We start from the raw sequence: 72,089 nt of genomic DNA, 5'->3' as shown, positions 1-72,089 counted from the left end.
GGAAATAATTGATGCAATTATTAAATCACCCAAGAAAAGCCAAGATGGAAACGGACAATTTGATATTGTTTGTTTTTAAGACTTTGTCTTTTATTTTTCTTATTCATTATTTTCGTACTTGTTTGATAATAATAATAATAATAATAATAATAATAATAATAATAATAATAATAATAATAATAATAATAATAACAACAACAATTATCCGGGGAGCCCACTCGCCTTGGCGGTTTTCAGTAGTGCCCTGCAGAGATATTTTTATTTCATTCTGTGTTATTTTTAGAATGGTGTAGTGATTATTGACAGCCCAGGAGTTGGAGAATCTGATGAGATGGACGAAATGGTGATCCAGTATCTTCCTCAGGCCTTTGCCTTCATTTATGTTATCAACTGTACAAACGCTGGTGGAATTCAGAAAGATAGAGTAAGTATTTATCAACAACTATATATCTGGCAAAAAGCAACCTATCTATGTCCTGAAACAATTATATGAAGCCGGCGCCAAGTTCTTCGTGCGCGAGTCACGATTGGACTTTTTTACGATATTGTCTTTACTGTTGTTCTTGGTTGACAGCCAATTAGAGATTAATCTATTAGCAACTGGTCTTCCCTGTTCCGAAGGCACTATTACTTTTATGACAATGCCACTTGGAACGTCCAAAGAAGTCTCCTTTGTGGTCTAGATCGAGAACTGATGACATCATTTAACGTGTTAATTACGTCATAATTGACAAATGGCAGCCTTCTTGGATCCATCACCTTGGATTTCCCCAATTCTTCAGGAAAGCGCCAGAATTAAATTACCGTTAGGTAATCAAAACCAATAAAGGAACACTAATATGAGCTAAACTGAACATAAAAGTTTGCTCGATTATTTAAAAAGGTGCAGTACTTGTTAAAATTCGCCGCCGGCAGAATCCAACCTCCGCTCCCCCCTCCCCCAAGAGCAGATAAGGCTAAGAAATGTTGTAATTCACAATGGACTGAACTGACTGAACTGGTGGCAATGTGCATAGATACTGTTTTGACCATCTGCCAGTTTCTTGTCTGTTATCACAGAAAGGCGGGATAAAGCAGAATTAATATAGCTGAGCTGATATTTCTTTTTTACAAATAGATACTCCACTTTGTCGTGCGTCTGTACTCTGATAGCGCACAGATGACGTAAAAACGTGGTGAAAACAAAGAAGTATGCTACGAGCCACAGGCGCGTCTCGTGACTGATGTTCTACCACGTTTTGACGTCTTCTGTGAGTTATCAGAGTACAGAGCCACGCAAAATGAAATCTTTTTGTTTTATACAATAACCAAGACATTTCGTGAGCGAGCATCACGTAGACTGAGAAAAGGGCAACAAGTTTAATTTCAAGCAAATTTCTAGACTACTGCAAACATGGAATTTTATCCTCTTAATAAGAGTATAATCGGAAAGAATTTCACTTGTATTTTTCTCAAATCTATTCGATTCACCGCGATTTGTGATCGATTACCCACCATTACCAGATTTCCATCGTCGACATATTTGGGAAGATATTTCCTTCCTTTTCACATCTCTGCAAAGTTTTAGCTTTTTTAACAGCTGGTTGAGGTCACTTGAAACATGTCTACTTCTCTGGGAAATTTTTGCCTATGTTTGTCCGCTACTATATAACTATAAAACTAACTATCAAAGAAGAAAGACTAAACTGTGCAATCATTCCCCCGTTATTTATGATTTTCAGCTTGAAAAGTTGCTACAAGAAGTACAGAAAGTGTCGCCTGGAGTTGGAGAACAGGAACACTTGTTACAAGAGCATTTGCTATCAAAGTGTGCTTTATTTGTTTGCAACAAGTGGGATCAAGTGCCCCCGAAGGAAAGAGAAATCGTAAAAAATCACGTGACCGAGAAACTGCAAAAGATTTGGCCTGGAATTGATCTAGAGTCACAAATTATCTACATATCAACCAAGAACGCAACTAAAGTCCAAACCTGCGGTTACATTACCGAAGACTTTTCCTCCCTAATGGATGGTATGAAGAGCGTGATCTTGAAAAGCATTGAAATGAGACTGGAAATTCACTGGAGGTACGTACTGTGCGTCTGTCTGTAAAACTAAACGAGTTGTATTTAGACCATGCAAGTTGTTTCAGTGATGTAAGCACGGGAAGCTCTTTCAAAATACACGACAGTGACAGAACTTGCTTCAATCGTTTTCCAAACTTAATTCATAAATAACTTTTTAGATACAGTTTTTTGTGTACTTAATCTTACAAATGTACCGAGAACTTTTATTAAAACTAGACTTTAGAAATTCGGCGTCTGAAAAAGTTGAATCCTATTCGTGAAACAAAGATTTTCAACAAGCCTGGCACAACAGAAGGAGAGCATTTAAAGCTGGCCTTCAGTGGACGTATGTTGTAAGCTTGAACCAGCCAGAACAAAATCAGAGTGTGCTTTGGGCTTTCTCCTCATAACCGTTTTCTCATCTTTTAATACACAACTCAGTCAATACAACCGCATGTCTTGCGGCTCATTTTTCCTCACACCATTCTCATTGTATGCGTTGTCAGTTTTTATTTTTCAGTGAATAAACACCAAAATAAAAATTGAGAGAATTCTACCGCGAAGGTAGAGTAGTCGCGTTGAGTTTTATATTTAAGTGCAGCTAATGCTTCCGAGAGGTGAAAATCCAACCAGTTAAAGGGCATTTTTACGTCTGTTTTCTAACTTTAGGGAATATTTTTTTTATAATGTATGTTATTTATTGTTGTAGATGGCTTGATTACCTTCTTTCTCGAATTGTATTTCAAGCAAAAGCGTTTGTGATGAATGCCTGCAGGGACCGTGAAAAAGCCCGCGAGATGATAACACAGATTCTTCATCGATTGGATGCGATTGACAAACAGCAAGACAAAGTGATGGCAGATCTTCGGAAATATTTAAAAGAGCGTATCGATGATACGGTGCAGCGGCTCTCCAAGTACCTGTTATCTGCAGAAGTGATAGCTCGCTTTACAACATGCCACCCTGAAATTCCACACTGGGAACTGGGAATGTTCGGAGAGACACCCCCCAGCGTCCAAAATTCTACTATCAAGACGGTTTCAAGAAATCATACAGGAGTGGGAAGAAGAACACCGGGTATTTACAAATGCTCGTCGAGACCTTTTGCAATATTTTCAGCAGCGCTACAGCTTTGTTAAGGAACAGCTCCAGAAATTACAGATTGCCGCGACAGTTGATGGCCTCGTTAAAATTAATTTACCGATAGACGTCAGGGTCTGGTACCTTCTTATTTTTTTTGGGAGAGAACACATAATCCCAGAAATAAGGGATATGCTGGACATGATGGAAAGCACCAAGGAATCCTACCCGGCCTACAGGTGCAATACATTCAGCCAATTGGCTGCTGACTGTCTCGCTACTGCTACGCACGAAGATAACCTTGTGTTGATGGTACAAAAACAATTTAAACACGCTGAGCTCTTCCTAAAACAAATCGAGTCCCGCATTCCAGAGCTGATACAAGCAGACAAGATGCTCTATAGAGAACTTATCGATGAGTCGCGCACGAAGAAAGAAGTACAGGATCTCTATCGACCGACCATGGACCGTGGGTCTGAATTCAGAGGACGACTGATGGAGTTTGGAATCAAAGAAGTTTGTGCCGTCGACGTGAGTGCTGAGGAGCTGGAATGGAAAGAGGATTATTCGTCCCTTCTTGGCAGTGGCGCGTTCGCTGCAGTTTATCAAGGAACAATGTCAAGAAATAGAAACGCGAAAACGGTAGCATTGAAGGTGTGCGCAGTCACGTGCTTGATGCCCGTAATGCATGCAGTCTCATGAAGGAGATGGAAACTTTGAGGTAAGCAAATTAGGGGCTTTTGAACTTTTTCGGGGGAAATAATTCAAAGGTCATCATATATACTCTTTTTTATATAAGAATTTGTTTTATACGAATATCGAGGCTGCAAATACAATACAATGATATCTTTTTAACTAAACGGCTATAATCTAAGAATATTCACAAGTATATTTTCAGCCTAACATCGGCGGAAAAATAAGAATATTCACCCTGGGCCGAAAAAGTAATATACTTGAAAAAGAAAAGAGTGTATCCATGTAATATAAAGTCACACAAGACCTAGCTGTCACGTGGAGTGTGGCATGAAACAAGAACTATCAATTCAAAATATGCTACGATCAACAAACTGTTATCACGACCAACCATCATATTTTTATAACTCCTGGTCGTAAGTAGAAAGGAAAGGGAGTCCACTTGACTCGCTCGAAATCTAGTCGTGAGAGACTTAGGAAGCGACTAGTAAGTCGCTAGTGAGGATAGAAATGGTTGCATGGATTTCGTGGTCACGGGTAGAAAAGAACGAGGCATATTTTAAAAAAATTGGTTAATTAACAATTATTCCACGAGCGCGCGTTGGATATGAGATGATAGATAGCCAACGAGGCGCGTAGCGCCGAGTTGGCTATAATCATCTCATATCCAACAAGCGCAAGTGGAATAATTGTTTTATTAAAAACAACCGAGAAATATTGCTAGATCTTGCTGATTTCGCTGTGCAAGAACGACCAGAAGGCAATTTAATGGTCGCCATTTCTCGGCCATGGTATAATTGCTCATATACCATGGCCGCTAAGCCAATCAAATCCCTCGAATTGCATTATACAATGATGCAGTTTTTAATAACTTCGATTAGACTTCTGCTAAGTTTATCCAATCATACTTATTAACAGCTGGTGTATATTGGGCAAGTATCAGGCAGCTGTTAAAAAAGTCCAATTAGAAATTCAAATAAGTCTTTGTCAAAAGTTTTTTTAACGAGTTTACGAGATATAACTGCTTTACAAATTTGGTTGCTTTTGTGGAAAAACATTATTCTGACTCTCTGGCCAGGGGATTTAAATTAGAACTTGACTTACGGAACTTTTATGTACTGCCTATCATAAAAAAGTAAAATCACAGTGTGCGATAAATTCTATTGATGCAAACATGTATGTCTTTTGTACATGTGTACTTACATACAATTCAATAACAGAATTCTCATGTGATCAGGTAAATAATTAACACAACGGGTTTATTTTGATTTTGCAGGAAATTAAACCACCCAAACATTGTAGAGTTTTATGGAATGTCATTGCTAAGGAAGAAAGACACCGTACGAGTGATCTTGGTGATGGAAAAGTGCAAAGGTGACTTAAAGAGTCACATCTTTGAGTCCGCTCCAGGAAAATCCGAAGACCCTAATGTCGTCAGAATGACATGCCGTTGGGTACAAGAGATCACTGATGCTTTGGCCTACATACATGAGCAAGGAATTGTCCACAGGGACCTCAAGTTGGAAAACATCTTGGTACGTATCATGGTTGTTTGGACTTTTAACAAACAATCCTTTCAATCCCCTTTCTTTAACTTCAAATATCCCAAACTTTTTACTTAGACAACCACCAACTGGAAGTCATGATGTATTTTCCTCTAAGTGTGACGTTATCATACATCAAAGACGAAATTTTTGGACGTATTATTTTCGCTCTAAGTTTCACAGTCATTAAATAAATGATCTCCCAGTTACGTAGAGAGGAAGGAATCCGTCCCCTTCCCTCTCGTCCCAGTAGGTAACACGTAACCCTCGTTATAGAAACAGGATACCCTCTGATACGAAAACAAGGCTTCGACTAGGTTATAGCCTAGCCTGCGAGCAAGCCCAAGAGAGCTTGCTCGAGGCTAGTTATAACCCTGCCAAACCGCCAAACCCTGCCAAATCTTAATTATGATTGGCATTTCTAGCAGAGCCCAGAAGGTAACGTCCCTCACGAACAGCAAAACATCTATAAAGAAAATGTGACCACTGCCTATATAGTATTTTAAGAACGCACAAATATCTCGTTCGTCGGTCGTTGTTAACCAGCTAGTGTGAACATTACCTTTACGAGGGTCCGTAAAGAAAGTAGTCTTAGGGAGTTTTTACAGATTCCAAAAAGAATGCGTTGAATGTCTGATCGAAATTTTACAAGACGAGAAAAAATTCCGCTTCTAGCCTCTTTAAAGGATCTTTACGCAGTACCATGTAAAATGGTTGTTACGCAAACTGAAAGAAATTCGTAAGATGTGTAAATTAAGGATCCTAGCTTGTTTTCTTTACGGCATCAGTTTCGGATGAGTAAGCTTGGGATTTCATGCATTAAGAAAAGGGACCACGAAACTTGTTTAAAAAAAACGACCAATCACTTCTCTGCCGAGCTAGCCTGAAAACAGAAGTACAATGTTTTTCACTACGCGTGCGTTCGTGGGGGCGGTAATGAAACAAGAAATTCTATACAGATAGGATGAGCAATACTGTTCTTTGTGGTTGACAAAATGTGAAGTACATTTCTGAAAAGAGATGCAAAACCAACAGCCGAGTTCTTCCCTTTGTTCCGGTATATGGGTGAAGTAGGAGGTGAGGTTTAAATGTAAACAAACAAACAAACAAAAAACAACTAAAAAAAATGGATCTCTCTTGCAACCTACTTTCAGCAGTTTACAGAACACAGTGGCCAATATATCCCTGCCCCACCGTGACTTCCCTTATTTCTAGACCAAACCAGCCTAGTAGAGAAGCAAGTCGAGCCTTTGAGAGTGGGCCCCCACTTTTTTTTACAATATAACAATAGAGTTGATGTTCGCGGGCGTAAATATGTTTTTGGCCCGACTCAGGCTCATTTTAGCCCGAGCCGCAGGCGAGGGCTAAAATGAGTTCTGAGAAGGGCCAAAAACATATTTACGCCCAAGAACATCAACTCTATTACTATTATAATAATTTCAGAGGGCATTCATAAAAGGAATCAAAGACAGTACAGTAAGCGATCGCGATATCTTCTGTGAACGCTGCCGGAATCACGTCGGCGTTTATTTTATTGTGCAAAAGCTTTCGTTGTTACATGATAAAGTTAAAACTTTGGTAGAACACCGCAAATTTTGTCATAAGAATCTTTGCTTCTAAGTTTTCAAAAGGAAAATAACAGAATTTTGTAAACTGCGAAGAAATAGTCTCTTGCGACTGTTAAAATTAATTGTGCAAGTTAACTGAGCTGGTTTCGCTCAAAGAAGACAAGTTACATTCACCTCGCCTCCGGTCGTGGAGCTACTACAGGCATTATTTCCACCCATCGCCCACGAGTTTCTGTATTAAAGTCCTCTTCATCTAGCTCAGACGACTGAGAATTTGCTTCTTCGTTAGGTTTTCCATCGATTTTGTAGCTCAAAACAATCTCTTTGCAGATGGCAGCGCTCCCAGTCAAACAAACAAGAAAACGGCGCGAACAGTTGAATGGCTTCCAATTCTGATTGGCTGGCTACCTTTTTTTCTTCTTTCTTATTGGCTCAGAGCAGCGGGCTAAAATATATTTTAACCCGCTGAATTCTTCATTTTAGCCCGCAAAATACGCCGCAATGCCCGATGAAATTATTATAATTTATATTAGTCTAACGTGACTCAGAATATAATGTTTACAAAAATAAAAACTACTTACACCACATACAATTGTTACAATACTTACAATTCTAACAATACTTAATGTAGTTACAGTACTAACAATACTTACCATACTTACAAAACTAACAATACTTGCAATGCTCACAATACTTACTACTCCTACACTACTTACAATACTAACAGTATTTACATTACTTACAATACTCACGATAAAGTAAGCTAACAATTCACTCTATAGTATGGAGTTATCAACAGAAGTACACCCCTATCCCCCATCCAGTTACCTGAAAGTTTGGATCTGCCACTGGAACAAAACACTAATAAACCGTTTTACATCCATTAAAGCTATCAAATGAGAACTCAGTGAAGATTGCTGATGTTGGCCTGGCTAAACAAGCAGAGGACATCCTAGGTACATTCGCTGGAACGCCTCTTTACATGGCCCCTGAAGTGTTTCATTCCCAACTGTACAACAGCCAAGCCGACATCTACAGCTTGGGAATGATCTTGTGGGAGATGTGGTATGGGAAGCGGGCCCTTATTCCGGTGGAGACGCTGCCAGCACTGTTCGCAATGGTGGATGAAGGCTATCGCCCAGCAGATGTGAGAGGGTGCAAGCCGCCTCCTGACTGCTGGAAAGAGCTGATGGAGAAATGTTGGAAGGGAAATCCAGAGGAACGCCCAACAGCCGAGTCATGTAAAAATGAAGCTAAACTGATTGTGTCTTTCTTCGAAGAAGACCACGAAGCTCCAGCTGACTTTTAGGATGCAGTGGCCTATTTCACTGGAGGTTTGACAAATCTAGTGGCATGTTCCAGGGGCACGGAATCCCTCTGCTTAATTTTGAACTGGTATTTAGTTTTCAAATCAGCAAAAGTACCCTTTGCAAGGCAGTTGATCGCTTTATACTTAAGAAAGGACACATTTAAGACCAAGGTTATCAGAAATTAGTAAACAGCAATTCACTCCTTTTGAACGAGAAGTGTTTGAAAGGACCTACGCTTGAGTTGATACATTTACGTTAAGCTGCAATGGCCAATTTCATCGGAGTTTAGGGAAATCGATGAGCACGTTCCAGGGACACTGAATCCCTCTACTTAAATTTGAACTTGTATTTAGTTTTCAAATGATCAAATGTACCCTTGGCAAGGCAGTGGCTAGATTCATACTAAAAAAGGGCACATTTTAGACCAAGGTCATCAGATATTAATTGACAACAACTCACTGCTTTTGAACGAAAAGCGTTTGGTAGGACCTAGTTTGAGTTAGTGCATTTCTGTCAAGTTGTTGACATTGCCCAATTGACAATGAGGAAAAGTTGGGTGAAGTGTTTGTCAGCCAAAGAAAGGTATCTTCGGGATACTTTTAATGTTGCATGCAAAACCAATCCGTTTATGTAGAATAACGTTGTAGATACGTTGCCACCACAAGGTATGCGTTTTCCATTATAGAACCTACATTATGAAGGTAAACATTTAGACCCTGCCTAGCGAAAATTCCTGGATCCGCCTTTGGCGAAAGATGTATTTCTTGCATTGCTCAAGGCTTGTATTGAAGCTTCCAAGAGAATTGATACACAAACTTACGCCTCAGAATTGGAGGGAGAAGCGTACCATTGAATGTCACGTTCTTGTTACATTTTAGCTTTTTTAGCTTTATAACGTATTTTGTGTGATACTTGTTTAAGTTTATAGATGCTTGTTTGCCAGTTCTTAGAATTACGAAGAATATGAAGCAGTGGAAGAAAGGATGATGTTATTAAAAATTGTAGGGAAAATAAGACTTTAAGTTGGCTGAAAATTTTAACTGATCTGCATGCAGCTTATTAATGGATCGATTTAACACAATAGCATGAGTATTTCGGAAGTTTGGAAGTACTTCTAACAAGTTTAATTACTTGCAATCCATCCTATTAAACAAGTTGATGTTTTTTTTCCGAATAACAGCTTCAGGATGTTTTACAAAAGATCCAATGATTTACAAAGTCAGTTTCACATTTGCTAATTTCTTACTCGTACTTTAGTTTGATTTCAGACTGATTAGTTGGTCAAAAACTTTCATATTTACGAATCAGGTTTCCTTTTTTGGTAGAAAGTTGAAATTTTGACATCTGTGGACAACACAGCTTCATTTTGTTTGAGAACCATTTCGACGAAAAAGCTTTATTTGATTAAAAAAAATAAAAACTGGGAAGTTTTCCCGGATTTTGACCTGTTTTGATAAAAATGATGCAACAATGTCCTCAGTTACTTACGAAATAATTCTAAAACACAAACTGAATTCTTGAAAGGAGCAAATCATGATCTTTTCTAGCGTATTTTGGAACGAAAATGCGAGAACTTGAGAAAATGTTAGGCTGCAACGAAGTTGCAATCCATTCCGATCCAATCCTTCTGTCACTCATTGACAATTTTTGGTACATATTAGTGGTATTAGTAGTATAGCGTTACTTTTTAGTAAGGTAAAACATAATAGTGCTTAACACTAATAAACTTGTATCACTACATGAAAACTAAAATTGAAATGGAAAAAAAAAACAGAAAATTGCAATTAGTGCTAATTGCATGATAGCAAAATTGAATAATTTCTTTTAGGTTTTTCCTTAGAAGTGAATGTTCGTTTAAAATTTACGAATTTGTTATTTTAGAGAACTGAAGAAAGGCAATACATCTTAATACAATTCCTTTTTTAAGCCATCTTTCTGACCAATGAAAGCTAGCTAATTAGCTAATAAGGCTGTATGCAATGGCAGCGTAATGTAGTGATGATGTGTTTAAGGACGGTGCCTACTAATACCGAAGTATTTTTGCGCGGTTTATGACTAGGCGGGAAAAGCAGATCTTAGCAAGGGCTATTGGAATCCAAAAAGAAAATTGGCGGTAACCACGCATTTTTCAGAGATTATTAACCATTAATATCTCTAAAAAACTCGAAAATGTAAAGCAATGTATGGGATTTTTTCCTAAATTGAAGCTTAATTATCTCTGAAAAATGCATGGTTACCCCAAAATTTTTTTTCAGATACCAAAAGCATTTGGTAAGTTCTACTTTCTCCGTATAGTTTTAAGCCGTGCAAAAATATCCCTGTATTAGTAGGCACCACCCATAGGAAACCCGAGTATCTCGCGATGCGCAGAACGTATGCGCAGTAACAATAGTAGGCACCGTCCTTAATATGCACAAACTGCTTTCAGACTATTTTGATCAAGGCCTTATGTCATATGGCTGTGTAATTAATCTTTGTAAAGTAATAAATTCATAATTAAACTTCAGTTTCTTGGTAAGTAAACAGCGTTTATTCCTACAACTAAGCCAATTGTATCCGCAAGGGTCGTAGGAAAAAAAGGCTGCATGGTTTTCCATGCACAAAATATAGCTTGCCTCTAGTGATGATCACGTAGATACGTATTGACATTGACATTGACCGGTCATCACCGCCGACCGGTTAGCTCAGTTGGTAGAGTGCCGGACTACCGTGCGGGAGGTCGCGGGTTCAAACCCCGGCCGGACCACCACTCAGGGTCTTTAAATAACTGAGGAGAAAGTGCTGCCTTTGCTCTGACATCTGCAAATGGTTAGACTTTCTAGTCTTCTCGGATAAACCGTAGGCCCCGTCTCACAATCCTTGTTTGTAAATAACTCGGTGGTACGTTAAAGAACCCACTCACTGTTCGCAAAGAGTAGGGGACGTAGTTCCCGGTGTTGTGGTCTGGTCTTTGTGCGTATATTATCATGGTTGGGTGGGAAAATGTTCGGAGATATTAGCTGCATTAAGCTACCCTACAATCCGAGGGTAAATAAAGATTGATGATGATGATGATGACCCGTATTCCGTGACAAGCGTCTCGGAAAGTAGCCTCCAACGCAGTCATTACCTCCTCCCTGAAGCTACTCAGAAAAGGAATTAAACATGTCCCTGCCATCGTCTCTGAGAATGGCAGAATGCGATTTGGATCCTTTTCAGGGATCAAGGGTTTATCCTATTAAAATGACTGCATCTTGCTAATCGGTATATCTGCGGCTCGCAATTCCAAATTCTTGGAAACTGAATCTGTTGAACGCTTTCAACACTAATATAGCCACATCAAGCGATAAAGACAAAATTATCCTCGTAATCAAGCGATGAATCCATCTACCTCTCCACCATGGCCTCCAAAAAACTATATTGGTATTATGCAGTACATAAGAACAAGCAAGAGCGGAACAAGTCTCTCCCACGGCAATGCATAAATACAATCTCATTTTAAAACCACTCAATCAATTGAGACATTATCTATATCAGTAATTACGAATCAAGTGACCTGAAACTTCAAAACAAGACCTTTCAGCTCAACATCTTGCATCGAACTACATATACTATTACGTAACTCTTCAAAATGAATCTTGTTGATCCGGAACTCAGTACTTCATGTAAATCAACAGATGAATCCCTCGAGCAATTATTCTTCTACGGTGCGGCTAGTCAGAATGTCGGGTTTCAGAAATATCTTGGCCAAATGAAGTCAATTTCAAGTTAACCCAATTCTTGGTTTTCACGTGACGTCACCAAATTCTAGAATTCAAAACTGGGAGGCCTACAAAATTTTTACCTTCATTCAAGGAAAGATTACCTAAAAATATGTCTGTTCACAATTTCTTAGCTCGATGTCGTGCTTCCTTTTGAAAATAGAACAGTTTCAATTTTCGAGTTTCCATCGTGCGTGACATCAGGAGGACGGCCGTGACAGAGCTTTTCCGTATCTTAAAAATGACTCTTCGGGTGATTTTCAGCATTCTAAACAATTTAAGTTTGAGGAGAAATATTAATCTAAACATTCGAAAATTCACAAGGGCAAACAAACATCTTTTCCGGCAAAAGTGAACTCCAGATGTTTTTTCCTATTTCCGGCCGCCATGTTTGTGCCCCTCAGAGGGACACAAACATGGCGTCTCCGTACTAAGCTCTATAAATTTATGTGGAACATTTTGTCAAATAACTCGAGTACGGAATGCCGCACAGACCTGACACTTGGACAGATGCCTTATTCATTTATCCTCTATATCATGTCAATTTCTTGAGTTCATTCATGGAATGGTTTCGATTTTTTTTTCAATAGCGTGACAGTGAAAACCGAGAATTACTGAAATCGATAACATGTTCGGCTGACTGGCTTTGAAGTGCAAATAGTGAACACTCTTAAATATTTTGGTTTATGAATAGAAAGTTGTTTGTTTGTTTTTCTGTCCGCAGTTCAATCGTCTTTCCGACAATTCATCATTTCATGCAAACGCTTGTATGGTCAAACCCAGACAAAGTTATTTATTGTGGGGTTACATGGTTGCTAGGTTACGGAACCTCGTCATCTTCAAATGAAAAGTGATAACAATGGTGCTGCAATTCATGTTGGAAGAACCGTGGCCGTGGACAATTTGTTTTAACGCCCATCACAGCCCAACATTTTAACACAGGAACGTTTCTATTGGTCTGTTGCTCAAATAAATTTCACAATCTATTGTGGGTTTTGCAAGGCCATATTGCACATTGTTTTCTTACGATTATGAGGAAGAACGAAAGGCTTATTTTCTCGGAACGTAACATGATAGCTTTCTGACTCAATTCAAACATCAACGATTGCTGAGACGCGTGACAAAAAGATTCACGGAAATAGTTCAAGAAACTGGAAAAACCGGTCAAACCAGTGACAAGTTATGTATTTGTCTTTCCTCCACGCAATATTTATGGTCACGTAACAGCTATAGAGAAATGTTTTACTTGTGTTTTGCAGGATTTAGAAAATTTTTAAGCCCTACAGAAGTTCGCTGTTTCAATCAGACGTCGCTTAAGAGTTAAGTTGGTACATGGTGCCACATATTGCGTGTGCCATTTATTAATTTGCGTGTTCCTTCCTTATTCATCTCCATGACTACCTTGCGTTACATCTTCTCTCTGAATACTTTTGCATACGTAAAAGACAAATCGATATATCTCCACTGCTTCGCCAAATCATTATCTCCATATTCAAAGTGTTCTAGCAGTAACAGATGCGTATGTAGTCGCAGTAGGCTTCCGTCTCTTAGTAAACCCTCTTTCACTAGTACGGCGATCCCTGGAAAAATGGCCTCCGCTGATAACAACATTATAAAGATATTGGAGACAATTGAAACCATGGAGAAACTTGGGTTGGACGAAGCATCCATCGACAAGGTGAAAGCTAACTTAAGCCAGGCAGCAAAGACAACTAGCTGGAAACCAGGACAGGTACAAATATCAATAACATTATGCATCTCAGTGTTCACTCACGTGTAGATAGCGACACTGCCATGGCCGCCACACCGAGCATGCCAACTAGACTGAAGCTTTCTGCCAATAGACCCACGTTTTTTTAAAATCTTTTGATAAGGACCAGTTAGCGAACATCCTTCGACACTACTGAAGAGTACGGTCGCCTTAAAATTAGGAAACTTGCCAAGTATAAAAGTGAGCGAAGATATAGCTCTGCCAAGTCGCGAAATTTTACAGACATTTGTAAAGTGGGGGCACAAACTTGCCCTCACCATGCAAACGTCATTAAAATCTCGCGAATTTGGGGATGCATATCCTCATTAGTTTTCAACTTATCACCCTCAAACTTTGCAACTCCATTGATTTTACGGCGTTGTTTACATTGGTGTCGATGAATTGTTGCTAACGTAGCCATGTCAAAAGTTTCATGGATTAGGGTCTGTTCACTGCCAATTCGGTGACTGCCAATTCGAGCCGGCTGAAGTTGTCTGTTAAATTCAAAAGGAAAAAATCGATGACGAAAAATGAGTGATAAACAACGGATAAGCTATAGCAAATACTAACCCCAAAACACTTTTCAAATTTGTAACTTAAACAAAAAATCCTGACATGAAGTTAAAAACTTCTTCAATGCTGTATAGAGTCAATCTTTAAAAGTGAATCACTCTTAGTAAGGGCGTTACATAACACTGACTAAGACTGGTACTATTTTTATTCTTATCTTCTGTGCAGCCGATTTCACATGATTTAAATCCCATCTTAACCTGTCTTAAACAACGCCACGTCGATTCCCGCATAAAATCTGAATTCGTATGCCTAAAGCGAATAACTTCACATAAAAACAACTCAATGTCGATCAAACTTCTATCAAACAGAAGTTTACGAAACGTTTTGCTGTTCTCAATGTTGTTTGACCAAACCTCCCTGGCACAAATGTAAAGAATAGCAGCAGACTCTGACAGCATTTTGCCGTTTCATTTAAAATCCTGCAGTGCTTAAACTGGTTGTTTAGGTTGCGTTACCGGAAGCGCTGTCGGGAAACTATCTCGTCATAAAACAAATATTGGACGTTTTTGTATGAGGACGCAAAATCCGTCCAGAGGGATAATGCGTCTGTTATGTTTTCCATCTGGTCATGCGCCTCTTGGATATGTAATAAGGACGGGCACAAGACGCATTATGCGTCCGGATGAACTATCTTCCGTTGTGCGTCGTATTTAAGCGACGCATATCGGAAGATAGTTCGTCTAAACGCATGAATGCGTCTTCTCCCCACTGAAGAAGGGTTATATACCCGAAACGTCTGTGTTTTCTTTCAAAACCATTTTTGACACTTTTTGATATTTATTTTTATTTCAATCCATAGTTACTTGAGGGACTGGTTATGAACCTTGCCATGAAAACAATTGTGCTGCAGTTTATGTTGGAAGGGCCACGACCCTGCGCAATCCTTTGTTTTGACACTCACACCACAGTTGAATATCTAAACAAAAACATTTCGATTGCTCAGTTGCTCCAACACATTCCAAAGTCTATTGTTGTTTGTGCAGGGTCAAGGCCAAAAAGGCAAACAAAAACATATAACAAAGAAGTTTGTCAGGTTTCATAACCATTGCCTTCGATAAACTATGATCAATCCTATCCGAAAACAGTTTCAAGTGTCACGCATCTCCAAGGAACTTTCCTCTCACCGTTCATTACATTGCATCTTGTGCCAGCCTTCATACTAGAGACGCATAACCGGATGAACAACACATGTTTGCCCAAGTTTGTCCAGACGGATAATGCGTCCTCTAGTATAAAAACGGTCAATCTCAATGCCATATACAATCCTCTCGTTTTCATTGTTAACGAAGCGTTACAGACTCGCTTTTCGAATTTAATTTATTTTTTCAGAAGCTTCGTTTTCCGAGGTAAATAGCTTGCGGGTTGACCTTTTCAATGGACACCCTGCTGTCATTAAATGATGCTTCTTCCATCTCAATGACCGAAACACACATCTCGATTGTTCTTTCAAACAATAACAGTAATGAATAAAGACAATCCGCACGAACTTAAAATCTGCAGCAATAATTGGCAGTGTGCAGTATTAGAACGAGGAAGAAATATACCGAACAAAAACTTAGTGATATTCATGATTACAACATAATACAATTCGTCCAAGCATCCGATACTAAACTATCATTAATTAAAGCCAGACGCCTGGAGGCGTTCATACGGGATATTATGGTCAATGCAAACATTGGTCCAGAACACAACCCAAAAATTCCTATTGATAATAATAATAATAATAATAATAATAATAATAATAATAATAAATATAATAATAATAAGGTTGTTTGACAAAAATGATACCTTTTTTCTTGAAATCGACCAAAAAAGTCTTTACCTAAAATATCTCACCCAAAAAAAGTCACCACTAACCCATAGAAGCACTAATTTCAAACTTAAGAAAGGCATTATTGCACATTCTCAACACTAATGTATCTGAATCCTCCCCCCCCCCCCCCCCGGAGATGGAGAGGTGAAAAGCTTGGGAGAAGGAAATTAAAGCAAAGAACCCCAGTGTTCAAACAAAATCAAGCTGGAAGGTGAACAAGGCATTCAGTGAGGTTGGCAGTAGTGAAATAACTATAAATCTATAAGTAAATAAACATAAACAAAGAAACAATACAATGATTGCTTCACTCAGTCGCAGGAGTGCTCGATGCAAAAACATGCAGAGCGAAATATAAATTTAAGATAGAAAATGTAACACAGTTACTCGAGTAAATAAACATAAAAATCTTAATAAAAACGATGTAATTTTAACTCAGTTCACACTTGTTGACAATTAAGTTCATTGTAAGCACAGTTAAAACGAGAGGTAATGAGCTCCCGCTTTGCACACCATTGTCCTTATAATTCTAATTGCTGTGTAGATATTTAGTACTTGAAATTATCAAACGATAGGCAATTTCCACTTTAATTGTTCTTTCTAACCAACACATGCCAAAGAGAAATAATGTATAAGGATATAGGATACGTGAAAGCAGTCGCGAATAGCTAACAAGTTAAAACTTTAAAGCAACCGTGAGCTAGAAAGAAGAGGAGAAAGTTAAAAAAAATTTCCAGACATAATAAAGTAGAGAATCTTCAAAATGATTCTTAGCTAAGAAATGGAAAACCTTTGCTAAGAAAACGACGTATTTCAAATTTACGTTCGCCTGAATACCCATGACAAGACCGGCGTAAAATTACGTGCTATTTACTAGAAATAAAGGTTATCACGAGCGATAAAATTAATCTTCATAACCTTGTCAACATTTCGTGGTCGTGGCTGTTTAACAATGCTAGATAATAACTGATATTAATATCTTGATAATTAAAAGTCCAGAGCCTCGGCGCCAGAAACAAGAGTCCAATCCCGATTTTAGACTATGCCGTGCAATCTATCAATGTTGTCTGCTTTTTTTAGGCCTTTTCCATTTTGTCAGAAGTGAAAAATGAAGATGAAAGGAAAAGACAAGTCCTAGTGGACTTTTACGCCCAGGCTAAGGGCTTCCTGGAAACAATAGATGAACAGCTTTTAAATCTGTTACAGAAGCACGTAGGCAATGTTGAAGAAAATATGACAAATCACACAGCACAACTGGAACAGAAGGAATACTTTCTTCTCGTGGCAGGTAGGAATGTTCGTGTAACTTATTGCCCTTTGTTAAAGAACAAACATCCTGTCATGCCGAATAAGACAAAAACATGAACTAAACTCGGTAGAGTTTGTCATAAGGCGGTCAGTAGACGTGATATTTGTTGCATGACTCATGGTCAGAGAAATCAATTCTTTCATTCTTCGACGAAGAACGATTTAACGGGATCATTGATGTTAACAATTATTTAAGTTACCAAATGAATAGTGTTAATGCAACGTGGCGGACTAAAGTAGGGTGATCATTTTTGGAAAAAAAAAATGTTCTGTAATTTGGTTTATAGGTGAGACATGCTCTGGAAAAAGCAGCTTGGTGAATCTCATCCTGGGAGAGGAGCTTCTTCCTTATTCTGTCCTCTGCACAACTTCCACCATATGCGAATTGAAGTATGGAGAAGAACGCAAACTTGTGGCCCATTTCAAAGACAAGGATCCTGAAACAGGGGAGCTGACAAAGACGATCATATTAGAAAAGCCGACTGGATCACCTGAACAAAGCTATCTTCAGCAAATTGCTCCTTATGTCCACATGAAGAGTGATCACGAAGGAGGCTCAATTTTCAAGAAGATTGAACTATTTTGGCCGCATAGTCTTTTGCAGGTATTTTTTGAAGAGGTCAATTTACCCAATTGGTAAGGTGGAGGCAATGCCTTTTACTAATAGGAACCTTCAGATTTGAAAATGAAAACGAGATTGTGTACGATTATGATTACGGTCGCCACGGACTCCCCAGAGTTCAAGCACTTTCCTGATAGTTGCCATTGGATAAGGAAAGTCTAGAAACAAATTTTTATCGAAGACAACGAGATTTGAATATTCGCACTCGTGTTCGATACTGAGCTTGTACTCATCAGTGACACAAATGAACTCGTACTCAATTGATCCTATGGAAAACAAAACCACCACCTGCCTGCTAAAGCTGTATCTAGATTGATGTGAAGACAGTAATCATATTAAACAACCTAGTTAGGGTGTTGGAAGTATAGTAGCTATTAGCTATCAGCTGCTGTGAATGCTTTTGAATTAGACACTGAAAAAAAGATGCCTACTTTACTTCTTATTTGGACACGACATTGTTAACAAGATAATAGTTAGGTACACATAAACTTAGGAGGGCTTCAGTTGTATCCGGTTGCCAGGATAAGGTAAACATGAACAATATGATTGCGTAATTTACTAAAAAAAAATCATGTCGCTGTCATCTTTTGCCTAGATCAGACTAATCTTGTCGTCTTGTCTGATTTGATTTGGGTAGCTTGCTCTCTTTCTGGTGCCGTCTTGCTTCTCTATTTTCTTTCTCTAATTTTGCTGAAATTTACTGCTAAAGCTATTTGCTACTACTGTGCTAATGAAAGCATCATGATAATTTTCGGGGTGCAAATTTTCTTTGCTAACTATCGCTGGAAACAACCAATACAAAAAATGCCAAGAGAGGGCGGTTTGATATTGTTTCTTTGAAAAGCTTTCTTCTTTTAATTGTCTTATTTTTTCTCAGAGATGCATAGCAACATTCCAGTTTTCGTATTTGTATAATAAGGTAACTGTATTTAATTCTGTATTATTTTCAGAATGGTGTAGTGATTATTGACAGTCCTGGAGTTGGAGAATCTGATGAGATGGACGAAATGGTGATCCAGTATCTTCCTCAGGCCTTTGCCTTCATTTATGTTATTGACTGTACAAACGCTGGTGGAATTCAGAAAGATAGAGTAAGTATTTATCGACCATTTTAGATTAGAAATATTAAAACTAAATTTACATACTATGTATGTGGCCATTGACATGAAGCAAAAAGCAACCTATCCATGCCTGAAACGATGTAAACTGGTGCCGAGGTTGGAATCTTTAACGACTGGATTTTTGTTCTATTATTATCTTTTTATTGTTCATCAGTCAGCGAATTAGGACCCTACAAACATGACTTATGGTAGACTGTCAACTAAAAGCTGACCTATTCGCAACTAGCTGGTCTCTCGTCTTTCGGGGCCAATCCCATCCATGGCTCCATAACTCCGAGACTATTAAAACTATGAAAATGACACTTTCTATTGGAGGATAAGTAGAAAGTCCAAAGATTTTTCCTTTCAAATCTTTGACGACAACTGATGACGTCATGATTGTCAAATGGTGGTTGTCATCTTGGATCCGCCATCTTGGATATCTGTATTTCCCCAAATCTTCAGGGAAGCGCCAAACTTTAACGTAAGGCGTAAGGTAAACTTAACGCAAACGTAAACGTAAGGTAATCGAAACCAATAAAAGAACACTAATATGAGCTAAAAGTTTGCTCAAAATATTCAAAAGGTTATTCAGGTTCAAGTTCAAAGCCCTCCCAGTGTACATAGGGTTAAGAAATTGTAATTCACAGTGGGACTGTAAGGCTGAATTGGTGGCAGTCAACATAGAAAGTGTTTTGACCATCTGCCAGTTGTTTTTCTGTTACCAAGAAAAGCCCTTCTTTAAGAAATAGATATTCAACTCCAACGTGCGCCTGTACTCTGATAACGCACAATTGACGTCAAAACTTGATAAAACAACGAAGTTCGCTACGAGAGGAAGGGGATTCTCGTGATTGATGTTCTTACCACGTTTTGAAGTCCTCTGTGCGTTATCAGAATACAGAGCTACGGCAAAATGAAATCTGTTAATATGATTTATACAACAACCAAGACCTTTTGTGAGCAAGCATCGCGTTGGATGAGCCAAGTCAAAAACTTTCAAATAAACCTCTAGAATGCTGCACATATGGAATTGTGATCCTCTAAATTGAGAGTATAATCCGAAAGAATTTCACTTGCAATAATTTCGAATTTACCTTTATTCTATAAAGTATTACCGACCTCAGAATATTACAGGATGTCAGTCGCTTCACTGCGATTTTTCATCGATTACCCACCATTACCGAATTTCTTTAGATGTCATATTTGGGCAAATGTTTCATTCTTTTCACATCTCAACAAAGAGCTAGACTTGTAACAGTCGTTGTCTACTTTTCTGGGAGAAGTTTGCCTATTTTTGTCCGCTACTCGCCAAAACAGTTTGCAAAACTTTGTTGACCAGTCACTCTGGGTGGACTCTGGACACTGATCATGTTCACCGGTCACACTACTCTAATTTCAAACTCCACTGTAACAATCAAAACGCGAGTTCTTCAATTTCATTGTATAATATAATATTACTAACTATAAAAGAAGAAAGACTGAACTGTGCAAACATGCCCCCATTATTCATGATTTTCAGCTTGAAAAATTGCTACAAGAAGTACAGAAACTGTCGCCTGGAGTTGGAGAACAGGAACACATGTTACAAGAGCATTTGCTGTCAAAGTGTGCTTTATTTGTTTGCAACAAGTGGGATCAAGTGCCCCCGGAGGAAAGAGGAAACGTAAAAAATCACGTGACCGAGAAACTGCAAAAGGTTTGGACTGGAATTGATCTAGAGTCACAGATTATCTACATATCAACCAAGAACGCAACTTAAGTCCAAACCTGCGGTTACATTACCTACGACTTTTCCTCCCTAATGGATGGTATGAAGAGTGTTGTCTTGAAAAGCATTGATATCAGAATGGAAATTCACTGGAGGTACACAATGTGCTTCTCTCTGTAAAACTAAACGAGTCGATTAAGACCATGCAAGTTGTGTCACGCGGCAGTGACACAACTTGCTTCAAACGTCTTACGATCTTAATTCATTTTAATGAATTAAAATACCTTTATAAAAACAGTTTTTTGTGTACCTATTTTTACAAATACTGAGAAGTCTGAAAACGTTTAAACTAGTTCGTAAAACAAAGATTTTCAACAAGCCTGGCACAGGAGAAGCACAGCATTTAAAGGAGGCCTTAAGTGCACGTGAGTGTTTAAAGCTTGAGTTAGCCAGAACAAAATTAGAGAGTGCTTGGGCTGTCTCCTCATAACCTTTTTCTTATCATGTAATACACAACTCACTTAATACACAGACGCCTACAGGTGTTTTGAGGTTCATTTTTCCTAACACCATTGTGTGCATTGTGTGCGTTGTCACTTCTTATTTTTGGTTAATTTATTCAGAGAATCCTACTACGGAGGTAGAGTATAACATTCATGGATAGTTTTTACCACTTTCGTTGCAATGTCTGTTTTTTATTGTTGTAGATGGCTTGAATATCTTCTTTCGCGAACTGTATTTCAAGCAAAAGCGTTTGTGACACATGCTTCCAGGGACCGTGAAAAAGTTCACCAGAGAATTACACAGATTCTTCATCGATTGGATGAAATTGAAAAACAGCAAGACAAAGTGATGGGAGATCTTCGGAAATATTTGAAAGAGCGTATCGATGATACGGTTCAGCAGCTCTCAGAGTACCTTTCATTTGAAGAAGTGAAAGCTCGCTTTACCACATTGAACTTCCCTGAAATTCCATTCGGCCGATTGACTCTCCTCGGAAAGGCAACCTACAGGGTCAGAACGCTACTATCAAGCCGGTTTCAAGAATTTATACAGCAATGGGAAGAAGAACATAGAGTATTTACAAATGCTCGTCAAGACCTTTTGCAATATTTTCAGCAGCGCTACAGCTTCGTTGAAGAACAGCTCCAGAAATTCCAGATTGCCACGACAGCTGATGGGCTCTTTAAAACTGATCTCCCAAAAAACACCTGGGTCTGGTACGTTCTTGAGTTCTTTGTGTTTCAGGCAAACCCAATTACAAGGAATGCTTTGGAAATTTCCGTTCCATGGCATCCGTTACAAAAGTGCGGTGAAATGAAAGTATTGGCCTTGGATTATCTCGCTACTGCTACGGACGAACAAAACCTTGGGTTGATGGTGCAGCAACAATTTAAACAGGCTGAGCTTTTCCTAAAACAAATCGAGTCCCGTATTCCAGAGCTGATACAGGCAGACAAGATGCTCTATAGAGAACTTATCGATGAGTCGCGCACGAAGAAAGAAGTACAGGACCTCTATCGACCGACAATGGACCGTGGGTCTGAATTCAGAGGACGACTGATGGAGTTTGGAATAAAAGAAGTTTGTGCTGTTGACGTAAGTCCTGAGGAGCTGGACTGGAAAGAAGATTATTCTTCCCTTCTTGGCAGTGGTGGGGTCGGTGCGGTTTATCAAGGAACGATGTCAAAAAGTAGAAACATCAAACCGGTAGCATTGAAGGTGTGCAGTGCCGTGCTTGATGCTCGTAATGCATGCAGTCTCATGGAGGAGGTGGAAACTTTGAGGTAAGCAAATTAAGTACTTCGAAATTCTTGGGGGGGGGGGGGGGGGGGGCAATAATTCAGAGTTCATAATATATTCATATATATTTGGTCACACAAGGTCCAGCTGTCACTTGGAGTGTGGCATGCAACAAGAGCTAACAATTTAAATTATTATATAATAAACAAAGCGCTATCAAGACCCTCAATCATCATATTTTTATAACTCGTGGTAACGAGTAGAGTGGAAGAGAGTCAGTTGGAGGGTCGTGAGAGATTAAGAAAAGAAGCAAAATAAGTCCTTAGGCTGGGTGATTGGAGTCGCAAAAGTTTATTTTAACGAGTTCAAGAAATGTTACTGCTATACAAATTTTGGCTGCTTTTGTGGTTTATTACACGCACTTTGAAATCACTAGTGATCCTTGCAATCTGATTGGCTCTCAACGGTGCAATTTATTCCCAAATTGCACCATTTTTTGCTCTAAATCGCATCCTCTCTTTAGCCCATCACAATGGAAATGAAGTAACAAGAATATAATATTAATATTGACAATAAAAGTCTGTGATTTCAAAATAGGTTTAGAATATAATATTAATATTGACAATAAAAGTCTGTGATTTCAAAATAGGTTTAATAAAGTGGTAATTGAACTTTGTGTCGTGCAATTTTGGTCTGAAATCATACTTGTGATTTCAAATCAAACTCGCGCTGCGCGCTCGTTCGATTTTGAAATCACGCGTATGATTTCAGACCAAATTGCACTCCTCTCAGTTCAATTACCATTGTAAAACATTCTCTGGCCAGGGGATTTAGATTAAAGTTGTCTAATTAAATTTTTATGTACTGTCTATAATAAAAATCTAAACCTTAGTGTGCAATAAGATCTTTACATGCATACATGGCTGTCTTTTGTACATACGATTCTATGACAGACCTCACATTCGATCAGCTTAATAATCTTCACAACGGGTTCATGTTTGTTTTCTGTTAAACAGGAAATTAAAACACCCTAACATTGTAGAGTTTTATGGAACATCACTGCTAAGGAAAGAAGACACCGTACGGATGATCTTGGTGATGGAAAAGTGCAGAGGTGACTTGAAGAGTCACATCTTTGAGTCCGCCCCAGGAAAATCCGAAGACCCTAATGTCGTCAGAATGACATGTCGCTGGGTACAAGAGATCACTGATGCTTTGGCCTACATACATGAGCAGGGAATTGTCCACAGGGACCTCAAATTGGAAAACATCTTGGTACGTAACATTTGTTTGAGCATTTTGATTAAAAGTTAGCCTGTAGATCCCATTTCCCAGTTTTCAAATATCAGACGGCCACCAACTGGAAATCACCACGTAATTTCCTCTTAGTGTCACATCATTATACATCAAAGGAGAAATTTTTGGACGTAGAGTTTTTGGCTCTGCCTGTCACTGTCATAACTTTAATTTTCTCCCAGTGACAGAGAGGGGTAGGAATCCGTCCCCACCCCCTCTCGTCCCGTTTTTTTTAGACCAAACTCAGGCCCAGAGAGAAGCAAGTTGAATGTTTGAGATTTGAGAGTGCCCCCCCCCCCTCCTCGCCCTTTTTTTTACAATTTGTATCAGCCTTGCGTGACACAGAATACAATATTTACAAAAAATAAAAACTACTTACACAATTTGTATTAGCCTTACGTGACACAATTGTTACAAAACTGACTAACAATACTTACCATACTTACTGAAAACTAACAATACTTGCAATGCTCACAATACTTACTACACCTACACTACTTACAATACTAACGGTATTTACAATACTTTCAATCCACTCACAATAAAGTAAGCTTACAGTTCATTCTATAGTATGGAGGTATCAAATGAAGTGCACCCTTTCCCCCCCACCACCCATTTACCTGAAAGTCTGGATCCGCCAATGGAACAGAACACTAATAAACTGTATTATGTCCATTAAAGCTATCAAATGAGAATTCAGTGAAGATTGCTGATGCTGGTGAGGCTAAACAAGCAGAGAACATCCTAGGTACATTCGCTGGAACACCTCTTTACATGGCACCTGAAGTGTTTCATTCCAAACTGTACAACAGCCAAGCCGACATCTACAGCTTGGGGATAATCTTGTGGGAGATGTGGTATGGAAAGCGGGCCCCCGTTCCGGTAGTGACGCTGCAAGCACTGTTCGCAATGGTGGATGAAGGCTATCGCCCAGCAGATGTGAAAGGCTGCAAGCCGCCTCCTGACTGCTGGAAAGAGCGGATGGAGAAATGTTGGAAGGGAAATCCAGATGAACGCCCAACAGCCGAGTCATGTAAAAAGGAAGCTAAACTGATTGTGTCTTTCTTTGAAAAATAGTGCGAAACCCAATTTTACTCCAGCTGGCTTTCAGGATACAATGGCCAATTTCATTGGAGGTTTGACAAATCTTGGGGGAGATTCTAGAGCCGAGGGATTCCTTTTCCTAATTTGAACTTGTATTTAGTTTTCAAATAACCAAATTTACCCTTTGCAAGAAAGTGGCTAGATTCCTACTAAAGAAAGGACATATTTAGACCAAGATTAACATAAATTAGTTGACGATTATTCATTGTTCGTGAACGAATAGCATTTGACAGGACCTACAGTAAGTTGAAACAGTTACGTCCAGATCTTCACTGATTGACAATGAGGAAAAATTGGGTGTGGTATCTATCACCCAAATAACGGTATCTTTGAGATAATTTTAATCTTGCATGCAAAACCAGTCTGATGGTGAAGAGAAGTGTCGTAGATATTAATAATCTTGTAAGATGGTGCTACCACGATACATTTTCTATTATAGGTGAGAACCTACATTATGAAGGTAAACATTTAGACCCCGTCTACGGACAACACTTCAATCCACCTCTGACAAGAAGCTTATTCCTTGCACTACTCAAAGGCTTGTATTAAAGCGTGTATCTGGATCGATTCACATACTTACGCCTTAGAATTGGAGGAGGAAATAATACGAATTGAATGTCACGTTTTTGTTATATTTTAGCATGGTAGGTTGCCGAGGATTGTAAGTAATCCGAAATGCCTGTGCTTATAGCGTATGTTTTGTGGTGCGGCTTTAAGTTTTTTTTTCGGCAGTTCTTTACAGAAAAATAAGACTAAGAAGCAGTGGAAGAAGGGGTGATGTTCTTACAGCGATTACTAATAACACGCGACCTATCGCCTTCAAAAGTCTCCGATAAAGTTTGCGTTTTGGTGGACGTCAATCATAGAAAAGCCGTTGAAATTATTTTGAGTTCTGACAACAATTCAAGGCAACAGAACCAAGAAATTGACAGTTTTATCCGCTGACAGATGGTAAACTTTATGAAAGTTGATTTCCAAGCCAGTTCATCTAAAATAATGGACATTGTTTAGACGAAGCCGTATTTTTTATGAAACATTTGAAATCGCTACACGTATAAATAATTTTGCAAAATCAGCGATGCGTGCAAGTGAGCAAATCATCACGTGCAGTGAACATTAAAATTTTTAATTCAAAAATACCTTTTATTTTCGCTTGATCTAGCTGGGAAAGCAAGTTATTAAACTTTACCATCTCTTAGCGAAGCAAAAATTCTCAGGTTCTTGCCGGGTTACCTTGGAATCTTGTCATAATTGAAAATAATTTCAACGGCTTTTCTTTGATTGACGTCCACCAAAACGCAACTTTGTCGAAGGCTTTTGAAGGCGATAGGTCGCGTGTTATTGGTAACCGCTGTAAAAATTGTAGGGAAAAATAAGACTTTAAGTTGATTGAAAATTAAAATCTGCAATTAATTAAGGGTTGGATTTAGGACAATTGCATGAGTATTTCGAAACTTGAAATGCTAGTAACTATATAATTAACCACGTACAATCCATTCTACTTAAGTCGAGTATCTGTCCCGAGTGATATCACTGGGATGATTAATAAAACATCCAGTGATTTAAAAATTCCGTTTCACAGGATGTTCCATATACTAAGTTTTTTTGCTCGTAATTTCGTTTGATTTCGGACAGATAATTTCATTTAATACTGTAACATTTATTATCTATTTGAGGAAGTTTTCATTATGGTAGAAAAAAAAATGAAATTTTTGTGACAATTACTATCTATGGACAAAATAGTTAAGTTTTGTTTTGGTTTTCATTTGGACGAGAAAGCTTTATGTTTAAAGAGGAAGTATCACGGGGATTTTGACCTGTTTTAATGAAAATGGCTACACAATTCTCACTTAGTTACAAAGTAATTCTAGACCATAAACTGAATTCTTGAAAGGAACAAATCATGATGTAATATATCAAACACGAGGCACAGTGTTTCATCACATATCAAACACCGAGAAGAGAGTTGAAAATACGACGCGTAGCGGAGTATTTTTGACGAACTTCGAGGTTTTTGATATTGTGATGAAACACTGTGACGAGTGTTTGATATAACTTCTCAAACAAACTGATTTTGAAGGAGAAATTGAGGATGCAAAAACGAGGAGTTTTCATCAGATTTCCAAACACGTCACGGTGCATGATTTCCTTTGTCTTTTGCTTTTGAATTATTAATGAGTTTGAGAAGTGTTCTAGCGTATTTTGGAAACGAACATGCGAGAATTTGGAAAAATTTAGCCTAACTTTTTTCAAGCTGCAATCTATTCCGGCCCAATTCCTCCGACACTGGACAGTAACAGTTTAGTACACTGCGGAAGTAATTTACAACAAAACTGGACAAATTAATTTTAGGTTTCCGTTAAAAGAAAAACGTTTGCTGAAATGACACCCACTCCCCAGGACACTTCCCCTTTAAAAATGAAATTGAATGTCATCTTGTAAAAGCTAAGGAAGAAGTTGCAAACAAGTAATAAAAGACCTAAACATATTTAACCAGACAAGACGTACTTTTGTTTTCTAATTTTATTCATAAAGCAACCACCAATTTGTAACAAACGAAGCTGTACGCTTCAATTCAAATGTACATCAAGTGATTTCTATGTTTTACTATACGGGCACAATTTTATTAACTGGAAAGTGAGATGTTCTTTGTCATGCGCTCTAACTACCATGGAAAAGAACCAAAATATCACTCTAACTTCAAAACTTTTTACATCTTTAAACTGTTGGTGACAACATGGTCTATTTGACAGTTTGTTTCAATTAAAGGGAATCAAAGTAACTTGCAGTCAGAACCACTGGGAAAATTCTTGAAAAGGCATTCGGATTTTTGTTACATTTCATTTGCCTTTTTTTTCAGCGGGAAAGTAGGTTCTGATGGCAATTTAAAATCTAGGCTGAAAAGCAACACATTTCATCCATTTTAAAATTATGCCATTTCCCGTTTGATCACTTTTTTTTCACGATTTTGTTTAGGAATTTTAGTTTTGGCAAGGGAGATTTCATTCCTTGAGTTCGACCATATTGGATATGATGACGTCATTGAATCCCTAAAGTATGACGTCAACACACCCAAGATGGCGGAATAAATGTTGTCAAGAAAATAGGTCGATCCTCATATAAACGTTCGTAATTTACAAAATATTTGTATCTTTATTATGTGGTTTACCAGGGGAAAATTAACAACAGTTTGCTTTTCAACCTGATTTCCCCTTTAAGTCGAAACTAACTGATCGCGTTTCGTTTCCTCGGCGTTATTTACAATTAGTGATCAAAACATCAACTTTCCTTTTAAATTTACAACTAAAGACAACCTGTTAACGATGTACACCAATGTAAATATATGCAACCTATAATAACCTATTTCCAATGTATTTTTTATTTATATATTTACATTCTAACTTTTTAATTGGCGAAAATCACTGTGGAACACTTAATTTAACATGTCACTTATAACACAAGGCCTGATTAAAAAAGATTCGATATATCGTGAAATTGAACGATTAGAATATATTGGGCGATTCAAAATTAAATTTTCCTGTCTTTCTTTGAAGAATCAAGTGTACAAAGAACCACAAACCGCCGAACAAACAAACAAAATGAAATGAACAACAAACCATCCGTCTAAAATTTTCAGACTAACTACAAGACAAATATACATTCATGTAACAACAGAGCATCAATTTATAGACACTTAAAGGAAACCTCCACTCTGACAACAATTTGACGGTAAATTGTCGAAAATAGTGTCTAAATTCTACATTTTAGTTTAAAAAGTAGAAGTGACATTCAAGTGTGCTAAAAATTAGATATGATTATTGCCTATTTTCGATTTTAAATTTCCCGGGCGCCGCCATTTTGGATTTCATGACGTCATACAGTTGCCGCTATTGTAAGTAAGCAGAAGTTCTTTTGTATGAAACAATTGAGCAACCGTATTACGTCATGACATCCAAGATGGCGGCGCCCGGGAAATTCAAAATGAAAAAATAGGCGATAATCAAATTCTATTTTGTCCGACACAGAAATATTATTTCCATGTTTTCCAACGAAATTTGAAACTGGATTGTATTTTCAACAATTTAACGTTAATTTATTTCAAGAGTGGAGGTTTCCTTTGACAATGATGCCGCATTTTATTCTATCATAGCAACAACTCCCAGGAAATACAAAATATCGGTGTGAAAATTTACGAAAATACTGTAAAACTGAACAATGTGCCTAATAATCATAACTGACGATCCACTAAAATAAACAGAGTGCAAAAGATCGTGCAGGTACAACTGAACTTCAGCCGGCAATCTCACTGAAGAAAATTCTTATAACAATCGCGATTGTTTGAACGAAGATGGTATTTACTTTTAAAGTTGTGGATAATTCAAGTATCCTTGACATGTTACATGGCCGTGCACAACGACATCTTCTAATTAATATATTTATCCTGAGGAAGTTAAGGCATGAAAATTTTTCTGGAGATTTGAAAGGACGGCAAGAAAATATTGGCTCATGGGCAGAAATTAACGGGCAAATCTCAAACTCTCTTCTCTTCAAAAGGATAGAATGATTTCATGATGAGCCCAGAGAAAGTAACTTTGAGAATTTTTAAATGAGGGACATCGCTTTTTCTTTTAATTGTTAAACCGTTAGTTTTTTCACTATAAACTTACACTAACCAAAATTATTATTTTAATGTTTTAGATTTTAAAATAAAAAAGCTACTACTTTTAGGTTCACAGCGTACAAATGAAAGCATGACGTTAAATGCGCAGCATATGACAACTAAATGCTGTTAAATTAATTGCATTACAACTGATAAATATATAATAAATAATGCTTTTATATTGTTAGCCCTTGCAAGCTAAATAACTTTACATTGCAACCAAAAATATTCCAAGGGTTACTTTATGCAGTCCGCGACTATATTAAGGTCTATATGAACGCTCCTTTTTCGTATAAAAATTAAACCATTCTGTTCTATACAAATAATGCATACGTGTATGAAGATTAATATATTTGCTTGCAGCCAAAAGCAAATTAATCTTTGTTCGAACATACAGCCAGCTGATGCCCAAACTAGTTTGACAGGACTTGAAGAACGTGAACCATTATCCTCAAACCAGTTTATCGGGATTTTTGAATGATTGAAACAGTAGAACATTTCAGAGTTGCTTTAAACCTCATTAAAAGAGACTAGGTGGAAAGCTTTTGGGATGAAAGTGAGTTTTGTTTACATATGAATGAAAACTAATTTTCATGATAACCAATATGCACGGCGAGTAGCTTTCATAATGAGGTTCAAAGTAACTCGGAATCCGAAAGGGCCTATTAAAACCAGATTACCCTCTAAATGTTACATCGTTAAATATTTCAATATTTTTGTCTTATTTAAAGACAAAGACAGGTTAGATAGCGGGAATTCTTGGAGGCGCACTTCACACCTCTTAATAACGAGAATAAATTAAATTAAACAATTTAATTTATTTCACTTTTCAAACTGACGCAAATAAATTAGATTTCTTAATATGTTAAACTTCGTAGTTTTTGTCACTGAAATTTCAATGACCTTATTGTCATGGTACATTTGTGCCATAGAGGGGATTTACCAAACTATATTCTTAAAAAAAGGGTTTAACTTAAAACCCATCGCAATGAGTCATGACAGTATGTTTTTGTTATCAATTTGAATATTTTTTTTTCTACTCGAAATCCTAAACCTCATCTTCTAATCGAAAAGAGGACACCTAACATGGCAGCCTTTTGCCGACCTACGGCCACCATTACTTAATCCCATCTAGCTCTGCACCCCCCTTCAACGAAGAGGAATACAATCCGCAGACGGGGGGGGGGGGGGGGTAGCTACATTACCGCACATATCGTATGATTGCATCGGATTCTAATCACGTAGCAAGTAATTTCCTACATTGAAGGTAAGGTGAAATATGACCTTTACAGACCACAGTATAGGGTAACATCATACGATATCGCCATTGACCACGATTTGACGTCTATCATCGTCGTCTAGTTCATCATATTCTTCGTGATTCTGAACCTCGTAGTTGATGTTATGGAAGTCTTTGTTGAGATTTCCTTTAAATATTGCTGGTCTTTTATCATACGCGCCCTTCACCATCACGGCTTTGTCGTCCGTTGTTTCAGGGTCGACAGTATAAAGAATTCTGCAACCAAGAAAAAAAGTGGTTTAGTTACACGTGTCACCATTTGATTGAAAGCTACTGAGCAGTACTTTCCTGTGGTGCTGTTTATTGTGCCATACAAGGTGGTTCTTACTTTTGAGGCTGAGAATGAAATCCTAAAGTGTGACTATTCAAATGAAAGTTACTGAGCAGTACTTTCCCGTGGTGCTGTTTACTATGCCATACATGGTGGTTCTAACATTTGAGTCCGTGAATGAAATCCTGAAGTGTGACCATTCAAATGAAAGCTACTGAGCAGTACTTTCCTGTGGTGCTGTTTATTATGCTGTACAAGGCGGTTCTTACTTTGAGGCTGTGGATGAAATTCTAAAGTGTGACCATTCAAATGAAAGCTACTGAGCAGTACTTTCCCGTGGTATTGTTCATTATGCTGTACAAGGTGATTCTAACTTTTGAGTGTCTGGATGAATTACTTAAGTGTGACCATTCAAATGAAAGCGAGTAAATAGTCCTCTCCCGTGTTGAGGTTTATTACGCTGTACAACGAAACTTCAAATAAAATCTTATGAGCAGCACTTAAAGTTTTATTATGCCAGACAAGGTGGTTCTACCTTTCGAGTTTGGGGGATAAAGTTCCAAAGTGTGACCATTTATAACTAAACGATCTTCAACGGAGCTCTGGTTTGGTGCTGTTCGACTTTCTCTTTTACTGTTAAGTTCTAGTATGGTTATTCTAGAGGTAAAACTTACTCAAGTCTAGGTGACCGTTTCCTCCGCGCGATGATAAAGAAAGCAATAAACACGGCAATTATCACCACAAGAACACAAAACACAACTCCTAAAATGAGTCCCAAGTTAGTTTTCTTCCCCGCCTGTGCTGTCTGTTTATCATTAATGCTCACTGACGGGTTGGAAGTGTAATTGACCACAATGGGAGGTGTACTTGTCTCTGGTGGAGGCTTGGCAGTTGCTGGTACAGCTATAAGGGAAGAAAGGAGACAGTAATCATTAGAGGTTTCACTAAGAGACGTGCACCGGGCAAATTGACCGTCCATGAACAAGCTTAATTTTCACCCGGCTGCTTTTAACATCTCTTTCAACGTTTCCACAAAATAACATATCTTGCCGATTGATTTGAGGAAGTCACCTAAAATTCTGTGCAATTTTTATTCAGCCAACACTGTGTCGTAGGTGCCCCCACTCCGCCCTTTGAAAAACACTCTTTTTAATGATATAGACCCTATGTAAAAATGGCTGACAATTTAATATTCTTTTGTTTGCATTCAAATTAGCCTTACTAGCCTCGCTCTTGAGTTGAAAAATCAAAAGAATATTTTCCCTTGAACGAGGTTAGTAAGGCTAATTTGAATGCAGACAAAAGAATATTAAAACGTCAGGCATTTTTGCATAAGATGTATTGAACTTGGCCGAATGTTCCACGGTCCGCAGTGGAATTATAATTTTTGCCTGCAATCATAAATGGTTTCCTTCTTATGAACAGAAATAAGTTAAATAGTAAATTATTTTGTAACTCACTTGTGTTGCACGTTTTCCCGTCAAGTTGAAGATGGAGTCCGTTGGGACAGCTGCAACTAAACTTCTTCCCCGAGGAAAGTAGGCATAGATGAGAGCAGTTCCCATTGTCTTTGGAACAAGGTGTACCAGCTAACAAAAAAATAAATAAATAAATAGAGTAAAATAAGTACAATTTCCATTACTGACGATATTAAAACTTTTTTCAATTTACTGCAATTGAATCGCTTTAAACTTAGTTAATGGAGGGACTGGTTATGAAAACCTGCCAACCTCAAAGTAGATAACCAAGGTGCTGCAATTTAGGGCCGCGACCGTGTACACTCCTTCGTTTTAAGTTTAACGTTCACATTACTGTTGAATTTTAAAAAGGAACGTTGACATTGGTCACTTGCTTCCACATATCTCAAAATCTGTCTTTTGTGCAGAGTCAGGCCAAAACGAAGAAGTTTGTTCGCGCCTTGGTCGCGTCTTATAAAGCAGTTAATTACCTTGAGGTTGTCTCTGCGGGTGATAGATATGTAGGTCTTTTGGCGAGAAAGCCTCGTTCACCAGCACCGTGACATTCTTGCCCGTGAACTTGTTCGCTTTGTAGATTTTCTTTTCATCGATCCAATACATATGATCCTCAAACAGGGTTACAGCAGAAGGATCCTTAATTCCTTGATTCACCACTTCACGGACTTTAGACCCGTCTAAATCGCAGTGTTTGATGACCTTGAGTTTGGCGTCCACCCAGTAAAGCTTCTTTGTGGTGTAATCAATGGCAAGATCCACAGGCCATTCCATGTGCAAACCGCTTATTAAAACTTGGCGTTCGCTTCCGTCCATGCTTGCTCGTTCAATTTTAGCCGGGTCGCCCCAGTCGGTCCAATATAAAAGCCTAATGAAAGAAAACATGCAAATTAGACACACCTCAGAATCAAAACAAAAAAACCACTTATCAATTCCGTGGTTTTAAAAATCAGGTCTCTCGATAACATCCTCCAGGTATTGAGAAGAGTATCCACAGGAAAATAACCCTGACAATCCTTATTTATCACGGATTTTTAATTTTGACGAAGGCCAGTCAAAGAAAAACCATTGATATTGACATTGCTGGAAAGAGCATCTTCAAATTAGTAAAGAGGACAAATTTGAGAGTCTTGTCTTGTGAAAAACCGAATATATAGTTTCGCTTAGTCTGAAAATTTATAGACGTTTGTATGGAAAGGAACAAGTTTTGCATCATTCAAAAATTTGCAACAATTCCTGAATCTAAAGCCGCCGTTACACGTTGAAACTTTTAGCCGAAACTTGTGTGCAACGGCGCTGCGAACAAGTTTCACCAGGCGTTGCACCGTGTAACATCGTCGGTTTCGTGAAACTTTTTCGAACTTCCGTTGCGAGACCAGTTTCACGAAAAGTAGAACCGCTTCTTACTTCTGCAACGGCTCGCAACGGTCACAGTGGTGAAAAAACAAGAGTTTCACTGTGAAACACCACTTCGTGGAACTGGTCTCGTTCGCCGTTGCACACAAGTTTCAGCTAAAAGTTTCAACGTGTAACAGCGGCTTAAGGAACTTCATGTACAAGTCACATATAAGACACACCCTCTACTACTTATTCAGATTAAAAGTACGACTGGAAAGTAGCCGTTTATTATGTAGTACATCTTAGTTCCGAATTTTTGAGCCTCAGCGCCGGACAACTTTTTTACTTTAGTCTTTATACTGTTCTTACCCTTCCGATGGATCCACGACTATTGAGCTGGGCTTCTCAATGCCGCCTGTGATTAAAGTGCGACGGAAAGAACCATTCAACTCAGACACTTCGATGGAACCTACATAGAGTACCAAATGGACAAAACCGTCAAATCATGAATCAGATGAACGCAGTGCGACTTTGCAAATTGAGAAGAATCTCAATCTTTCTTGAAGAGCTTATTCCAAAATGTCTACCATTTTTGTTCCTGTTCAAATTAGCCCTTCTCACCCCAAAAATCAAAAGATTATCTTACATTGAACGAGGCCAGAAGGGCTCATTTAAATGTAAACAAAATATTTTAAAATGTAAGACATTTTGGCATAAGGTTAAAGCGTTACTTTATAACCAGCAAAAACTTATAAAATCAGTGTAAATTAATCTTCAAATTGGTCAATCAAATTCACCCGTCATAAAAGCGTACCTTGGCTGGCCCAGTAAATCTTTCTCCCGATCCAGTCCACCGCGATTCTCGAGGCGTACTCCACTCCTTGGTCCATGACATTATCAATCTTAGTAGCAGCATTCTGACCAATACGAGCTCGCTGTATTTTCTTCTCGGACTGCTCTGCCCAATAAACCATGCTCTCGATAAAATCAAAGTCCAGCGAGACAGCGTTCTTTAGCCTTGGCACAGCTTCTTTGTATTCAGAGCCGTCTGTTCTTATCTGGCGAATGTTACGGCGGTTGCTGAAGATTAGCGAGGGACGCGGTCCTGATAAATGAAGTAGCATCTCTTTTAGCCAAATAATCACAATCAATAATGAACTTCCATTACCTTTTTGTTTTAGGAAATCAAACCAGTTCGTTGAGCCGTTTAAAGTTGAAGCGCAATAAAATCCAGCTTAAAAATTTGGAATTGAAAGGTCTAATTACCAGCTAATTTTTATTCCTGTCATGACGACTCCGAGAAGTTGTTCGGTTTTATCGTTTATTTTCACTTGCCTATGTATAACTAAACCTTTACTTATAAGAAAGCAGAAGCACAAGCAATGTAGTTGAAAGGCATTTGGTAATCGTTCGCGTTCGAATCTAGTTACTCTAGTGAAGGTCAAATGAAACCATGCTCGATTGTGATTACCTTAAGTAAACGTTTCGAAGTTCATCAAACAACTCGTTACAAAACAGTAAGGAACCTTGTCTTTGGTGGAAGCTAACAAACGCAAAACGCCGGCTAACGTCATTGAGCTTGTTGTTGGCCCTCATCCTTGCTCCGAGGGTTTTTCTCCAGACACTACGCCGGATCAGTTTCCTCCCTCCACAAAAAACCCAACACTTCCAAATTCTAACTCGACCCGGAACGCAAGGACACCTTTGAAACAAGTTTAACATTAAAGAACTCTGAATTGATCCGAAAGTAAAGAAATTACGTTCGATGCCCTTTTAAATTGTGTAGTGCCCACTTGCAACCGACGATACAAAACACTTGTTTTTGACACATACCATTAGCGCGGCACTTCCTGCCGTCAGGATCCAACGTATACCCTGCGAGACAAGAACATTTGTACCCTCCTTTTGTATTGTAACAGATCTGACTACAAAAGCCCGGAATATCGCATTCATTTATATCTAGGAGGAAAACAAATCAAGAGTGTTAGAAACAAGAAGAATAAAAACATAGGAGTTTTTTTTTTTTAATTATAGGTGAGAATTGCACCCCATGAAATTAAGAGCGACTCTCTCTAAGATCCTCATATTCAATTTTTATCTAAAAATTAGATTTCGCTGATAACTCTTCCATCAACTTCTTTGACAAGTACTTTCCAAGAGAAGTTGATGGAAGAGTTACCAGCGAAATCTATTTTTTAGATGAGAATTGAATATGGTGATCGTAGAGAGAGTCGCACTTAACTGATACTTGTAAAATGGTTGAACAATTTAACTGGTACACTATTTGCCAGAGAACTTATCCGAACACATTTTCATGTTCAGTGAAGTTTGCCTTTCGTTATAACGCCTTTTCTAAGCATTGCATTTTTCTATTTCCAAAGCAATTACCTTGACAGCTCTTTTTATCATCCATCAATTCGTAGCCGGCCTTACAAGAGCAATAAAACCCAGCCTTGGTATCATGGCAATCGTGCAGACAGTGCCCATTGTGACTTTTACACTCATCGATGTCTGAAAACAAACAAAATCACTCGTTCACGATCTAGATTGAATGCAAAAAACTAAAATACAACGAAACCACTTTATGTCGGTATTAGTGTCAGGGAGGCAGGGATGGCGCAGCGGTGAGAGCACTCGATGCGTTGAGTTTGTTATTGGTTCTCGTCCCTGCTCCGAGAGTTTTTCTCCGGGTACTCCGGTTTACCAATCTCCACAAAAATACCAAATTGACTCTTGAAGGCTTTCCGTGTTCCTATTGGCTGTGTTAGGTTCGCAAGGAGGTATTGAGGTAAAATGTACAGCCGCCATCTTCTTCGCGACGATGGATTGTAAATGATGTTATACAAGCGAACAAACTCAGAACGCTTGAATATACAATGCATTGCTCTGGAGGGTTCAAAGACTGGTTTCACTCAAACCACGTTTACGCTGAGTAATACTTACCACACTTTGTCTCGTCATCCCCATGGGGGCAGTCGGGGTGCCGGTCACAAACTTTGCTGTCGTCAATACAGACCACACTGCTACCGCAGCGAAACTGCCCTGGTTTACAAACGGAGGACGGCTCGGTCGCTGCGTGACAAGAAAACTTGTTTCACTTTATCTGTATTAAATCGTTTAATGCTTTAGCTCATTGCTTTAATAAGGGGCAGGCTCAACTTCTCAAGATTGAAAAATGTAAAGGAGAAGGGTAGAGAGGTGCACCATCGCACTTCACTGCAGAAAATAGAACAAGGTGATCATTTCACATACAGTCGTAAAGTTCAGTTGTTTGAAAGGCGATGAACGCTGATATTCCGGGATTGAACGTAAATTATGGATTTGGTTTTTCTCGTTCAAAAGCGTTTTTTATTTCTTTATAATATTTCTGATAAAAAGCTAGTCAAGTTTAACACAGAGCGGAGAGGAGAATTATAGCAATCTATAGTGGGAAGTTCAATCCCCAGTTTAAAGTTATTGTTTATTCTGGGGTAAGCGTGACTACGTCTTGTGTAACTAAATAGTAAAAGTGCATTTAACGGTGCCTACTTTATAATTTAGCCTCCTGCATCCACAAACGGCCATTAACACTGGCTAATTTAGCAGTTTACCACGCAATATTTGCCATACCACACAATTGGTTTACTTATCGATGGTCCACTTTAGCTTAATATGTAGTTTAGTTGAAGGCTGCGTTATTTTTGTACTTGGTAAAGACCACGTTTATACAGGCGAGTCTGGATGCAATTTTAACAGCGATATATTGCGGTGACTTTAAAAGCGATTTTCAATAAGCCTTCCTAAATTACTGACGATTGTTTTATGCAACTGTACAGCGATTAAATTTCATTTTTGTTGCATTGAGAGCTTAGAGCGCATGCATGCGATGGCATCATGAACGGCGCCTTGAAGGACCCCCCAAGATCAACTGATGCAAGTGTTTTTGCTTTTAAAAAGTATGCGCTCTGCTCTAATCGACGTAATTACCGAAGCTTTTCTTCATTAAAATTTTTAATCGCATGCTCTGTACTTACAATTAGCTGCCACTGTTGTAGGTTCCGATCGCGGCGACATACGAGTTGTTGGAATCACAGTAGAAACAGACGGGGTTGGAGCGGCTGGGGTTTGAAGACAGTAGCCCAGATAAATTAGTAAACGTCCAGAATAAATTAGAACAAGACCAGAACAAACAAGTATTTACTGAGAATAAATTGAGGAAAGAGCTGAATAAATTAGCATAAATCAAGGTACCTAAGAAGATATCCAGAATAATTAAGACAAGACCAGAACATATTAGTTTTAACTGAGAGTAAATCGAGGAAAGAACAGAATAAATTACCATCAATCCAGATTAATGAGTACATGTCCAGAATAATTAAAACAAGATCAGAATTAATAAAATGAGAAAAGAGCAGAATAAATTATCTTACATACAGAATATATAAGTACAAGTCCAGAATAAATTAGAATGCAAGACCAGAGAAAAGATGAATTTAAGCTCAGAGTAAAATAGTTCAGTTTTTTGTAAAGTGTGGGGGTCTTGTTCCTCTTCCAAACGTATTTTGGGTTTAAAATAATAAACCGAACAATCTGAGAAATTGAAACTGGGAAGTTGGAATGGAGGTTAAATCAAATATTGATTATCTCTGTACATGTTCGATTCAATCTATAACTGTTGAAAATTGTCGTTATCTGATACGTGTTACCGGAGGCTATGTTTGATGTTTCGTTTAATTTCTCTGTGCGTCCAAACAGAACCTCATAAAATATTATCAGTACAACCCAAAAAACATTGTTCCCATGTTACATGAGACGTAGGAGATTACAGAGGATATGAAGATAAAGTGGTAAGTACACTAACTACTCCAGCACTAAGCAAAGTGGGAAAGGAGAATAGCCTTTTGATAAGCAAAAAAGTGAAGGCAAATTTGAAATTAAGTGCAAAGCGCTAAAGTAGAAGTTAGAGCAAAACAGCGTGCAAACTCCAAAACATAATAACAAAATAAAATAAAAACAGTAATATAAAGCAACAAGCCAGCAGTAGCATTAACTGCAGCAGGAATCCGAAAGAGTTCGAGCTCCAACTAGACAGCGTTAGAATCTATCTTAGCCATTAGTTAGTTATTTCGGGCTACTGTCTTACTTTAGGTATAGGAATTATTTATTGTACTATTTAAACTTGACTTTTATATATCACCGTTTCACTTTACGATTTAAGGTTAAGGGTTGAGGATTATTTAAAAGCCGAAAAAAAAAAATGTGCTCGCCTCGGTCGTTTTTTACAATGTAAATCTCTCTCTCTCTTTTTTTTTTTAATAATTACGGATATTTATTCTTCATTAACGCTTTAATTTACGTGTGTTCCTCTGATTCTAAATAGAGATTAATGTTATTTTGAGTCAGATTTTCTTAATTGGACACAAAGATCACCGGGTGGATACAATAATTATATAGAGCTTTCCTCGTCGCAGGAATGAAGGCTAGGGTATTTGTTTATTTATTTTCTTTATTATGTTGCCATCTAGTGCAAAGTGGTAGCGGACGAAGTGAAATGTTTGATTGGGTATTCTGTGGAGTTTGCATGTCCTGTGCAGAGCTATATCGCTTTGTTGCCCCGTGCGATGCAAGCGCTTGAATCAGAAAAAAAGTACTTACGACAATTCCTTTCGTCACTGTTATCGCCGCAGTCGTCGTTGCCATCACAACGCTGGATGGCGGGAACACACTTTTGATTGTCGCAAGTAAACTCGTCGGACATGCAACCGATGTTGCCTGAAAATTGGGATTACAATAAAATCAGCAAGCCACACAACGAATACACCAAAACTGGCTAAAACAACAAAGGCTTGCTCACCACAACTAGACTCGTCACTTCCGTCGTTGCAGTCGGGAGCTCCGTCGCAAATCCACTTCCGGTGAATGCACTTACTCCTGTCCGTGCACAGCCATTCGTTTCTTCGACATTTTGGTGGGGGTGGGGTGGGTCTGGTTGTACCTAAAAATAGGAAAAAGATTGAAACCCATGCAATTGTAGAAAGTTGGTCTCTTTAGAAAGTATTAATTGCTTAATCGTTCCTCAACGGAAAGCTTTCAAGAGCACACGAAAAACTGGCCAGTACAATATTAAGTTACAACATAGCGCGCTTGCTTCCCTATCTAATTCCTGTTGTAGTTACACTGGTATTTCTCAACATACTCACGGACGTGCGTTCATAAGCTAACGTGTGCAAATCGGACAAACTCAATAACTTGATATACGCACGGTAAGCACGAGCCAATTCGTGGCCACTAAACTCTGGCGAATAGATAAAAGTCCACGCCCCGAGTCTCCCTTTTCACAGAACAGCCTCAAGCATCTTAATAATAATAATAATAATAATAATAATAATAATAATAATAATAATAATAATAATAATAATAATAATAAACGGTTCATCTTTCGTTTTCTTGGAAATTGAAACTATATTAACGACATTTGAATTTGATTTCCGTTTCTTTAATAAACAAAGATGGATGACTAAAGTTTGAGTTACTACGAAAAGTCAAGAGCGATAATTAAATTTTATTGTTTGACTTAGAAATTGAAATCTTTTCGCGCAAGTCAAGGATCCATGCAGAATTGAAAGCAGATTGTACTTACTAGAGGTATTGCACTGTCTCTCATCCGAACCATCCAAGCAATCGAGCCTTCCATCACATTTGTAAAGACCGCGGATACATCTTCCACTTTCCGCACAACGGAATTCAGTTGGGTCACACGTCGTTCGGTCTGTGATCACAGAAGCGAAGACAGCGAACGATTAAAACGACTTCCAGTAAAGAAAGCTTCTGTACAGTTTCGTTTACCCTTTCCATATATTTCATTAGCCTAATCGCCATGTACAAGAACAGAAGCTTTAAAGTAAAACGTATAAGCGAGAAAAGAGCGATAACGGCAGAGGTTGTGGACCCAAGATGCAGCCTCTCACGAAGGTCTTTTGGTTCGCACGCAATCTTTCCTCCCCAACCAGTCTCGTTGGAGGGGGGGGGGGGGGGGGGGGAGGGGGGGAAGAGGTCCATCTATTACGTCCATCTATTACCGGTAATGGGACGAGTGAGATCACGCGAGAACAGAATTGCATTTAACTGATTCTGAACAAACAGAGGTTATCTCACTTGTAGCAGGTTCTCAGTGCTTGACCACGGCATGCATGAGATTGCGTTCATTGCCGATTGCGTTGGACATTCTGCAGGTTTCTAATGTGCGTTGACATCAAGCAGAACTTTTCGATACAGTATAAAGGGGTGGGGTGGGGGGTGGGGTGGAGTGGGGTGGGGATATGAGTGGTAAGGACAGGGAGGGGAGGAGCAACCGAAATCACATTTCACTTAATATCACAATTACTTATAGGAAATAGTATTTCACGAGGAAGAAGACACAAGAAAATTTTAGCCAGGAGAATTGTCAACCGGATACTTTACGATTTTAAGGAGGAAAAAGAAACTAAGATGATAGAGACGACTTACGGCAGTTCCTTTCATCGCTTCGATCTCCGCAATCATCTTCTAAATCGCAGATGAAATCTCGTGAAACACACCTGCCGTTTGCACAACGAAACTCTGTGGTCGAACACGTAGCTAGAAAAGAAAACACACTGTTAACCAACGCCAAAGAAGCTAACTGAGACAATGACCATAGCATGACGTTCCGTGAAATTTCGTCCTTAAAAATCTTCCAGTGTAACATCACCTTCAAAGGCCTATGTCATAGAGATTTTACATGTTTGGGTCAAAACTGTCCTAAATTTAACTGTAAGCTTCTTTTCTCGTACACAAAATGCTCATAGAACACCAAGACGATTTTCTCTGAGGGACAGCAACCCGTAGTTAGTTTTGGCGTTTTTCCAAGACACAATGGAAAACCTGAAAAATTTGGTCCACTTTTTTTCAAGTTGTATCTGTTTCCATCCTACCTATCCATGAAAAACGTAGAGAAGTGGTCAAAACTATTATACTCGAACAGGACCCACCAAACCACTAAATAGATGGTGGTCTCTGCCTGCACCCTCCCCCCTTTCTCAAACTCAAAAGATAGTCTCTTTATTGCATAGCCACCCCTCTATTCAGCAGACAAAATGACAATGAGATTCAAACCTCACTCTCCTTGTTTATCTACAATCTTGGACAGAATAAAATGGAAAATTAAACCCCCCCTCCCCCCAAATTCAATGATGAATCCGCGCGCAAAGCAAAACGCGCCATTTTTCCATCATTGAAATGGGGGGGAGGGGTGGTCTTAATTTTTCATTTGATCTGTCCAAGATTGTCAGCCGGCTTTAAGCGTGACAAAACAAAGGGAGTGACTAATTAGTAGATTATTTGTCAACACATTTATCGGGCTATATCAACTGTGTCTGACGCAGTCACGCGCGTCACAAGCTGAAGGCGGTATCTGTGTTAAGGTATTACAAGTGCGATATTTTGGTAACAGAGAGTAAATAAAATACGCAATTGTTTGCACAACTTTCCAAAAAGCACTGAAAAATCCTCAGACAACATGCCCTCGAGAAAAAGAATATCGGAAGAAACAATGGCTTCAATCAGAGTCCTAAAGATGACTACAAATCTCACATTAAATGAGGTCGCCGAACGCTTTCAGGTCTCGACAGCAAGTGTTCACCGCGTAACGAGCTCAAAATACAAGGAAGTACATGAGAGCAGGAGACATTTGAGCGGCAGAAAGAAAAAGCTTACTCCTGAACACGAAGCGTTGATTCTTAGAACCATTGAAGAGTTAAGAGAGCAAGAGGGTTCATTTTCTTCGCGGCGCCTGATGGAGCGGACAGGAATTCGTCATGTCACTGATCGAACGGTTCGGCGTTTGTTAAATAGAAACGGGTATTTCTTCCTGCAGGCTCGTAAAAAGGGACTAATGAGTCAAAGCGACAAAGAGAGAAGAGTAGAATTTGCTAGACGGATGCAATCAAATTACCCTCAGAGTGTCTGGACGGACACTATCGCGTTTTACTTAGATGGGGTCTCGTTTATTTACAAGACCAACCCCATGGACCAAGCCCGAGCACCCAAAGGGAGAGTATGGCGAAAAAAATCCGAAGGTTTAAACCAAGGGTGTTTGGCTAAGGGAAGTAAAGTCGGAACAGGAGGTAAAGTTGCCAGGATGATGGTAGCAATAACTCACGGTGGAGGAGCAATAATTTGTGAGAGATACGAAAAAATGGATGCAAAATATTTTGCATCGTTTATTGACCAACACTTTAACACCATGTTTGAACGATCTGCCAAGGGATTGACTCACCTCTGGCTGCAAGACGGTGATCCTAGCCAAAACAGTAAAACAGCCCGTGAAGCTATGGCTCGTTGTCATTGCGAACTATTAAAAATACCGCCGCGAAGTCCCGATTTAAATCCTATTGAGAACATTTTTCACATTGCTTCCAAAAAGTTGGAAAAAGATGCCCTGAACGAAGGCATCATACATGAGTCGTATGAAGAATTCTGTGATAGAGTGCAGAGAACAATCAGTGGTATTTCTCAGGAGTTGATCGATAAAACTATCCAGTCTATGAGTGGTCGCATCACCGGCATAATACAAAACAACGGAGAACGACTAAAATATTAACTCCTTGGGTCACAGTACTCACTGACCGGCCATCGCCTACTGGAACTATGTTTCCGGAATGATACTTCAAACGTTTTATTGACGGTTTACGATGTATTTTGCACGGTTTATGGCTGGTTTTGAACGGTTTCAAACGGTTTTGGACGATTCCGGCTATCAGTAAAATATATTTGATTCAAGTCTTTCATTTGTCTCTCACTGCAACGAAACCGTGGTAAATCGTGGAAAATCGTTGCTAACAGTTTGTAAACCGTGCCAATAGAGACTTTCAAATAATAAAATCGTTGTAAGTTCTTAAGAATCGAAAAATATCAATAAAATGAAGTGTTTACAGTCTTGCTTCAAGGTCTTCAGTGTAAACAAAGACAGTTTTAGAACTTTAAATTCACAAGAACTTGAATGTGTAGACGCAATAGCACATGGGTTCAGAGCGTGTATTGCGTACAGTGTGCTGAACGTAGATGATACCGCTGGTTCGAGCCCCTCATCTCCTCATCATAATCTTTTTTTTTAATCTTTCTAGACTTTTCTTCTTTTCTTTTTTCTAGTTTTCCACCAGTCTAGTCAACAGCTGCCAGCCAGTTGATTTACACGGGCTTTCGCCCGTAAGCACAAAAAAAAAAAAAGAAAGAAAGAAAAAGAAAATGTTTTTCCATCTCATGTACGAGAGCCTCTCTTTTCTTTTATTCATTAACACGAATTCACTCCCCAGTACCTTTATAATACCACTGGAATGTAATGTTACAATGTAGCTTGAATTGAGTACATACCTGTTCTGACAGGCGCCTTTTCAGTTTTCCACTTCTTTATTTGTCTTGCAAAAATTTTTTAACACTAAGGCTGCAATAACTCAGCCTAATGCGACAATAGTCATGACATGCAACTATGCCTATTCCATCTCCATATTAATAGAATACACACGACACACACTTTATCAAGATTTCCTTTTAAATACAGTACTTATGTGATGTTTTCATTTCCACACAGGACCACTGTTTTCGTGTGGTTGAGTTTCTTTGCGCTAGGTTTAGTTTTAAAAGCGTGATTGCAGGTTTCATCCTATAGTATTTGACCTATGAAGCTACTGGTAACGTCAGTGTGAACGTCGGACAATCTTGGACAGAATAAAATGGAAAATTAAACCCCCCCTCCCCCCAAATTCAATGATGAATCCGCGCGCAAAGCAAAACGCGCCATTTTTCCATCATTGAAATGGGGGGGAGGGGTGGTCTTAATTTTTCATTTGATCTGTCCAAGATTGTAGCAAAGCCGACTCTTGCTAGCCGAATATTTCTGCGTCAAGTCAAATTTTAACGCCAGTAAAACTTTGTCGGTAATGTTCATGACACAGATGCTGTCTTCGATAACTCCCCTTCCCCAGACAAGATGGGTCCTCTTCGAACAATCTTGTAATGACCTGGGTTCTTTTACACTTTTCGTTTTCACACTGTTTGGGAAACATCATACAACTCTAAACAAACGCAAAATCGTCTCTCCTGTTTCTTAAATGTCTTCATTTTAGTTAAAGAAATGCTATCAATAGGTATCACTACCCCTTCATGAACCTGTTTAACTGCAACAGAAATACTTACGAGCACTGCAGCTTTGTTCATCGCTGTTATCTCCACAGTCATTTTCATTATCGCATCTTAATCTCAAGTCGATGCAATTTCCATTGGAACACGTGAAATCTGAAGAGCTACATGTCCGTGAGACAGGCGCTGAAAAAAAGCAAAAACAAAAAAAAATTAAACAACAATCAGGACAGGAAGGTTTTGTTGCACGCCAATATTGACAATCCGCAGAACCCTAGCTCCTTTACGCGCTACGCAAATCCAGCGGATTGGACTTCAAATCGTTTCAAACTCAAAACACTTACTACATCGAGGTCCGCTGTCAGTGGCTTCATCGCTTTTATCTCCGCAATCATTTGCGCCATCACACACCCAGTTCTTTGGAATACATTGGCCGTTGCTACACGTAAATTCATTTGTTGGGTGACACAAACGAGACCCTGGAATGACATAAAAACTCAACTCAGTGACGAATGATCTAAAATTCAATCGAGAAATACCAGACAATAACAACTACGCCGATTTTAAAATTCGATCATTAGCTCAAAATCATGGCTATAGTATCACGCTACATGTAGTTGATGACCATTAGCCAATCAGACAATAGTATTTGTGATCGAACGCTAGTAGAGTTACAACAATAAATGGACTATTGGTGATTTATTTAGTCAATCAGGTTGCCGCGTTTTCAATGACAGGCCATAGTCAATGTCTAACGGTCGGGTTACTCACAAAATTTGGAAAAAGTTAGCTTCGTGCCCAGGTCTTATCATGTTATATTCGAGCGCGCGTCAAAGAAGACTGGGACAACACTAGCTAAAGTAATCTTGCGCCCTCATCGGCCCCCGTTTTCCTTCATGCATCTGTTCGTAGAGAACTCTTTAAAAGCCCTGACACACGGTACTGCACGCTAATTTTACAGTGTTTTCTTAGTGACCTGGGTCGGGTTGTTCGAAAGCCGATTAACGCTAATATACGACTAAAAGTTAATCGAGGTTCTCATCTCGCTCTTTAAAAGTGGTTTTAAAGGCTAATTTCAAGCTGAAGGAAAAGAAAAGTCTAAGTCAAAACTGAGGGGCAAAAATCATTTTGAAGAATCCTTATTGACTAGGAATTAAACTTGAATCAAAGTTCACGTTAATCCAGGATTAGCTTAATCGGGCTTTGAACAACTGGGCCCTGGCCTTTGAGTAGAAACAAGGTTGGAGCGTTTTTATGTAAATGCTTTACTAGAGAATAACACGATTTTCATATGAAAAGCAGTCAGGTTTGTATCAAAGCAAAATTAACAACAGTCTCGCCGGTCACTTATCGCACAACGGTAAAATGCGAATCTTAAAGGCAGGAAAGGGTGGCCAACCATGATCTGACTATTTCTGAAGATGGACCGAACGTTGATCCGATAGCCATCGCAGCATTTCAACTTAATTTCATGGGAACGTTCACTTCTGTTTTACTTTCGATCGATTTGCCTAACGAAAGTGAAAGTCCTTCGAAACCAATAAACCATAAACCAATGGACATGATTTTGATCGTACATGGCTGCTTTCACAAGTGGCAATTGGGCGCCACTGATTCAAGCAAGTGGCCGGAAACACGTCACGTCACGTCACGTCCCACTCGCGTGGCGAGAGCGCGTGGAAAATCCTGATGTGACATGAAAATGAAAATACTGGTACGTTTACAAAAAGAAGTGCGCGATAAGAGGTCAAACTCGTCGCTGAATGATAGGAATTGATGGTATTTTTTATAAATGCATGATTTTTTCTGTCGAGAACGACAGATCAATTAATTAGGAGTCTGACTAAAATACTGATTTATCTTGATCATTTGCACCACTGGGGCTCAAATAGCCGGCATTTCTGCGGTTCAAACAAAAAGAAGATATAATTGAGAGGTCGATAAGGCCACAAAATTGCCCTCTTAAAATATGCATAAAGCATTCTTAAAATTCCGCACTTAACATGAACGCCGAAAGGGGTGAAAAAGAGTGTAAATATTCAAAAGAAAAATACTAAAGCTTGCTGGTTTTTTTCCCCAAATGCTCACTGCGCTGTTCAAAGATCACTTCGCAGTCTGGGACGAATTCTTATCCAGTAGGACTTTTAAATAACTATCGGCACATTTTTTTGGCTAAAGATACAATTTCAATATCAAAGTTGTTAACAAAGATGTTTCGCAATACAAGTCGTTATATAATTAACGCTCTTGGTCAAATATAAGAATGACGTCTGGGGCAGTGACGAGGTTGGGAATAATTAGGTACACGGTTTACATCAATCAAAGCAATCAGCGATAATGTCGATCCTGAAGCCTTGTGATCATCTTGAGGACAATCCACTCCTTAACTTTTCACGACGATGCACATCTCTCAGTCGACAACTTCTTAAACCAAGATAAACAATAAAATATTGATCTAAAATGTTGACTGTCGGATATCTGGAAGTACGACAAAATGGAGGCCATTAAAGTGCTGCACTGAGAATTGAACGAATATGCGATTTTGGCAGCAACTTGCAAACGGGTATTGTACGTCAATGCGCAAAGCCCCAGCATGTTAGTACATGTACACTGCAAACCTTGTCTATTTAACAGTAAAATGTGCACCAACTTTGAAATAAAAGTACTGCAATATCTTTACTTTTGAACTGTGATGCGTAAATAGACTTAGGGCCGTTTACAAGACTAGCAAAACAAATGGTTGCGCCCGTAACATTTTTACCTGGCCTGTAAACGGCCCTTAAAAATATTCCGAAATTTGCTAATATTATATATATTAGTCATATATAAGCCAAGAAAAATATCAAGGTGAAATTCTTCTCCTACAATTTCGTTTACGCTAACTATGAGTGAGAGCTAGAGAGCATACATTAATAAAAACAGTTTTCTTCACAATTTCAGCATAATGTGTGGACTTTTCAAAGTGTTTTATAGTCACACTCAAGCTGACCAATAAAACAAACGAGTTGAAATCACTCACTCTGTTAGGAATACGGCAACTTCAACAACTTTATTAGGTAAACTGTTATAAATTTGGCAACATTTATAAGGTTGGACAAATAATCTGAGACATTCTCTTTTGAAATTGAAACCTGTCGAACAACCAGATTCCGTTTTTCTCAGCCGGTTTAAAAATGAGCGAGCTGTGCTTTGCGCTTTTGAGTTCTATTCACACCAAATGAAAATCAGCATCGCAAACGCAAACTTTTGAAAACTTCTCCGGAGTGGATTCCGGGCGTGGTCAACATGAAAACGTAAACATTTTTAAAACGCACCTGTACACAAAACCTTCGAAAACGACCTGTGATTGTAACTCTAGTTTACTAGCTTTTGCTATAAAGTAAAGCTTTGTATCGCTTGTTTAGTATTTGTGTGGAGAGGAAAAACTGTCTGAAGACGGTCGTGTGTACGCAGAACTTTTATTCCACGAATTTAAAGAAATTGGTTGTGCCGCCCTCGAGCAAAGCCGATCGATGGTGACGATAATGTTGACATAATATGCTGAAAGCAACGACAACGAAAAAGATTTCCGAGACCAATAACAGAAAAGTGTGTTATCATGCGACAAATATCTCTTCCGAGAATTAAACTTCGACGAAAGATGCAGAAAATCCCGTATGAAAAACGATGAGTTTTTTTAAATGCAAGACAATGCTTATTCAAATCGACAGTAAAATTGACATTTGTTGAGACGCAAAAATAATTAAAATCCGCTTGTTTTGTGCAATTCAGTACGACTTATCTAATCCAAGTGCTTGTTCACGAGGCGGCATATTTCAAGCAATTTTTCATTATATTTGGCCAACGAACCCACAATATTTTGAATAAAACATCTGACAAATGGCGTGAAGCTTTATCAATAATATTTATATAAAAAACAACAGGTACCAAGTGAAATAATGTCATTTGCGATCCTGCTGGCATTTCTAATAAAATTCGCGATAAAAAGGCACCGTTTTTCGTTTCTTTAGATACTGTAACTAAACATCTTATATTTGAATATAGCCAGCTTATGATCAGCTCACAAAAACATTGCAATCATATGACACCTTATATGTAAGTTTTTATCATGACTCAAAATATTAAAACGCCCATCAGTTGTAAACTTTTAAGGTTATACATAATTAATATGCTCTAGCTTTTTCTCTTGGTTCTAAATAAAACTCCATTGTTTTTGGTTAAACATAACAAACTTTTTTTGACCTTGACTGAGGGAGACAAAACAATATGTAGAACAGACTGCATCACGGTATCATAACAACATAATTTCACAGAAACAAAAAAAATATTTTTTTCCAGCAGCGCACATAATACATCGAGTTAAGAAGCCCTATGGGCACAGCTGGGGCTCCATCTTTCTGTCTGGTGGGTTGAATTTGTTTTAAAATTCTAAAACATTTTTAAATTGGGTTATGACCTGGCCGTTTTTTCTTTAGCTCTCACCTGGCACAAAATTTTAGATCCAATACAGGTACTTTGCCTTACATGGTGCTGTTTCTTAAAACAAGAAGTTCTGCTATAAAAGGGCAAGCCCATCCTTCATTTCACGCCTTTGAGATCACAATATGCAAATTTAGGCGACGTTCAGTGGTGGCGACTTTTTTTTTTTTTTTCAGTCGTCGCAACTAATTGTTGTCTCAACTATCTCTTGAAAAAATATATGCCTTAAAATTTCATAATATCACTGCAGCAAATATAAGATATCAAGGTCTAAATATTTGTTTAACAGGGTTTATTCTGGAAAAAAAAAAAAAAAAAAAAAAAAAAAGGAAGAAGCCAATTTTATCTGTAAGGGCTATAGAAAAAAGACATGTTGTTTGTCAGTCATTTACCGTCGACGGTTGATTGACACCTAAAGGTGAGAAATTGGTCAGGCCAGGCCCCTTTTATACTGGAACTTCCTGTTTAAATAGGAACAATTTCTAAATCATCTACTGCAAATTATAATTTACCAACTACAACTACAGTAAAAATGGTGGTCTTAACTCTGAGTTTTAACATGATTATTAAAAGGCAGGAGCACATTGATGAAATGGGCTAAAGGCTAATTTATGCATACAGACTTCAGGGTGTGTGGGATTTTATCACTGTAACCCCAGGTTTAACTGATAATAAATTTTGTAAGCTCATATGGATGGATCACTCTTTGATGTAATCAGCTCATTTAGTAGGTTAAATCGCATGGGGCAATTAAGCACGTTACAATTTTGTCCGCCGATTTAGCTTTCCTAAGTGTTATTGATTTCATCTTTCCTGTTTTTGTAAACCACTTTTGTGGGCACACCCCACTTAGAGATTGTTAAATATATGTTATATTGTTGTTATTAATATTATTATGATTATTACTATTTCTGATAATGAAGGATTTGGAAAAACATTTCAGAATAAAAAGTAGCGAGATTAAAACATGACGTTTGGGCGACATGTCACCATTATCACACCTTCCTTTCTTTATAAAACGTTACTGAACTTATAATAATTTACATTTGATAATGGTGGCATGTCGTTGCCGAAACGTCGTGTTTTAATCTTGCTACTTTCTATTCTGAAATTAATATTATTTAATTATTATTTAATTATTATTATTATTATTATTATTATTATTACTATTACTATTATTGGCTTTACATTTTAGCAAACTTATGTTTGACACTGCATGTATGCAGTATAAAACATAAAAATTTGCTAAAAAGTAAAACCACTTTGTGTAAAGGCATGACCAGTGTGTTTGAGGTAATCTAAAAGTCAGTATTAAAGTAATTAAAGGTTAAATAAGTAAAATTATTATTCCACTGTTATGTCGCTTCACCAAATAAGGTCAAGAGAACGCGCAAAATATAAGGCCGGTAATTCACTGTAGTGTCCTGGTTTGACCAGTTTACAACAGAACGAATACGGACAAAGACATTTCACTGGCTTTCTGTGTTGTTTACGTCATTCGCACGCACCAAAACTGATGGACAGATACGTAATGTTGGGTGCATATTTTCAACAGTCTTTCTTGAAAAGAAAAGCCAAAATAACAAAATCTTTTTTGTAGTGGAATAATAAATCTCTTATTTGACAGTTTTACATACGTGTATAATACCAGCGGACATTTTGCTCTGATGCAACTCGCAAAATATCCGCGCGTATTAAACATGTATGTAAAACCATTGAATAAGATATATTATTAAAAACTGGATCATTGTATAATGCAATTCCAGGGTTTTGATTGGCTTAGCGGCCATGGTATATGAGCCATTATACCATGCCCAACAAGTAGCGACCATAAATTGTTTTCTGGTTGCTTTTGAAAAGGAAATCAGCAAGGCCTACCAATATTACTTGACTGTTTTTAATAAAACAATTATTCCACTCGCACTTGTTGGATATGAGATGATTATAGCCAACTCAGCGCTTCGCGCCTCGTTGGCTATCTATCATCTCAAATCCAACGCGAGCTCCTGGAATAATTGTTAAATATAGTATGGCAAATCTGATAAAATTTTATTATTATCAATATTATTATTATTGTTATTATTATTATTATAACTTATCCATTGTCATTATACTTGTAGTGTTACTTTGGCCCACACACACACACAGATGCATGAATTTTGCTTGCACATGCATTTTCACTTTCCATTGTCGTGTGTTAAGCGCACAAGCATATCAAAATCAAGCCAACCTTTTACAAGTGGTGTCAAAATGTGTCAAAATGAAAAAGCAAAATACATGGAAGATGAACACGCAATCTTTTGAACGTAACTCAGGTCTTCCATGATCCAATTGGTATCTCATAGTTGGTTATGAAGACAGGTACAAAGATCTGAGATTGATTGTGTGTTGACACAGAACTTAATTGCTTTATTTTCAACAAAAGTGCATGCTTTTAAAGACTCATTCAAGCAATCCAGGTCTGAATATTTTGACTATTTAAGCTTCCAAAGTACAGGAGGTCTTAGGAAATACCATAATTAACTATACTTTTATTAGTCTTTAATCCAGTTTTAAACTTGGCATTTGCTTTTTGCAAAAGTGTCTAAACACTTGGCTGCAGGCCTTAGTAATTAAACTAATTAAATTGGCACTTTACCAAAACAGGATTACAAATAGAAACTTAATGAGTTTACTCAAATATATTTTAAGAAAAATCCAACAGTGAAGAAAGAAGAAACAATATTTCTAAGCCTGCCATGAAAAAATCTTAAGAAGAACACTCTTGTAGTAGGAGACAACAATATCTTGTTGGAGCAGAAACATGCACACCTGAATTGCTGCAGAAAGTGATATATTTTGACAAAAACGTGACAACTGATTTGTTTACACAATGAAAAAGCGTGACTTTTCATTTGCCTGCAAATACAAGACGTTCACAATCTGCAAAGTAAACATTGCGCCTCTGACACTTATCATTTACTTAGTTATTTGTTATGTGTTAAAATGATTCCTTCAAAATCACACACTTATTCCTAGGTTACATAAGACACGCACTGTGCTCTGCATGACGTTCAAGTTCTTAACATTTTGAATTGAAGTACAGCTAATTATATTCTCGCTATGTAATTCAAATGCATCACTCTGGAGCTTATCCTGAGAGAAAGAATTTGGCACACTTCAAATCTTACAAAAACGCAATTGTAGAACACAAACATTCTTCGTAAACTTTCATAAACACAAGGAGATTAGCGCATCGTGCTTAATACCAACTTCTTTTGTACATTACTGGAATTCCTTTTGTTTTTACGAAATGCATTTTAACACCTTCTCCGACTATCTTGTTGTCAAAGAAACGACGCAAAACATTCCTATCAACACGATCCCAAAAACGTAAACGTAAACAAACAGTGCAGGCCACTATCAGAAGCAAGCACTTGAGACAAAGTGGAAGGTTATCGTCGCTTTAATCCATTCTTCAGACGAAGGAAATACTTTAACACGAAAGTAGTTTCCTTCGTTTTTCTGAGTTTTCAGCGTAGGCCTCTTAGAACCTCAAATATCTCCGCGGCTTTTCATTTGTTATCGCTGTGCTAATCACTAAAAATACTCCACAAAAACCCAAAACGAAGAAGTAAACAAACTTCTACGTAGAACTTTCAGTTATATGCAAATTAGCGGGAAGGAAATTAAAGCTTTGGCCAATCAGCAAACGCCGTATTGACACACCTTCAATCTGCCTCCAGACAAAGCCGAGAACCAAACGAGTATAAAAAACGAACGCCAAGATCATGTAATTTTCCCATATTCTGGCGATTAAAAGAACCGATTTCAATAATGATGGCCTAAGAGATGTCAGCAAATTTACTCCATGTAAAGACGATAAGTCGGTTCGCGTTTGTAAGTAAAAATATAAACGTGGCGTCGAAATTTCCCGAGAGAATTTATTAAGCCAGGCGAATTAACTCGCTAAAATTCAAATCATGAAAACGTGTTTACATTCTTACTCGGCCGTATAAAAGTCGATTTTGATAGCTTTCTACAGAATTTTCTCTTCTCCAGTATACGAGCAATACTTGAATACTCGCACAATAAACTTTATGATGCGTTTGAATAATAATTTGAGTTCAGTTTGCTTATTGCTTCTGAATTTCAAATTGTCCGATCGAAGCAACCGCACGAAGAGAAGGAAGCGACAGTGTTTTTCCTCGCAATTTGTCAGTTACTAAACTTTCAAGACATCATAAAATGTCAAGGATAAAGTTTATTTGGCTGTTAGCCAGAAAGCGTTGGTTTGCGTGTTTATTAAGTCTGCTAAAATCTTTATATTTCCGCCAAATAAATTGGGCGCGCTGAGACCTACGCAACGACGACTAGGGCAGGACTACTCGCGAAAATTTCGATGAAGTGTCTAAAATATAAGTTACTTACGGCATCCTCTTTCGTCTGAGTTATCCCCACAGTCGTCCGATCCATCACAATGCCATCTTGACGGCAAACATCGTTGGTTATCGCATCTAAACTGCTCTGAACTGCAGTTAAAACCTAGCAACGTAAGGACAGGCAGAAGAAAGAAAATTATCGACAAAGATTGTTGTAAAATTTCGCCTTCTTTTTCGCTCTTAAATATCTTAAGATTCTTCAACATCCCTTGAAATCTAAGAATTGTACGTGCATCAAATTACAGCGAACTTTCGATATTTGAGGGAGTGTATCCAAAATGGAGGGTGTGTGCGGGGGAGCGGACAACTCATCTCTACACTTTGAAATATTCATAGTAGCTGTACTATGAACGCCGACCCAAGATTTCAGGCTTAAAATGTCCTGTTAATCGCTAACTGCTGTAACATTATGTCAAGAACTAACGATAGTTCCCCATTTTTCTCAAGCAAACGATTAAACTTGGTGATTTTCGACAAAACAAATGAAAGTTTTCCTTAGAAGGAGAGCCATACCGCGCCGGCGCCTTCGATAAACGGTAAAGTTTCACCTTTTACGTTAAATTTTGAACCAGACTCGTACAAAAACTGCTCACAAACAACAGATGATAAATTAGATGAATTAGCCCTACCTGAAACTGCGCTCCGATGTAGTAAAACTATCCAAAAGACTCCGTAGAAGCGGAGCAAACCAGCTCCCAATACCATGTTTGATTGTCTCTGGGCTTGGTGTGGGAGCGTGGATGGTGAATGAAGATGAATTTACATTGGAATTTGCATATTACCGTCGGGGTCGACTGACTATATCACGCCACTTGACGTCATCGCACCGCTCGATCGCGGGCAGGTGAACTTCGCGGGCTGCGGCCATTGAAAAGCATGGATCGATCTCAACGCTAATATGAATTTATTGATATGCGGCAGAAAATATATGCAATCTCCTACAACATTTCCTGTTTTCATGATGCGATTTTAAAACTTGCTAGAGATCAGTTTTATATCCTATATTTTTTTACATGTCACCACTTCCCTTTGCGTGTCAAGCATTGCGTGTAAACACGCAAGCCACGTGCTCCGCGCGAACCACTAAGATCGAAAGATGTAACATATTTTTGACTCTGGCTTCCAATTATAACGAACATTACCCTATTCTGTTTTGATCGATCGTGCCTTAACACCAAGAGTTAACAGAACTGTAAAGTAAAACGCGTGGATTTCAAGCGGCGAGAAAATTTGTATCACTCAGCGAGACCGGAAGCAGGAACCACTAAGCTTATCTGCTGATCAGAATTTAACCCGAAAGAATTTTGTTAAGTGAGCTGTTTTTAAGATAGTAATCCTCTTTCTATCCTGTTTACTGCTCACATTACTTCACCAATGTCGCATTATAAATCGGTGTATTTTAGACATTCTAAACTGCATGAATGCCGCGAAGCCGTACCACGTAAAAAATATATTTTATAAAAAAATAAGAAACAAACACCAAATGATCGAACAGGTCGGGAAATCACCAGTTTTGCCGGCGTGATCAGACGTTCGACGTGCCCGAGCTGGAAATGCCTCTTGTAGAATCAACGTTCAAAACAAGGTTAAGGTTGTATTATAATATAGACATCACGAAATTTTTTTGTCTACTATTTGGATTAATTTGGATATTATTAATTAAATGAACTTTAGGAGTTTTGATTGGTTTAGCGAACATGGGGATATCATAGATGTCAACCATTGTGCCATGCAAGAGGCCATAGCGGCCATTAAATTGCCTTATGGACCCGGTTGTTGAAAGCCCGATTAAGCTAATCATGGATTAACGTGAACCGTGATTCGAGTTTAATTAGTAGTCAATAATAGTTCTTCCAAAAGATTTTTGTCCCTTAGTTTTGACTTGAAGTTTTTTCTACCATTTTCAACGAGTGAGATGAAAACCTCGGTTAACTTTTAATCATGGGTTAGCGTTAATCGGCTTTCGAACAACCGGGCCCAGCCGGTCTTTCTTACCAAATAAAATCAGCCAGATATAACAAGATTTCTGGTTGTTTTAAATAAAACAATTATTTCACTGGTGGCTGCTAGCCTTTTGGCTATCTATCATCTCATATCCAACGCGCGCTCGTGGAATAATTTTAATGTTCTCCGCCATCTCGGGAGCACTCTACTTTAGAAGGTAATTGGGCAGTTCTCAGCTTTATAGGTTAATCAGTGACAAGTATCAAAACATAGTATAATTGAGTTGAATGGTTTGACTGGAAAAGAGGTAAGTCTTTCATGAGCCTAGATTCCTTCAACGAGTGTAGACGCATTTTCGAACAAGACGTCTGTAGACATGCAGTCGCAGGATATGCAGTCCGGGACCGGACAGGCATCAACGAGAAAAGACACTTTGAGTCATGCATTTCCGTTCCCGACAGGTGAATACAACATAGTTTTATATCTTCGCATTCTTTAGCTGACTGACATTTTAAAAGTACTTTAAGAAATGAGTCACTCGTCCCAAATTTCTACGTTAGCCTCGGGCTTTTCAAAAATCTCAGCTGCCCTGATTCGCACTGTAATTAAACTTTGAACGTTTGCCAAAAAAAACGTTTGCCACTTCATTGGTGAAATCAATCAGGCTGACTGACTTCAAAAAACCATTGGGGAAATAACCAAAACAACACGTGCATTACACTTTTTTTGCAAATTTCTTTGCCGTCACTGCACGTCTAGGACGTGAAATTTCCTGCATGATGGGACGTTTTATGAAGGACGTAAACAAACGACGACAAATTTTTCTTTCTCTTTCTAACCTTGGTTGCGGTCTCCAAGAATTCAACTCCAGGAAATTTCACCCCTATTTGACTGATTAACAGCAACTTGGCGCTTGAAAAACGCGAATTTATCATTTTATAGTGTCGTTTCTAAAGCTCCCGTTTAGAGAGTTTAAGAAGCTACTACAGCGACGGCAACGAGAACATCACAAAACAATAGGATGAGAAAAACAAAAGCCCTGCACACGCTTCTGTAAAATACACAGGAAGAACTTGAAAGATCGGGAATTGGCCAATTTTTTCAAGTTGCAACCATTTGCATCCTAGCCATCCGTAGCCAAACATAATTAATACTAGTTTCTATGTACTAGTAGGGTTATTCGGTTAACAAAACCAAACCATTATCTTAACAATTCCTTCGTGTTTTTGGCTATTCAAAGTTACGCTAAAAATAGGTGACACTGCCCTTTTAAATAAAGCAAGACACTTAATTTAGTATTTCCGCTTCTCACAGGTGAAGACGACATAGTTTTATATCTTCGCATTCTTTAGTTGACTGACATTTTAAAAGTATTTTAAGAAATAAGTTACTCGTCCCAAATTTCTACACTAGCCTCGGGCTTTTCAAAAATCTCTGCTGCCCTGATTCGCACTGTAAACTTTGAACTTTTGCTAAAAAAAAAATAAATAAAAATAAAAAAAACCTGCATGCCATTTCATCGGTGAAATCAATCAAGCTGACTGAGTTCAGATGAGTTAAAAGAGCAATAGGGTTAATAACCAAAACAACAACTCTGCACGTGCATTATACTTTTTTTGTACATTTCTTTGCCGTGACTGCACGTCTAGGACATGAAATTTCCTGCATGATGGGACGTTTTATGGAGGACGTAAACAAACGATGACGAATTTTTCTTTCTCTTTCTAAGTGCGGTCTCCAGGAATTCAGCTCCAGGAAATTTCACCTCTATTTGACTGTCGCGACGGCGTTTCAAAAACGCGAATTTATCATTTTAATAGTGACGTTTTTGCTTACTTCGCCGTGGTCATTGCTAAAGCTCCCTATAAGGGGGTTTAAGAAGCTACTACGGCGACGCAACGAGAACGTCACAAAACAATAGGATGAGAAAAACAAATGCCCTGCACATGCGTTATAAATTTTCGTACAATTCTTCACCGTGCTCGGCCAAACAACAACGTGAAATGGCCAAATTTAAGGTTTTGTGGAGAACGTGAACATGCGACGTAAAATTTTTGATTCTCTGTTTTAACTTGAACGCCTTTCCCACCTGTTCCGTTAAGGCTGGTTTCCATATGATCGCGGATCGCAGATCGCAGATCGCAATAAGGTCTGCGATCGTCTGCCATCATATGGAAACTACTTCTGCGATCGTCTGCGATCCTGCGATCGCGATCGCGGACGATCGCAGAAGATAGAACCATCTTCTATCTAAAGGCTGGTTTCCATATGATCGCAGAAGATCGCAGACCCTATTGCGATCTGCGATCCGCGATCATATGGAAACAAGCCTTTACTGGATAGTTCGGCCACATTGTACAAGCTGAACGAATTGGAATCATCGCAAAGTAGTACAAGTAACGTGAACTTATATTTTCAAGCGACGTTGTCGTTGGTGTGGCCGTCGTGGTTTCTAGTGAATTCCCTATTAACTGTTTGGTGGATGCGAATCAAACACCCAGCCCCATCATGTTCCTAGGTTTTAAGAACGGTTTCGATACGCCCAGTTTTGTTTGTACGCATTCCGGCGAGCCAATTTATGCAAGACTGTATTGGGAGGAATATAATCAGGAAAAGGCGTTGTTTAGTTTCCTTTGCAGTTTCTCTCTCTTCATCGCGCCGTCATTCTGACGCTTTCATTCCGGCGCACACAAGCTAACATGACACCTCCTTCAACTTTTGAAAGATGCAAAGTATGTCGCGCTCGGAACTGACTAAGCACCACTCCTCAACAATCAGACGAATTAGTATGAGAGTTTCCGGGTTTCAGGGAAACATTTACTGACGCAGCTGACTGTGGGCACATGGCAGACAAAATTATAACCTAAGCGAACTAAAATTATTCTGTTTGTAAGGATCACCACAACAAAACTAAAAATAAAAGCTGAACAGGATACTGTGGTTACTAAATCTAATCACGAATGAACTGACCAATAAATGCGCTTAAAAATACAATACACTTCCTCGGCGTTGTTTTAAAATTATTATCTGATGTTGGTTACCGTGGCACAGGTGTATAATTCGATTGTCAAGTCCACGCTTTAAATTATAATCCATAACGAATTTGAAAGTACGATTTTTTCCACCCTAATGGCGCGAAATTTTTTCTGGAATAATCAGTTTTAACAGAATAACAGGAGCAGCTGTGTTTCAATTTGGAAAAGAATTTCGGGGAACAAAACAGGACAATTTGAAAAAGAGAGGAATAATAACGCAAAAATGGCAAATCAATAATACGTTCTGTTACAGTGATAATATCTGATCGGCAGTTTTAAAATATGTAATTTTTTGTCAGATACTGGGTTGATTTATTTATTTGTATTATCGCGAAAGAAGAGGGAAAGGTCGTCCAGCCATCTCGAGTTAGTAAAAGCAATTAACATCGAAGTTATGTCATTGATTTTTCAGCAAAATCTAGCTTCGATTCCTTTAACTCAACTGGGGCAAGCAAAGTTGGTTTTCACGCTGCTATTTAGGAATAAATCGAAACTAAACTCAACGTTTCCCCGATTCTTTATTTGGGTTTGGGTTTTCCTATCTATTCCTTGTTAGTTTTATTTATCTTTATTTCCATCGAATTATACACGGAAATGTCTAAGACCATACAACCACTGTAGCAGGGGAGTTTCCGGGTACGGGTGGTCGCCAACTATCGCCGTATCGCAAATAAGTTGAAAAACTTAGCGATATCGCCTAAGCGATCACATCAGATGGCTAGCAGTATAGAAAAGTCTACATTCGATCGCTCGATTAATGAATCGATCGTCACATGTCAATTTTCCTTATGATCGTCAGTTTCTTCGCTGAAAATCGAGTTCACGGTGGCACGTAAAGGTCCATAAACACAGCGTGCTCCTTACCTAGCTAAAGTGTGATTTTATGTTAAGAAAACTTATTCGTTACACCATCTAAATTTCTTATAAATCTTTCTTTTGATTGACTTAGTCTTGAGAGTGAAATCCCACTCTACAGCTGGAAAAACAGGTGTCAGAATCAAAGAACATAAATTGCCCCACGCGTTACGCGACTCTCCACGCCTTTTCCCACGCGAGTACTCACACTGACGCGAATTTCACACTTTGTGAGTCAAAATGCCGGGCGCGCGTTTTTGGCAAGTTGTATCTACAAACAACTATTCTTCCTTTACATATTATTATTTTTTTTTTCGGCGAATGATAATTATGTGGTAAGTGTTGCCTTCGGTCAAAAGGTCTGCCAAGTACTACCAGTATATTCAACAAGATGAAAACAAAAATGTATAAATTCGGCTGTTACGCAATTAAGTTCACCGCCAAGTCACAAGACCGGACAAAAATATAATTTACCAATATAAAGAAATCGCTGTTGTTTATGCCTGTCAAAAGCACAACATTACCTCCACCGTAGGTTTAATGTACCGATAAATGTAAGTGTTGAAGATTCAGCAGACATCCTCTAATTAAACAAAACGTGACTTTGAATACGTAAAAGACAGCAACCGTAAAATTTTGGAAAAAAATTTAATATTCGCGCAAGTAAATCATCACATGATTGCGCAGGGATGAAGTAAGCTTAAGGGAAAATATAATATTCACCGCAAAATTTATGTCCTTTTTATATTCCAAGAGCTGTCGCCTTATATTTTTAACGATGCTCTCTGTGAATTGATATCAAATATTCATATCGCAGTTGAGTGGGTGATGTTGGACCACAACAAATGACGTAAGAGCTTCTTTCAGGAATATTAGACAATCGACTTTGGCCACGCACGTCTTGAATATAAATTGTAAAAGCTTTGTACTCACTTGTTTGACTGATGGGCCCACAGACAAACAACGTAACCATAGAAACTGATGAGTAATAATTACGTTTCCCTTAAAAATATCGCACAATCCACGAATTATGGTTACTCAACCTCGTCTACTTTTTGCTGGCAAAGTCGATCTTCTGGGCATTTTTATCAAAGTAATTTTAATTCTGTCACGGCAACTCTAGCTCAAACAGTTTTGTGTTTTGTGTTTTTTGTGACGATTCGAGCAAATGCGGTCACCCATTTCGGCGGGCCGCAGACAACCAGATGAAAATCTTAAACAGTACGTGTCAAGTTCTGATCGAATGCTGTCCATCTTTTATTAAAATAAAAAAACGCCCCGCCGGAAAAACCTTTAAATAAATCAAGAGCCAGAATAATGGATTCCCAAGATAGCTCCGTCACCCCGGTCAAGTAGATAAACTATCAGCGATACGAAGCTCACAGAGGATGTGGTCAGAGGATGTGGTCACAGAGGATGTCGTCAGGGTTTTGGCAAAGTTATAGTTTTATATTGCTCATGTTGTCTCGACTGCGATTTTCGATTAAATAACTCCAGACTTGGTAATTCTACAAAAAGATTTTACCAGAAATCTCAATTGCCTCTGGACAGCAATATATTTTTAATTTTTTTGAATTATTTTAATATATAGGTTTTCTTTAGTACGATAAGGTTGCAGTGCATATATACGCAAACTTGCGCGCACTTGCCAATCCCTTATAGTATATTATATTCCGCGTAATAAGCAGAGATAGCCTTCTAAACAGAATATATAGAATTTGTTTATTTGAAATTTGGAATGTAGCAACTCCAGCAACTATAATAATGATAATAAAAAAATTAGAATTCCATACATTTCATTGTAACTGACTACAGCGAGACAGAAAAACAAATAAGCCAGCCTCGTTTCCAGGAAAGAGGATGACAAATACCGCATCAGATACGAAACAACCTTTTGAGAATGTTTTTTCTTTTTGTTTCTTAATATAACGTACTTAACTAAAACTAAAGCTAACTATATTGAGTTTAATTTGGAGCACACTAGTCGTATCTCGCAAGTATAATATTCAATTCTGGAAAAAAATATTTGACATTTGTTTGTGTAGATGAGTAAACATTTAAACTGAGGCCAAGGCCAACCATGCTAAGTTTATTGATTATTACTCCTACATATTCCATTTCTCTTCGTTTCTTTTCCGATTTCTTTCCTTTCCTTCCCTTTTTTTCCCGAGTGCACGGTCGGCACCATGCGTTGGCTACAATTTTAGCGGCGACCTGACAATCCCTTAGATCCCACTCTTCACTCTTAATCGGCATTGTTTCCTTCGATAGTGGCCGGCGATTGCCGACGAGCGAGACAATTGCCACGTTTAGCCGTCGGATGAGGAAGAGGCGGGCAAAAGACAGGGCCGCTTTAAAACTTACAACAGTACAGTTAAATGAGACAGGATGCCTCAAGCATCAATGCACCTATTTCCCTCTCTATAGTCGCCCCAAAGTCAGAACAATTCAAGTGGTTTGAGCTCTCAAATCTCACATTTTTATTAGAAAACTGTAAATGCTTTTTTTCAGCAGAAAACCGGAATAGTTCAATTCAAGCAGGGGTGATACCACAGGTTTCGCGCGGGCGCTTCCACGTAGCGCTCTTCGGCCAGACGCCGAAGAAAAGACCCCAGCACCAAGAAAGACGTGGCCTCCCTCACAGTCATTTTTAGGGGACTCGTATTACCTCCTCCACGAGTCAACCAAAAACGACTGCGTATGGAGGCTAAGCCGAAGTCGTAGTTGACGAAAAGTGTAAAAAGTCGCACAAGGCCGTGGAAAAAAAAAATAGTATATTGGACAAACGGACTATATTGTTAATGAAGCTTATTGAAGCACTTTTAACTCTTGCTGAAATGGCATTTGAGTCAATATGGTGAAACTATTACTAAATGGCAGGGGTCAAGAAGGAGAGCTGGGCAAAATACGATAAAAAACACAAAAATGTTACTGTGTGTATGTGCGGTGGTGTTGTGGGGTGGGCGGGAGAGGGGGTGCGCTCGGATGGATGTTAGGGCATCCCCTTTGTCCGCCACTAGGATGTAGTCCGAGAAAACCCGTATATCAAAATAGATTCACTTCACAATATAACGGCTCAGGTTAACCTTAGCTCGATATAGCTCAAGCTTTCGGTTTTTGAGGTGTCGTTTAATTCTGTTTGTCTGTTCACTCCCTTACATTAATTCTCCCTCTCCGAAATTAGCGAGTCACGTTTTTAAATGTCGCTGGCTCATCACATGTGCTCCACCGACGTCGCCAGGTTTTGGGATACGTCGCCTGTCGGAATCTTCTCTCGCAAGTATCAACGTGTGCCGAAAATCTTTTTGGCGTCGCATCGAGTATTAACTCATCTCTCATAAAAAAAAAACACTTATCCGAACTTTGGCCGAATATACAAGTCTTGACCCTTCAAGAATGTTGATCAATCTAACAACAATACGGCGTTGACTTTGTACTGTAGGACAAATTAAAGGGCGCACTGTGGATATCCATAGTGATGAAGACAAATGGTTTCCTGACCTCTGCTGTGCCGCGAGTGGTCTCGCGGAACGCGGAACGTGTCCGCCACGTCTAACTGTACATTAAAAGCGCTATGTTACCTTACTCTCTCTCAATACAAAGTACAAAGCTCACTTCAAATCAAACAATAGCTTGCTATGGTAGGAGGTCATGAATCACCAATGTTCAGATCAAAAAACTGCTCCTCCTCAAAGAGAAATCCATATAAAGGGTGTGGAAATCAATTCAATCCAACACAAGACACCGTCACTTTATGGTCGAAATTTTCAGTTATTCTCTCTTCAATCGCTCATTTCCTCTTTCCTTCTTCATCAACCTCTTCTTTACCTCTGTCTATTATTTCTTGCTGCTTCCTCTGGCCTTCGCAATATCAATATCTGATTGGGTGATTGTATGAAAAACGTCATCAACGTCATTATAAATGTCCCTGGGGAGATTTTTGTTGGCTTCCCTGCGATCGTCGAGGGCTTGCCTCGATTCCACTCGATCACGATACCGCATGGCGGCTTGCTTGCGGATCATCCGGCGATACTACAAGAGAACAACAAGCGGCCGTTAGCACAGCGGCGGAAAAACAACTGAATGAAAAAAAAGGCTCACATTGTCTGACCAAAGAAACTGTGTTTACTTTCTTCATTTCTTGCCGTGTTTAAATTGCTGTGAATCATAAACGCAACTGATTTCTTTTAGCCCACTCTTGGCTGTTTCCCCACGCTAAGTAATTGCGTTCGACGAAGGAGAACGCAAGCCTAATTTCGTTTTTGCGTCCTGTGTCTTTTGAGTTGGTGTGCCTGTGTACGGCTATGCAGAACTTTTCGAGATTGCTGTAAGGACACCCAAATAGCCCCCCCGCTTGAGTTTTGCAGGGGCATGTGTCGGCCGGGAAACTGGTGCGAGCTTATGACGACTCTGACCTCGTTTTCGCGCTAGAGCCATCTTTTAATGTTGCTAGCGGGTCGAGTTTCACGTTTTGCGTGCTTGTTGGTGTGCTTGCTTGGGAGGTTGACCTTTTCTTGGCGTTTGGTGTGCTTGCTTGTCGAATTCTGGACTGTGCTTCCTTGTTGTGTGGAGTGTTATCAGATAAGTTGTGTTGTTTACGCTTGAAGTTAGAGTTACTGGCATTTGCAATCTTGCGAAATTATTGCGAAAGCTTATCGATGTTCAGTTCCTTCGTTTCAACTGCAATGTTCATCAATATTCACTGGACGTGACTGGATGGAAATATCTGTGCAGAATCTTTTCCCTTTCTTCCAGAAATCTTTTTTGTGAAAGATTGCATTGAAGAACTAACACGTTTTGTGGCCGCGGTAAAATAATTTTCCGTGGGAAATAAATTCATCGAACAGCGCATCGGACAGCGCTGCACGCCCGTTGTACATTTCGTCGTGTCAGAAATAGATTTCAACCGCAAACTAGCCTGTGGAACTACGAAAAGACCCGGGCGAAAACACTATTGTCATCAAAATCGTTGCTATGTTCAGAAACCTTTTACAATACGAGTAAAGACGGACTTTTCACCAGCAGATAATTCGCTATCCAGCGGAGAACATTTTATCCACTGGATAGAGTTATCCGCTCTCTGGATAACCTTGACCCTGAGATGTCTTTCAAAACTGTATGCAAATTAGCTCGCTTCAGTTTGACATTTTTACGGCTTTATAGTCGCGTAAGTTTCGCGGCATTTTGGTAAAATACCTTTTGAGTAGAAGACCAAAATAGTACGCTGGCCTGTAAGTTTCGTTTTTCTCAAAGATTGAAAGCGCCTTACCGAAAATGATGTGCATCATGATTATTTTAAAGTTCGACCGGCGGTGTCACGCAACAGACGGACCGAAAATACTTTCTATAATTATTTTTAAGTTCAACAACGTAGCCGCTGAAATTTAAAATTCAGCTTCGTTTATTGCAAATATTTCACCTTGGTAGTTACACAATACGTACAGATATAAAAGGACGAAAGGGCTACCTAAAAAAAAGTCACGCAGCAGGCCGTACAATCGGACAACTTAAGGCTGTCGAACGCACTCTATAATCGTTGATTACTACTAGTAGTTACATGTTTTCCCGCGCTTGGCACCGGTTACATGTTTTCCCACGCTTGGCACCGGTTACATGTTTTCCCGCGCTTGGCATCGGTCACATGTTTTCCCGCGCTTGGCATCGGTCACATGTTTTCCCGTGCTTGGCATCGGTCACACGTTTTCCCGCGTTTGGTACCAGTTATAAAACATGTTTTCTCGTATGTTTGGTTTTATCCACAATTTAGATAAGGTAATTTGGCCACCGTAAAGAAATTCGAGTGCTGACGTTTCGAGAGTTAGCCTTTTGTCAAAGGGAAGCCTATTCGCTGTTCTCGAATTGTACCCTAGACTGTTCACAGTCCCCCTATTTTTCCGTGGGATTCTCGAGACTGGTACGCTTCGATGGATCTGCCGTCATCTTGGTTTGTAAAGGCGAGCGCGATCTGGGGAGAGTGTCTAAACTACCGAGGGGAGCGGGAGTGGGTGTTAGTTTAGTGAGGGAGGGGAAGTGAAAAAATAGGGGGTCTCCCTATTTTTCCCGCCGCCTCCCAACTCCGCTCCCCTCCCCTAGGTAGTTTAGACACTCTCCCCAGATCGCGCTCGCTTTTACAAACCAAGATGGCAGCAGCTCCATCGAACCGTACCAGTCAGTCTAGAGAATCCCACGGAAAAATAGAACAGTCTAATTGTACCCGCTCTGACGAAGGCCTAACGAATCTGTCAGTCACGGTGGCTAAATTACCTTATCAACTCAGTTCATAAAAGCAAATATCAAATAGAAGAAAGATCCTCGCAGTTAGTACGCAACTTAAGCAGTTGCGAAGAGAAAGCCTAAAAAAAAATTCAGGCTTGAGCGGGATTCGCACCCATGACCCCTGCGATGCCGATGCAGTGCTCTCAAGCCAACTGGGAGCTGGTCATATTGTGAGTTCGTGACATATCCGTGTAGGATGAATAAATAAATGTAAATATATGAAATATATATTTTGAACTGCGGATGAAAGATCAAATAGAAGAAAGATCCTCGCAGTTACTACGCAACTTGAGCAGTTGCGAAAAGAAAGCCTGAAAAAAATTCAGGCTTGAACGGGATTCGAACCCATGACCTCTGCGATGCCGGTGCAGAGCTCTACCAACTGAGGCTTGATAGCTCAGTCGGTAGAGCACTGCTAAATGAGTTTCCCGCGCTTGGCACGGGCTGCCCATCTTCGAGGTTTGATTGGCCCATTGCATTTGCTGTAATTGGTAAGATGGCAGGCGTGATTACTGTTTAACGGTTTTAAAACTGGATCCCACTTGTGCGGTAAGCAAAGCATAAACACAGGAACAAGGAAAAGGAGCATAAGGCGCAATACGAACGCACAACAATTGGCGGGCTTAAAGGAAACCTCTACTCTGACAACAAATTGAAGTTAAATTGTTTGAAATAATGCCTAAATTATAGACCCAATGCAAAAATGGCTGTCATTTTGATATTCTTTTGTCAAAAGAATATTTTACCTTGAACGAGGCTAGTGAGGCTAATTTGAATGAAGACAAAAGAATATTAAAATGTCAGCCATTTTTGCAGTGGGTGTATAAGTTTCACTTTGTAGAGTGGAAAATAACATTCAAATTAGCTAAAAATTGGATACGATTATCGTTTTTAACTTCCCCGCGAGTCGCCATGTTGATCTTATGACGTCATACGGTTCCCGCTATTGTCAGTAAGCAGACTTTTGCGTGAAACAATTGGGTAACCGTTTAACGTGATGAAATGCAAAATGGCGGCGTCCGGGAAATTCAAAAGCGAAAAAAGACAATAATCAAATCCTGTATTGTCCGACACGGAAATTATTTCTATATTTTCCGGCAACGAAATTTGAAACAAGACTGTATTTTCAACAATTTAACATTAAGTTATTTCAAGAGTGGAGGTTTCCTTTAACGTGTTTATCCCATGTCGGTTAGCGTCCCTGACAAAAACAAAAAAACAAAAACAAAAACAATAAAAACTCAAGAGAGAGGAAAGAGTTTCTTTTTTCTGTTCTAGAGCTTGTGCTAACACTTTGCCGATTTCTACAAGTTTGTGCTAACATGCTTGTGCCTACAGATAAAACTGTTGATAATACTGTTCTTACTGTTGCACTTTAGTACCTCGTTGGGTGATTGATAATGTGGGTTCTCGTACAGCGTTGGCCCTCCAAAACTTCCTTCAAACACTCTGACGAGGTTTAACACAAACCGGGGACCTGTTAAGCAGCCAACAAACGATAATAATAAATTAAGTTTTGAAGTGTTACAAGTATTCAAGTTTTTGTTTTTAATTTTTTTTAACAATACTTGCAAATTAAATTTATATCATTGGAATATTTCGTATAGTTAAATTTATTGTCTAAATCTTTAAAATCAGTTGTTAGAAAAGGTTATGTAAAGCATTGCGGACAAGTAGTACCACTTCGACGACGACTGCTACGACGAAAAAAAAACGACGACTACTACGACGGATACGACAACTACGACGACGACGACTATTTCGACGAGTACGACCACTTCTACGACTAATACGACGACGACCAGGACGACTACTACGACGAGATCACTAAGACTATAACAACGACGACGACGACGACGACGACGACGACGACAACGACGACTACGACGGCGACGACGACAACGAAGACTACGACTATTGTGACGACTAATACGACGAATGCGACGAGGATTACTACGAGGACTACTGTAGGACTATGACGACATTCTCGTACTACTTCGGATCAATAGTTATCTTTTCAAAAAATAAGATAGGAAGAATAAGCATCTTCTTTTCCATGTGTTAGGTTTTATTTATGGCAACGCCCCTTCAACAACGAATATGTTTTAAAAAGATGCCCATTAAAATACGAAGAAGTAGTTGCTTCAAAGGTAAAATAAATAAACTTACCAATCTCAAGTAACGACCCATCTTCCTCAACAATCTGAAAGGTGAAATCATTATTTGATATGTGAACTGCAAATCTTTGAGTTGTAAATTTTCTGAAGCCATCTTAACAGGAAATGCCTCATCAGACAGTACAAAGCTGTAGAACAGAGTTGGGGCGTCCCCTACCGCCCCCACCCTCGTCCCCAGATTGTTTCCACGGACTTAGGCATTTCAATTTCTTTGCCTTATCTACATCGCGAGGAAAATAGGCATACAAGAGCTTATTATGAATTGGTAGAAGTCGACAAATGGCAGTTATATCGTAAAGTTTTTGTGGCTTTGTTTCGTCACACAGCCGTTTTTTTCCTCTTTAAATCTTTCACATAGAAGAGTTGCAGAGCGCACATGAGAGTCTCAGTCCAAATTCTGGTATCAGCCAAAAAATCGTAGTGCCTGTACTTGCGTCTTGAGAAAACAGTAGTAAACCAAACTGTGTCGTGAACAATTCAGCTTAAGGCTGAACTCCTTTTTGTAGAAGGCCATGAATGAGTCTTGTCTTTCTTCAGTCAAGATAACATGTACATGGCACTGTAAATAACTACACTGTACATACCTGGAAATTTCGGAACCAAATTCTGTTGTCTTCTATCGAGAAAGACAGAATGTGATCAACAAACGGTTTACTCTTGGGGTGGTAGCATGGTGTGCTAAAAATCTGCAAAAAAAAAAAATTAAACCCTGGGGTTAATACAATAAACTCCTCACTTGTCTGAAGGGCTTTCTATAAAATGGCGTAAATTGTTTTTGTGGATAAAAATTTAGAAATAATTTATTCTAAACTCGAGGAGTTTAAACATGAACTGTGGATTTTGTGTATTGAATGTGGATTTCCTAATGAGGTGAATTTCAAAAGATTGGATAACATGAAACTATCACTACATTAAAGCTGAGGCAAAATTCCTAGTAAATTAGCCGAAGTAAAAAAAATTAAAAGCCTTCTAAGGTTCAGGACACAAAATTCACAGTGCAGGCTAAAACTGGCCAAGTTGGGAGTGTGTTTCCCACTTTTTGGCCAAACAAGGCGATATGCAACCATTTTGCAGGAAACCCTTAATTTGTAAGACAGTACAATGTCTAATTCCTTACAACTTGTTAAACATCTGTAGATAAAAAGCACACAGTTGTCTATCGAAAACACATACCTGAATAAACATTTCTTTCAAAAGAGAGTTATGTGGTGTTTCATCGAAGTGCTGTCACAAAAATAAAGACAAGAATTGAATGGTTGACCGTGATAAGAAGTAGTGTTTAATTATGCTAATTTACATTCGCTGATCAATCAGTTGTGCCAATTTGGCCAAATTTTATAAAGAATGAGTGAAATTGGTCTAATTTATCAAAATCAGTAGCAGTGCTACAAATTGTTTTGAATCAAATAGTGGTGATAAATCCCTAGAGTATTTAAAATACGAAAATTTATCTGATAGACGAGAGAAACATGTTCTTGCCTTAGTTAAGAAAGTACTGAAGAACATTTGTCCACAATTTTTTATTACATGTAATTATTTTAATCTTAATAAGGATTGCATCGAAAGGACTGCTAGACAGAGCAACCACATTAGACTACCGAGAGTTAAATTAGAGTCAACAAAAAAGGCATTTTTCTATCATGGCGGCATGGTTTTTGATCAAAATGTGTAGTTTTGTAGATTTTTAATACTTTTATATTTCTATCATTTCGATGTGTGTGACCTTTTTAGTATTTCTAGAATTTTTAATATTGTAATGAGGGCTCCCGTTGATAACATTAATTTTGTTTTTATAATTACTGAAGGAATTTATACAATAAAGAATTGAAAAATTGTCAAGTACTTGTGAATTGTTCGTGGCTAGTCTGACGCGGTGTTTCGTCTCGGCCAAGAGACTCTTCAGAGACCTTTAGAATTTGTAGACAAACTCGTTGAGCATCACGCTCAAAGTCCCGTTCGCAAATTCAAGATGTTAGCAGTCTGGCCCTCTATCGCAGAAGGATTCCCAACCGCACATACACGAGTTGAAATTTGTACAATAAAGAATTGAAAAATTCTGAAGGAATTACCCTGTTTTAAATAAAAGTATCCTATTCTTCTTCAGGCCAATTTTCACACCACCCAATTTAACAGAGAAAATGAGCAAGCAGATGGAAATCTGTCTGATTTACAAAAATCTGTGGCATGTGGCATTCAGTGCTACAGATTTTTGGAGTCAGGACAATTTGGGTATGGATTTTTTCTGGAACTGCAAAATACTATTTGGCCACTTAGCTTGATTAGCTTGATTAGTTTGATTAGCTTGCTATTTCTAAGTGGTTGTGCTCTCTTCCTTAGTAATTTTTCTTTCTTGCATTTACGTTAACACTACATAATTTCTGGGCACGAATAAAGATTGTTGTTGTTGTTGTTGTTGTACAGGTACATGTATGTAATGAAATGAACAGCGTTTCCAATTTGCACAACATTGTGTTTACAACTAAATGATTTCGCTAAATTATGATTTAGCTCTATCACCTGATCAAAAGATAAGATTGGTCTTGATCCTTTTAATGAATTACCAGTTAATTTAAGCTCATCCATTGTGTGCACTAAAGATGAAAAGTACATCAAGATTAACAAACTCAAAAAAAATGTGTATTAGCAATCAACTGATGATATTAATTTATTTAAAACTCTAAATGGTTTGAACCCAGGAGTCATGTCATAAGTATGTAAATTATGATCATTCAGGTGAGTGTAGTCCGGAGAAGGACTGTTTGAGGTGACATTAGGGAGCTTAAGCAACGACGACGACGACAACGACAATGCTGCAAAACAATGGGTTTAAATTTAATGAGCAAAAACAATTGCTCGGCAGTGTGTTTTACATTTTGGTACATTTCTTTGCTGTCCTCTGCAAAACCATAACGCGAAACGACCAAATTCTAGGTTTTTTGGAGAACGTGAGCACATGACAGTCAATTTTTCATTTTCTTTCATAACTTTAACTCCACTCCTACCAATTTGGTTCCTGGATAGTTTGCCGTTTCTGTAGAAGTTGAGCAAGTTGAAATGATCGCGAAGGAGCACAAATGAAATAAAGTTATATTTTCAGGTGACATTTTCATTGCTGTTGTCACTGCTTAAGCTCCTTATTAACTGGTGTTTTGACAGCCTGAGCGGAAGTGATCATCAGAGTCAAGTGACTCTTGACTCTGAAAATGACTCCCACGCAGGCTATCAAGTACCCCTTCCCCCTAGCGAGTTACACAGTCCTCAATGACAGCCCTGTTACTCACCATTTTCAACCAAAAACTTTGCAGATGGACCATGTGGAGTACATGAAAACCTGAAGAGAAAGAAAAAATTTGTGTAAAGAGACTGAAATTACTGCTTGAATTTTAGGTCATATGTACACATGTATACAAAATTATTGTAAACAGAAATCTTACCACATGAAAAGATCTTGTCCTTTTCTCATTTCAAAAAAGACACACTTGTTGCAGTTTTTCATTTCACAAACCTAAAATAAGTATAGTAAATTAGTGCAACTGAAATAGTTGGAACTACTGTATGTAAAGTACACAAAGTAATCTCAAAATTATGGACAAACAAAAATTGACACAAAAATCAAAAAAGCTCAATACCCCCTCCCTACTCCTCTCCTTTAAGCTCCCTCCCCTCCCACCCTGTCTAATAAGATCCACATTTGAAGTCAATTTTTTAAGGTCTCCCTCCCCTCCCATCTTA

General features: G+C 38.6%; 2 protein-coding genes, 1 long non-coding RNA gene and 2 pseudogenes across 6 annotated transcripts in view; 3 read left to right on the top strand and 2 right to left on the bottom strand.

The window, feature by feature from the left end:
• LOC146465098 (uncharacterized) overlaps positions 1-9,640 on the top strand; it is a 92,015-nt pseudogene extending 82,375 nt beyond the window's left edge. Inside the window, exons 4-8 of the transcript XR_014868371.1 lie at positions 284-424; positions 1,722-2,065; positions 2,754-3,845; positions 5,094-5,352; positions 7,819-9,640. The product of XR_014868371.1 is annotated as an uncharacterized LOC146465098 (transcript). The remainder of the gene's footprint in view (positions 1-283; positions 425-1,721; positions 2,066-2,753; positions 3,846-5,093; positions 5,353-7,818) is intronic.
• A 3,618-nt stretch (positions 9,641-13,258) lies between these two features.
• LOC146465097 (uncharacterized) lies at positions 13,259-24,979 on the top strand (annotated as a pseudogene). Its single transcript, XR_014868370.1, has 8 exons — positions 13,259-13,711; positions 17,193-17,400; positions 17,708-18,024; positions 18,993-19,133; positions 20,665-21,008; positions 21,561-22,640; positions 23,613-23,871; positions 24,574-24,979. The product of XR_014868370.1 is annotated as an uncharacterized LOC146465097 (transcript).
• A 2,207-nt stretch (positions 24,980-27,186) lies between these two features.
• On the top strand, positions 27,187-28,131 carry LOC146465096 (uncharacterized). The gene is made up of 2 exons (XR_014868374.1): positions 27,187-27,774; positions 28,097-28,131. It is a non-coding gene; the product is annotated as an uncharacterized LOC146465096 (long non-coding RNA).
• LOC146465095 (uncharacterized) lies at positions 27,502-55,461 on the bottom strand. 2 transcript variants are annotated; one of them, XM_085129019.1, is made up of 18 exons: positions 54,700-55,461; positions 54,060-54,173; positions 45,515-45,649; positions 45,228-45,356; positions 41,523-41,633; positions 40,657-40,785; positions 39,871-40,011; positions 39,672-39,788; positions 38,051-38,134; positions 36,981-37,109; positions 36,426-36,548; positions 35,871-35,996; positions 34,852-35,142; positions 34,407-34,506; positions 33,176-33,567; positions 32,688-32,816; positions 31,902-32,130; positions 27,502-31,172 (listed from the first exon to the last, which is right to left on the bottom strand). In XM_085129019.1, exons 1-18 carry the CDS (start codon positions 54,773-54,775, stop codon positions 30,968-30,970), a joined length of 2,760 nt encoding a protein of 919 aa, XP_084985145.1. In that variant the 5' UTR covers positions 54,776-55,461; the 3' UTR covers positions 27,502-30,967. The 2 variants fall into 2 exon arrangements, with proteins under 2 accessions (XP_084985145.1, XP_084985146.1); XM_085129020.1 differs by lacking the exon at positions 38,051-38,134 and having other exon boundaries at positions 54,700-55,460.
• A 7,519-nt stretch (positions 55,462-62,980) lies between these two features.
• The window catches only part of LOC146465094 (ribosome biogenesis protein BRX1 homolog), a 10,975-nt gene continuing 1,866 nt past the window's right edge, over positions 62,981-72,089 (bottom strand). Inside the window, exons 5-12 of the mRNA XM_085128910.1 lie at positions 71,792-71,862; positions 71,639-71,688; positions 70,875-70,948; positions 69,531-69,581; positions 68,942-69,043; positions 68,350-68,383; positions 67,563-67,657; positions 62,981-63,936 (exon numbers count right to left, since the gene is read on the bottom strand). Of these exons, the coding sequence (XP_084985036.1) occupies positions 63,742-63,936; positions 67,563-67,657; positions 68,350-68,383; positions 68,942-69,043; positions 69,531-69,581; positions 70,875-70,948; positions 71,639-71,688; positions 71,792-71,862 (672 nt within the window). The 3' untranslated portion in view covers positions 62,981-63,741. The remainder of the gene's footprint in view (positions 63,937-67,562; positions 67,658-68,349; positions 68,384-68,941; positions 69,044-69,530; positions 69,582-70,874; positions 70,949-71,638; positions 71,689-71,791; positions 71,863-72,089) is intronic.

This window comes from Pavona decussata, unplaced genomic scaffold (genome assembly GCF_977016875.1).
Source record: "Pavona decussata unplaced genomic scaffold, jaPavDecu1.1 SCAFFOLD_157, whole genome shotgun sequence".
NCBI classification, from domain to species: domain Eukaryota; kingdom Metazoa; phylum Cnidaria; class Anthozoa; order Scleractinia; family Agariciidae; genus Pavona; species Pavona decussata.
The sequence above is the reverse complement of the archived record's forward strand: the minus strand, read 5'-3'. Positions and strand labels throughout refer to the sequence as shown.

Bases quoted from the DNA above. Each gene is read 5' to 3' on its own strand.
- LOC146465095 (XM_085129019.1), bottom strand. From the start codon at position 54,775: ATGGTATTGGGAGCTGGTTTGCTCCGCTTCTACGGAGTCTTTTGGATA. The intron at 41,634-45,227 runs GTAAGTATTTCT...TTTCTTTTCTAG, and splicing joins TGAACAAAGCTGCAGTGCTC to CTACGTGTTCGACCACAGAG. The intron at 35,997-36,425 runs GTAATTGCTTTG...TTTTCCTCCTAG, and splicing joins TGATAAAAAGAGCTGTCAAG to ATATAAATGAATGCGATATT.